This window comes from Chenopodium album, chromosome 3 (assembly GCF_948465745.1).
Source record: "Chenopodium album chromosome 3, dcCheAlbu1.1, whole genome shotgun sequence".
NCBI lineage: Eukaryota > Viridiplantae > Streptophyta > Magnoliopsida > Caryophyllales > Amaranthaceae > Chenopodium > Chenopodium album.
The window spans coordinates 20,650,091-20,722,179 of NC_137836.1; the positions used below are offsets into that span (position 1 = coordinate 20,650,091).

General features: G+C 36.4%; 2 protein-coding genes across 2 annotated transcripts; one reads left to right on the forward strand and one right to left on the reverse strand.

Moving 5' to 3' along the window:
• Window positions 1-9,131: 9,131 nt before the first annotated feature.
• Window positions 9,132-15,236, forward strand: LOC145623890 (plasma membrane-associated cation-binding protein 1-like). Its single transcript, XM_081676791.1, has 6 exons — window positions 9,132-9,197; window positions 9,277-9,313; window positions 11,392-11,521; window positions 14,172-14,261; window positions 14,356-14,440; window positions 14,625-15,236. Exons 3-6 carry the CDS (start codon window positions 11,411-11,413, stop codon window positions 14,954-14,956), a joined length of 618 nt encoding a protein of 205 aa, XP_081532917.1. The 5' UTR covers window positions 9,132-9,197; window positions 9,277-9,313; window positions 11,392-11,410; the 3' UTR covers window positions 14,957-15,236.
• A 1,193-nt stretch (window positions 15,237-16,429) lies between these two features.
• Window positions 16,430-34,840, reverse strand: LOC145612505 (uncharacterized). The gene is made up of 5 exons (XM_081667864.1): window positions 34,229-34,840; window positions 26,022-26,079; window positions 25,818-25,935; window positions 25,603-25,720; window positions 16,430-16,976 (listed from the first exon to the last, which is right to left on the reverse strand). Exons 1-5 carry the CDS (start codon window positions 34,760-34,762, stop codon window positions 16,935-16,937), a joined length of 870 nt encoding a protein of 289 aa, XP_081523990.1. The 5' UTR covers window positions 34,763-34,840; the 3' UTR covers window positions 16,430-16,934.
• Window positions 34,841-72,089: the final 37,249 nt, after the last annotated feature.

The following is a 72,089-nucleotide window of genomic DNA, read 5'->3' on the forward strand; positions in this document are numbered from 1 at the left end:
TGTAATTTCTTGACTTGAACCCAGAAAAAGACGTAATTCAAACAATTATTGTTGCTGTAATTTCTTGACTTAACCTATTGTTGCTGTAATTTCTTGACTGAAATTCGAACAAAAATTATTTATGACTGAAATGGGACGAATTTCTTAGGGTATATTGCGTCGCTGCCAAAAACCCTAGAAATCCCCCCACGAAATCCCCCAATCGAACTTGAAGACCGAAATTGAATTTTTTGGGGCTTTTAGGGTTCGAAATGTATGCTTTTGAGTTGATTTTTTGCTCGAAATGGGGGATTTTTGGTCGGAAACAATCAATTTTTCTGGGTTTAAGGCTTCGAATTTCTTAGGGTTTTTGGTCTAAATTTTTGCTCAAAATTGCTCGAATTTGCAGCCGATTATGGGTCTTCGACTTCACTGCGATTTCAGATGTTAAATTTGCTGGGGAAACGCAAGTTTTTGGTCGAATTTGTCGGATTTCATAGACAAATTTGTGGGTGTTTTGCTGTAGAAATTCGCTGGAATTTAAGAACTCTTGTTTTTTTTTCTTTTTGTATAGTGAATGTAGGTACCTGATGAAAAACCTAAAGCCAAAAGAGTTATTTGCGTCACTTTATTATAAAAAAGCGACGCAAATAACCTTGTTTATAATGTTGTACAATGTACATATGCGTCGCTCATTAGTAAAAGAGTGACGCAATTTACTTAATCACTTATTTGCGTCGCTTGCTAACTAATGAGTGACGCAAATAAGTTTATTAATTGCGTCGCTTTAATAAATAGGAGCGACGCAAATGATAGAAAGCTGAAATGCACTTGAGTTTTGCGTCGCTTCTTAAATAATATGCGACGCAAATAATTTAAAAGGAAGGTAAAATAAAACATTTGCTTCGCTCTTTAGAATGAGTGACGCAAATATGGCGACGCAAATGTACATTTTTCTACTAGTGTGTTATGCCATCGTCTGTCTGTGCTAAACTTAATATGGGTGATTTAAAAGTTACTAATATAACTTTGCAAATGGCAGATCGTTCTGTAAAATACCCTCTAGGTATTTTAGAGGATGTCCCTGTCAAAGTTGGTAAATTTTTTATCCCTGTTGATTTTGTAGTTTTAGACATGGCTAAGGATACACAAATTCCCATTATATTAGGTAGGCCTTTTCCATACTACAGGAGCCATTATTGATGTTAAAAATGGTAAACTAACCCTTTCTGTTGGTGTTGATAATGTTACTTTTAATTTAGGGAAAGTTTTGAAAGGACCTATGCTAGAGGAAAATTGTTGTTTTATTGATGTTATTGATATAATGGATGATATTTGTGATGATAGCTTGCCACAGGTTCTTGTAAGGGATCCCCTGGAGGAAATTCTTTGTGGGAATTTATCTGCAAATAATGCAAGCGTCTGGGGTAATGAAGTACATGATATTGAAAGAGCTCTTTCCCTAAAAGAGTTAGACCCCAAGGAGACAATGAAGGTAGTAAATTTAGTTTAGGAATCAAAACCTGCGGAGGTCAAGAAACCTGAACTAAAACCTCTCCCTTCTTACTTAAAATATATTTTTCTAGATGAGCAGGAACTATACCCCGTGGTCATCAGTACTGCACTTGATGACCTACAAACTTCCCAACTTCTAGAGGTTCTTCAAACCCATAAGAGAGCAATTGGGTACAGTATTGATGATCTCAAGGGTATTAGCCCTGATGTTTGTATGCACAGGATACATCTAGAGGATAACTATAAGCCCTGCATTCAGCCCCAGAGAAGGATGAATCCTAATATGCAAGAAGTAGTCAAGAAAGAGGTTATGAAATTACTCGATGCAGGTATTATCTATCCTATTTCTGACTCCAAGTGGGTAAGTCCTGTGCAGGTAGTGCCTAAAAAAGGTGGGATGACTATGATTACTAATGAGAAAAATGAATTAATCCCCACTAGAACTGTTACAGGGTGGCGTATGTGCATTGATTATCGTAGATTAAATATCGCCACTAAAAAGGACCACTTCCCCTTCCTCTTTATAGATTAAATGCTTGAGAGGTTAGCTAACCATAAGTTCTTTTGCTATTTGGATGGGTATTCGGGATTTTTCCAAATTCCAATTCACCCTGAAGATCAGGAAAAGACTACCTTTACATGCCCTTATGGTACTTTTGCATATCGTAGGATGCCCTTTGGTTTATGTAATGCCCCCGCTACCTTTCAACGTTGCATGATGAGCATTTTTTCTGACTTCATAGAGTCTATTATGGAAGTCTTTATGGATGATTTTAGCGTGCATGGTTCTTCATTTGATGCATGCTTAATAAATCTCGCTAAAATTTTGAAAAGATGTGAAGAATGCAATTTGGTACTAAACTGGGAGAAATGTCACTTTATGGTGACAGAGGGAGTAGTTCTAGGTCACATTGTATCTGATAAGGGCATACAAGTAGATAAAGCTAAGATTTCAGTGATTAAGCAATTACCTCCCCCAGTTAATGTTAAGGGAGTCAGAAGTTTCTTAGGTCATGCGGGGTTTTATCGTCGCTTTATCAAAGACTTTTCTAAAATTGCTAAAGCACTGACTCAGCTTTTACTCAAGGATGCCCCTTTTATTTTTACTGACGAGTGTCTTAAGGCTTTCAACAGGATTAAGCAGGCTTTGATATCGGCACCCATAATATGTGCTCCCGATTGGAATCTACCTTTCGAGATTATGTGTGATGCAAGTGACTTTGCACTAGGAGTCGTGCTCGGACAGAGAAAGAACAAAGTTTTGCATGTTATTTATTATGCAAGAAAAACTTTGGATGAAGCCCAAGTCAACTATGCCACTACGGAGAAGGAGTTTCTTGCTGTCATATATGCTTTAGAAAAATTTGGATCATATCTTGTTGGTTCTAAAGTCATTGTTTTTATTGACCATGTAGCTTTGAAGTACTTGATAGCCAAGGCGGAATCAAAGCCTAGGCTACTGCGTTGGGTTCTTTTGCTCCAAGATTTCAATATTGAGATAAAAGATAAAAAGGGAGCAGAGAACGTAGTGGCATACCACTTGTCACGTATCAGGTATGATGAGGGTAAGGATTCTCTCCCTATAGATGATTCTTTCCCTGATGACAACTTGTATGCAGTTGTAGAGAAACACCCTTGGTATGTTAACTTTGCTAATTATTTAGTGGGTGGTACTCTACCTCCTGACTTGTCCAACCAACAAAAAAAGAAATTCCTTTCTGATGTTAAACATTATTTTTGGGATGATCCTTTTTTGTTTCGTGAGTGTGCAGATGGATTATTTCGCCGGTGTGTTCCCGAATGGGAAGTCCACGGTGTGCTTACTAGTTGTCACACCTCACCATATGGAGGACATCATGGCCCCACCAAAACGGTGGCCAAGATTAATGAGTCAGGTTTCTATTGGCCTACCATGTTTAAGGATGCTAACATTTTTTTGCAGGCTTGTGACTCTTGCCAGAGGACTGGCAACATCTCGCGGCGGCATGAGATGCCCCAAATTGGAATCTTGGAAGTTGAAATTTTCGACGTTTGGGGTGTTGATTTCATGGGACAGTTCCCTTCTTCAAACGGGAACCGCTATATACTTGTCGTCGTTGATTATGTATCCAAGTGGGTTGAGGCCATTGCTACTCCTACTAATGATGCCAAGGTGGTCCACAGACTTTTCAAGAAGACTATCTTTCCAAGATTTGGAGGGCCTAGAGCTATAATCAGTGACAGAGGATCTCACTTTCATGAGCGAAAGTTAGACACCCTCCTCAAAAAGTATGGTGTCTACCGTAGGACAGGTTTAGCCTACCATCCCCAAACTAGTGGCCAAGTTGAAGTTTCCAACCATGAGATCAAGGCCATTCTACAAAAGGTGGTGGCAAAATCAAGGAAAGATTGGAGCGCTAAGTGTGATGACACCCTTTGGGCATACAGAACTGCGTTTAAGACCCCAATAGGTACTACTCCATATAGACTCGTGTACGGTAAAGCATGTCATCTTCCGGTGGAATTAGAATATAAGGCATATTGGGCTATTAAGGAGCTCAATTTGGATGCTAAATTAGCGGGAGAAAAGAGGTTACTTCAACTTAACCAACTCGATGAGTTTAGGTTGACGGCCTATGATAGTGCTCGTGTCTACAAGGAGAAGACAAAGAGATGGCACGACAAGATGATCCTTCCGAGAGAATTCAAAGAAGGTGATAAAGTGTTGTTGTTCAACTCTAGACTTAAACTTTTCCCAGGAAAGTTGAAGTCAATTAAGGTGGTCAGGTCCTTTTACTGTCAAGAGGGCTAACAAATTTGGTTCTGTGGAGGTATTCGATGAACATGGTAACGAGTTCAAGGTTAATGGCCAGAGACTCAAGCTATATCATGAGGGGGCTACTATTGGTGCGGTTGAAGTACTTCACCTAAGCGGTTCCGGTTCATTTTGAGCTTCAATGTGGTAAGAGGGTCGTGCAGGACCTAGATAAACCAGCGCTTTTCGGGAGGCAACCCGTATTTCTTGCTTTCTAGACTAGTTTTTCCTTTATTTTATTTTTATTTTTATTTTTTTTAGAGAGGTGAGGAGAGTGCAATTTTACCTTTCATAAGTGTTTTTGTACAGGTATTAGATCACAAAGTAAGGAGTTTTAAAGAGAAAAAGTTCGAAGAAAAGAACCATCCGATTTGGGTACGGGCCCAATCGGGCGAGGCTCGCCCGATCGGGCGCGCGCCTAGGGGTCAAATTTGAGCCTGTCATTTATAAAGGCTATGGAGATGTTCAGCACGGCCGTTTCCGGGGAGCAGTGATAGGTCGATACAAGATTCCAGTTACCGTGAGAAGGTAGATTAAGAGGAGAGAGAAAGGGCGTTAAGCAAACCCTAAGAGAGAGAATATTTAGTATTACTCACCTTAATTTACTTAACTAATATGTAACAATTTTTAATCAATCTATTTTCTGATTTTCTGAAATTCTATTTTCTGATTAGTCTGAATTATAGAAATTAATTTTCTAATTTTTTAAAATGATTTAAATGATTTTTGGAAAAAAAAATAAGGTGGACCCACATTTTTTAACCTGTGGCTCATATGAAGCCATGCCATATGGCTTAAGGTGATCAAAAACTATTTGATCACCTTAGAATTTTCATTGACTCGGATCCAAAACTTCCAATGCGAACCCTTTTGACCTTGAAATATGTGCCTCTACTCGAACACATACCTATACAAACCAAGAAAACCGAGAGAAATTGGGATAAAAACTAAAATAATAAAATCAAACAAAGTAGAAGTAAAACGTATAAAACAAAATAAAGGACTTAATTAAAACAAATAAGAAAATGAGAAAAACTAGGAAATTATTAAATAACAAGAACTAAAAACTTAAAACATAAACATAGAAAATAAGAGAATTTAAATAAATTACAAAAATAAGCTAAAAACTATTAACAGACTACTAATTAAGAGGTAAATAAGGAAAGAGAGAAATAAAGCCTAAAACTAGGAAAATTATTAGAAAATAAACCAAAAAATAAGCATAAAAGTACCCTTAAAGTGACATAAAAGTCACTTATCATGTAACTTTGATGTTGTCAAACATCATGCCATGAAAGGGGACAATAAAGGCAACACTCGGGTTGTGCTAAAAGTTAAGTGGGAGTTTTGGGTGCCACAAGATTGAATAGGTCCTCCTATATTAGATAGGATGGGTATCTTGGCCTTGAAGAGTAAGAATTGAAAATGCATGGTCGTGCTCAAATGGATCATAAGATGATCATTTGCTTAGCAATTCAAACTCGGATTTTAAGAAATAATTTGAAGGCTACTATGGATAACATAGAGATGTAATAATACTATCAAATTAGGCACTACGAGACTTAAGAAATTTGAATATTGCACACTTGTCTCGGACAAGTGGAGATTGAAGGAAATATGTCCTCGACTCTAGTGCAATTACTAAGTATAATTATGGATCGTATTATGGAGATAGTAATTCGTTTATTCGGATCGTCTATGCGTCTTGCTAGAGAATGTTATAGAACTTTGGATTAATGAGTAACAAACCCGAAGCCTACCTAAACGGATCCTACAGGGTTACACATCAAGTTTGGATCAGTAAAGAAACCCGAGGCCCAAAGTGGGCCTTATGGTGACCGGCAAAGAAGGGAGAAGGGGAGAGGAAACCCTAACCTAATTAATGATAATGAGATTATATTAATTAGAGGCTTAAGAAAATAAAATATACAACATTTAGTTTTCTAAAAACTACATAACTTTTTCCTCTCCGTAATTTCTCTCTAAACCAGTTCTATAACTCCAAGAAAGGTGAATGGTTTTCCAGTCCAACTAGCATTGATGGAGCATTGGTTCAAGCCGGTGGGCCGAATAGAGGAGTCGTGCTTGAGTCTTTTTATATCCCCTTGAGAAGAAGATTGCTAAGAGGATTCACGCTTCAAAAGTTAATTCTAAACTATTTCTCGTATGTGATCTTTATTTGTATATGCGTAATATCCTGTGTTAGGTGCATATAAATGATATCCATGACATTCCGCTTCGAGTAGTTAAACCCTACATCTAATATTTGAGTGTTTGGACATCCGATCCGTGAACAGGCCTACATAATTATAATATTAATCAATCTGAGACCATTTCATTTATTGGAACCTGTACATTCGCTTAGTCTGCACTAGGTAAGGATCGAGCCAGGCTCGGCAGCGATTAGACATTTTTACTCACACTTATGTTAAATTGTTGAAGTAGTAATATTTTTTTATTTTATTTATGTATACAGTAGAATAATGTCCAGATATGGACATTTATAATTTTTTTTTTTTAGGCAAATTACAGTAATGGCCCTGCTTTAGAGTATGTGATCGTCTGATTGACGTGGTTGGCGTGGAAATTCAAGTAATACAAATAATTGACATAGGTGATATAAGTCATGACGCATATCAGTATATCACCAAAATCTTTCAGGTTGGCACTAATCATAGAGCCAGCAGAAACTGTTAATCAATAATCTTAATTTATAGTACATTCTTCTTTTGTTAAGAAAACTGATGTCCTACTCCTACATGTATAGCACTCCTTTGATCATATGAAAAACCGAAATGCTAGCAACGAAATTATGTTGTGTACAATAATTAGGAAAAATTTACGGCAACAGCTCAATTATATGGCCGATCTTGTTTAAAAGATTTCAATTATTGATCAATTCAAGGCGATCCTAACTCCATAGAGTTCTTCTCAAAATGGTCTCGCTCTAATATATTTATAACCGATCAAATAGTGCTACGTGTTTTCTTTTTGTTAGTTGTAAAAAAAAAAGTAAAATTTGATAATTACCACTAGTAGGCAAAATTGGAATTATCACCTCAAGTTTTTTTAAAAAAATTACCACCTAGTTTTTTCCAAAACTTTTTAAACTCCCACCCGTTTGACGAATGACGTCATCATGGGGCTCAATTTCGCGTTTTCCCTCTCTCCTCCCTCGAATTCCCCTGTTTTCTTGCCTTCCTTCTCCCTTTTTCGAATTTTTCTTTGAAATTCGATTTCAATTACTCATTAGGTTTACATTTCTGCAATCTTACCTATTTCGAATTGAATTGAATAGTGTAATTAAGGTTTGGGGTAATCAATTTGGGGGTTTTGCTAAAATTGAAAAATTAGGGTTTATGAAATGAAAATTGGACAATTAAACAAGTAATTGGGATGAAAACACAATTAAATCATGTAATTTGGGCAAAGAAAACAGGGTAATTTGAGGTAGGAGAGAGGGAAAGAGAGGGAAAAAAAGAGAAACGCGAAATTGGGGTCCATGATGACATCATTCGTCAAACAGGTGGGAGTTTAAAAAGTTTTAGAAAAAACTAGGTGGTAAAAAAAATTGAGGTGGTAATTCCAATTTTGCCTACTAAAATTTTCCTTAAAAAAAAAAATAAATAAAAAAAAAAAAATCCTCATCCACCCTAAACACCAATCCCTCTCTTTGGGCCTTGTTCACTTCACGATAAAACAATAACATTCAGTAAAACGAACCACTAAGGGCCTGTTCATATTTACTGAACTGAGCTGAACTGAACTGAACTGATTGGAGCTGAACTGAACTGATTGGAGCTGAACTGAACTGAACTGTTTGGAGCTGAACTGAACTGAACTGAACTGAAAATAAGTAAATATGAACAGGCCCTAAATATTCAATATTTGGCAAATTTAACATGTTTATCTATTGATAATATATTGGGAGCTATTTTAAGAAAGACCAAAAAGTTGAATAGTTATGAGTTAATCTATACTGGGAATCTTTGAAAGTAGAATGTCCACAACTCTACAAGTAGGACTGGTACGTAGTGTCAATTTTCTTAATAATTATTGTACATCGGTTGTACATTTACCATACCTTAAATTATTAAATGTTACTACGATATAAATAAAGCTAGAGAATTCCCGAGCTATGGCTGTATTTTTAAATTAATAGAAACTTCCATTATAAAATTGAAGTGTCTAGAAAAATATGCATAACAATAAATAATAAAATAATAAAGTTCCTACACAAATTAATAAGTTTGTAAAAATCTTATAAAAAAAAAAAAAAAAAAGTAAAGTAGAGTTTGGGAGGGAAAATTTCCTCCAAAAAAAAATCTCTTCTTCAGTATAGGTATATAGATATACCTTTTTTTGATGCTCCGTTTATAAAACTCATTTCATAAAATCAAATCTAGTTGTGGAAAGGTAATCAATAATCATATGTCCTTTATAAAACTTATTTTATGACCTATTTACATTAAAATTATATGAGGTAAAAAGTTACCATGAACTAAAGTAACAGTTACTTAAATTAATTAAATTATAAGTTACCTTAATTTGTTTGATTTACACTCGGAGTACAATTTTTTTTTTTTTTTTTTGTAAGAATTAATGATAGTTATATAATATGCCATGCAATCAGTAGTGATTATTAATATCACATGTCATTTGTACAAGGTGACAAGCAAGGGCAGCCATAGACATTGACATGGCAGGCTGGCTTGTTGAGTTGGCTAACTGTCCAGTTGTCATTGATTTGATCACAGTTGTGCTATTTTCGTAATTACATTACAAAATAGGGTTATTTAAGTATTTAATTGTCTATATGTTTCTTAATATTTCTAGTGGCAGTTGGCTAATTCCTATTGCTGTCATGCATTCAAGTCTCTGATTTTGATTGGATATTCATATTCCAAAGGTAGTTTGATAAATTAAAGAGTGTTGTATTTGTGTTACATCTTGTAAGTCTCATCAAGTGTTGTGTTTGTTTTCTCTAGCTCCTTCTCTTTTTTCTCCATCCATCATTTGGTTCAGGTATAACTTTTATATTATCTTTATTTTTTACAAAGTTTTGTTCTTCATGTTTCATTTAATTATTATATGGTGTATAGAAAGCAGCGAATTAAACAAAGATGTAAGCCAAATTTAATAGTGTATTACTGTATAAAATCGGGTTTGATTCGTCATGGTAAATTTGTACTCCGTGTGTATATAAAGAGTTGTTAAACAACATGCTTTAAAGGTATATTACTTACAATTCTTCTCATGTGTGTTTTGTCCGATTGGAAATTATTTGTTCATCACGAGGGGAATTTTGTTAGCTAAAAAGGTAAAAAATTAAGGGAGTATTTCCTGCTGTTAATGGGTTCTAATAGTTTGAAAATATGTTAATTGCTGTTAGAATTTAGAAACTTGGGATTCAACTTAGCAAGTTACTCGCACATATATATACTCCTAAAAAATGACCAAATAAGATAATTGATAAGATAAGCTACTATGTTACATCATATTTTAGAAAATAAGCTACTTCATAAATCATAAGTTTTCTAACAGAAGGTTTGATTAGGAAGATAAGCTAATATGTTATATCATGCTTTAGAAAATAAGCTACATATTTCATACGTTTCGTAAGAAATTTAGGGAGGTCGACAATCACCTAACTTTATATACTGGGCACATGCTTCAGAAAATCGGTCAACGTACATATACAAGCTTTGGTTTCTTTTTAAAAATATAATAATGAAATGTTATATTCGTTCTATTTTTTTTATTTTCATTCCAATAATCATACAAGATAACTTTTATAGTATAGTTTTAATATAGGCTTTAATATATAAGTTTGAGAATCAAAGTTACATCATGTTTTTACTAAGCATTTGGTCTTGTATGGAACCCGGTGTACAATAAATTATTGTAGACCCAAAATTTGACACTTTCAAATGATATATAATCACTTTTTTAGACGATATAATTATCTTTTTGTGAGTCATATTTTGAATTATATAATCTCATATTAAGCCATTTAATGAGATTATATAATTATTTTGAATGATGTAATTTACTATTTGATACTTTTATAATGATAAATTTACTTTTTAAGTGATACATTTACATAACAGTTTCAGGATGATATAATCATTTTTGTAGTAATATAATCACATTTCGTATGATATAATCACATTCGTATGGTATACTAGAAGGTTGAGTCTACAATAAGTTAAATTATTATAGACCGGGTCTATTCTAGTTTTTTATTTTACGCAATTGTTTCATATGTTTCTTAAAATTTAAAGTTGGATCAATAAGAAGAAATAAGCTACTTTATACTATACTTTAAAGACAAGCTTTACATGTTAGTAATTTGATTTAACTACTTTGATTTTTTTTTTCAAAATATATTGATAAATATTATACGAATAACGTTTATTTTTTCATTTCAAAATTTATACAAATATAACTTTTGTCTAATACATATAGAATAATTAAGAAGATGAACTAGAAATGGAGGAAAGTTAGGCATTTACAAATGCATAATAAGGGGTATTCATGTAATTATACATATGTACAAACGAATTCATATTTTGGTATCATTGGATGATCAAATGGTACCACTGAATGTACAGTGTAACTATATATGCACATAATGGTATTATATATGCATTCAGTTGTACAAAATTTATGCAAATATGGTACCACTGAGGATTCAATGGTAACATATAAACTTTCAGTGGAACAATCAACATGTGATCCCCTATCACGTGATACAATCCGACCAAAAAAATAGGTAGGGTCCACCTACAGACCTCTCTTCCTATCTCTCTCCTCTTTTCTCTCTCTATCATGTGTTTTAATAATATTTTAATCAATGTTATGCATTTACAAATGTTTAACTTTCCTCCCTTTAAAATTCCTCTTATAAGAATTAAAATGAGAGAGAGAGAGAGAGAGAGAGAGATGGTATATTACTCTTTTGACCTGTCATGTTAGAATACGAAACTTCCGTCAAAATTACACTACCAATGGTATCATCTATCGACACTAGAAGTAACAAAGTTCACTTTGAGAATTTCATTGTTGCTTATTAATCGTAATTATGTTGATTTGACTTGTAGGTTATATTAACGGATAAACATGGGATACTGGAAAACAAAGGTTCTTCCACAGATTAAGAAGGTTTTTGGAGTAGATGTGGCCAAAAAAGCTGCTGCCGTTGAAGCATGCAAGTCCTTTGATGACTCTAAGGTACCAATTTTAATTTATGCATGCATGCCTATTTCAACAAAAGTTTAGAAAGGAAAAAAAAAATGATTATTATGAATAAAGAAATTTTAAATGGTTATCGTTAGTTATGATAATTATTTTATTCATGTCGATAAAAGCATTATCATAATATATTTTTTTTTTTTTTTTTTTTTTGAAATAAAAAAGCATTATCATAATTAACAATAGGAAAAATTGATTCTAATAATCTCACCTTTAGCCGGTTCGCTTTTAATAATCACATCTTTCGATTATTATCTAATAATCCCACCTTTGGGTGCATTCTCTTTTAATGGTCCCTAACCTGTTGGTAACCGATATAATAAGTTAACAGGCCATGTGGCACTTTGTAATTCGCCGAAATACATTTTTTTCATTTATTTTTTTTATCTTTAAATTTTTTTTCCCCCTTTCCTTCTTCCTTGTCCTTTTCCCATCCTTCATCCATTATTCACGACCCTGCAACCAGCCACCCACATCCACGACCCCGAAACACCAAATCCCAGCCATGCCCACCCTTGAAACAGCCCATCCGAGCCACTTTCACCCCCGAGACACCCTACCCCAACCTATCCCCATTCTGAAACTCTTCATTTCAGCCCTCCCATGCACACACCGAAACGCCCAATTGGGTGTTCAAATTGGAGCATCGAATGAAAATTGTAGGTGTCAAATTGCTCGACTAGAGGTTGGAATTGTGATTGTAGGTGGTCGAATTGTTGGTTGCGGGTGGTTTGGAGGTAAAATTGTTGTTGCTTAGTGGCTAATTGGAGTACTGTAGGGACTACGAGGTGGCTTGCTGCTGTGTTGTGGAGCGTGGAGATTGTTGGTTGTTGTTGCGTTGTTGAGTGACGGTGGCTGGTGAAAAAGAGGTGTCGTGACTGTTGGTGAGTGAGCAAGGAGCAACGAGGGCAAAGGTGGTCGGAATTGTATGTTGTTGTTGACTTGTTGGTGCTTGGTGGTCGGAATTGTAAGGGGGATTGTCAAACCGGTGGTTAGGGAAGGGAAGCTGCTGCCGCCAAGGAGTAAATTTTTTTTTTTAAAAAAAAAAAAAAAAAAAAAAACAACACTTTAACTTACCCAAAGAATAGGTTACCGGTCATAAAGGACCATTAGAAGAGAATGTCCATCAAAGGTGGGATTATTAGCAGTGAACCGATAAAAGGTGCGATTATTAGAATCAATTTTTCCTTAACAATAATCGTTTAGAATTTCTTAATTTAATCAAAGGAAAATTTGACGGTTACCATCAAAATTGTTGCTATTTTACAGTAGCAATTACCACCTACAGGTTTTTTTTTTATTTAATTTACCACTAACTATTTTTCAAAATATTAAAATTTCCCACCTATTTGGCTTTCAACTCAAATGTGACGTCATGTGGGGCCCACTAATTAACTTTTTCCTCCCTTTCTTTCTCACTCGATTTCTCATTCCCGTGTATTGTATTCCTCTCAAAATTGGGAAAACACTTCAATTCATCAAATAATTAACATGAATTTATTATTTAATTTGAAATTTTTCCTCGATTTTGAGAGGAATACAATATAGGGGAATGAGAAATCGAGTGAGAAAGGAAGAAAGGGAGGGGAAAAGGGTGGGAAGGTAGTTAGTCCCCACATAACATCACATTTCTGTTGAGAGCCAACTAGGTGGGAAGTTCTAAAATTTTAAAAAATAGATGGTAGTAAAATTCAAAAAAAATAAAATATAGGTGATAATTACTAAAATAGTAACAATTGTAAGTGGTAATTGTTAAAAAAATTCTTAATCATATTGTGTGTAGGAATGGCAACGGATCGGATTCGGGTCGGATGTGGCTAAATCCGAATCCGATCCGTTTAGTAAACGGACCCTGGACTTGGATCCGAATCCGAGTCCGAATCCGAAAAATCCGAGTCCGAATCCAATCCGACTCGTAATTTTCGGATCCGAATCCGGTCCGTTTATTCGGACCTCCGAAATGGTCCGAATATTTTTTTTTTTTATTTTTATTTTTTGTAATGTCATATATCTATAATTGCTTGTATTGTCATACTAATTAAAGTATAAACATAACATATTTAAATTATAAACTAAGTTACATAACAAAATTTTGCTACAAAACAAGCAAATAATTGTCCCAAGTTATAGAGCATATGCTTACACTCTCGGATTCGGACTCGGATTGGACTCCGTCGGACTTTGCGTAGGGTCCAAGTCCGATCCACCTCCTATTCGGATTCGGATCTATTTTATCGGATTTGGATTCGGACTAATTTTAAACGGATTCGAATCGGATTTTTTTCTTTCGGATCGGATCGGATTCGAATCGAACTCGGATTAAATTGCCATCCCTAATTGTGTGTATGGTTAATGTTGATCTGAAATGCCTAAAGACAATAGTGGATGCCAATTATATCAAGTGAAAATAGTTGGGACCTCACCCAATTAAGATTATTTGATTAGTTCAAGTGCTGGGCATAATAGGTGATACCTAAGACGACCCTTAAAAATAAATGTCGTTTACATCATTGTTCATCTTGCCTCTGTCAACACTTAAAAAAGTATTAACGATATGGTTAAAAGACCATGAAGTTACCGTCCGACTATCTATTGTTGGGAGATCACAAATTATTTAACTTGTTTATAGGAGGAATTATCCAAGGAATTTGAGGAGAAGAAAGCTGAGCTGCAGCCAAAAGTACTCGAGATTTATGAAGCTTCATCAGCTGAAATCAAGGTCAGTGTGTAAGGAAACAAAATTATGATCAAAAGAATTTTCAAGTGACTTAATTAGGAATTTAAAGGATACTATTTTATGAATATTTTTACAGACTTTGGTAAAAGATCCTAAAGAAGCTGGCCTTAAGAAACATTCGGCTGATGTTCAGAGCTTTCTTGACAAACTTGATAAAATTGGTAAGTCATTTCTTCACATTTTTCTTACATAGTTAATTAAATTAATACTACTAAACATTTGTTTGAAGGTCAAATCTCATTTACATTATATTCTTTTCGTGGCTCTTTTCTTCAGAAGTTGGGTTGGTTTCATTGCTTGGTTAATTGGTTGCACTATATAATAGATTGGTTATTGTATATGCAGAATTCCCAGGTTCCAAAGTAGCCCTTGAAGCATGTTCAAAGTTCGGACCAGCACTGGCTCCAGGTCCGGTTATATTCGTGTTCGAAAAGGTCTCAACATTCGTGGTCAAAGAAGAGAACCCCAGGGAGATAGAAGCCCCAGCAGCAGCAGTAACAGAAGAAGCAACCACCACGAAAGAAACAAGCGAGGTAGAGAAGGAGATAGCCACTGTCTCAGAGGAAAAGCCTAGTGAAGTTGCAGCCACAGTTGCAGCCGATGCCACTACAGCTGAGACAGCAGCCCCTCCCAAGCTGGAGCAGCCACAAGCTGAGGAACCACCTAAAAAAGCTTGAGCAACCAATTGCATGATTCATCAACATTCAACAACGTGCTATTAAGAATGAACTCTTCCTCTCCTGCTTCTTTTTGTACATTTGTGAAGAATTGTAAAAGTGTAATTTGTTATATACTCATTTTTTTTGTTAGTTTCCTGCTTCTTATAAACCTTGTGAAATTGCAAAGGTTCTTGTTATGGTTTTTATGTAACATTTGTTTAATTTTTTGAGGGGATATTATGTTATTGTAACTTCTTTTACTTTCTTATGCTGAATATCAGAATATGTAATTAATACAGTATTATATATATATATATATATATATATATATATATATATATATATATATATATATATATATATATATATATCAGTGTACATTCAGTGAATTGTGGAAAAAATGTAAACTAATCGTCACAATTTCTCAAAGTAAATACTTTGATTTAGGCCAAAATCATGGAAAATCTCAAAGTAATATCAAGTCGAACACCAAAAAAAATACCCATATCAAATGCAAACAATTAATACCCGAGTATGAGTAACACAAATAATTTTTTTTTTTTTTAGGGAACTTTGTTGAGTAACACAAATAATTAATAGAATGCTACTCCTAACTATTTCCAATTTGCAAATGCCACACAGGTTACAGAGAGACTGTTTTTTACTTTTGTCTATCAGTAATGAGTTATATTGATACTCTTAGTCAATTGTTAGAAGCAAGTGGAGGAAAATGTTAAAGAGTACTCCATGTTTTTCACGACAAAAAAAGATGTTAGCTGTTCCAAAATCTAAAGAAGAAAGGTGATATACAAATCTTTGTATGTGGCCACATGGTGCGGCAAGGGTTACTGGTTTTGTCAGGAGTTACTTGTAGGTGTTACTTGTATTCTGGGGTTACTTGTATGGGTGTTACTGGTTTTGGTCGGGGTTACTTAATTATAGGGTGTTACTGGTTTTGTCAGGGGTTACTTGTAGGTGTTACTTGTATTCTGGGGTTACTTGTATGGATGTTACTAGTTTCGGTCGGGGTTACTTGTAGGGTGTTACTGGTTCGATCTGTCATGTGTTACTTGTATTCTAGGGTTACTTGTACGACTGTTATTGGTTTTGATCAGGGGTTACTTGTAGGGTGTTACTGGTTTGGTATGGGAAGTTACTCAGAATACAAGTAACCTAATAATACAAGTAATACCCTACAAGTAACCTCATAATACAATAAACCCAATAATACAAGTAACCGTGCCGCACCATGTGGCTTGCCAGATTGAAAAACCTCTGAAGGTGATATGATATGATAAATTAGCTCAAAAGAGTTTTTTGAAAGTCTAATAACCATAATTAGCAAATTTGTCAGTATTTTATCTTAAGACTTTATATTACATGAGCTCCTTGGATTTTATTTATTTTTTTTATATTCTTTTTTCCTTTTTGGGGACAGGGAACAAAGGTAAATAAATGTATGAACATAAAAACAATAATAACAAGAGGGTATGCTGAGGAAGCAAATAAATAACACTTGCATAGTAATTGATATGGACACCACTTTTACATGGAATTACACTTTATGTATTAAAAAAAATAATAATTAAAAAAATATAAGCCTGCTCATCTACCAGCTTGAAAACTACTTCAAAGCCAAAAGAGTTCAATAAAATTACTCCGAATAGTTGATACAGAGTAACTCTTATGCCTGTTTTCCAAGAGACTATCTTATACTGTATTTATGATGACTACCCGCAAGAAGCCATTGTCCTAGAATGTTTTGTTCAACATATAAGCCCACTGTACTATAACAAAAGGCAAGAAGCGCCATAAGCTTCTTACTGATGAACTTTCGATTGGGTTGTTTCTTTTACACTTGAATCAGTACAGCAGAGTTTCTTTAATACTGTTTCAGTTCCAGGGTGGGCTGGTGGGCAACATTTTTAGTCAAGGAATGTCCCCCACAATAGCTAGGACTACAACAGGTTGGAAGAACGGCTATTTGGGAGAACGGCTATGGATTACCAGACCGATATTGCCCAATTCCTATCAGGTCCTGCAATAACATAATAAGTAAATTAGCTCTTTGGTAAGCATGTTATTAAAGCATGTTTTTAAATACAGAACCCAGAACAACAGAGCATTTCATTTATAGGGGACAAATGACCATATACAAATCTCTCATCCCATCCAACCCTACTTTTTATCTTTTCTCCAAAGAATATAGAACAATGTTATATCTACTCAATCGACAAAAATATCAACAATTAGAATTTTAGTAGTGCTTGACTGCCTGTATATTATAAGCTAAAAAACCTTTAGCATACAGTCTTTGCTGACTACTATAAGATAAACACACGTCAATAATTAAGATGGGATATCCTCCACAAGCATATGGTAATAACATATACTTCATCCATTTCATATTAGTTGACACATTTCTTTTAAACACGTTTGCTAACGCATAATTTATTTTAACATTCTTCAGTTATCAATAACAAATATAGTAAAAAATTGGTATTTTGAAAATAGTAGTCAAGACAAATCTAACAAAACCTCACTTGACTATGATATTTCTCAAATATAAATCGCAAATTGAAGTCAAAAGTAACTTTAAGTGATTAGTCCCTAAAGTCAAAACATGTCCATTAAAAAGAAACCAAAGAAGTATAGACCAAGAAAGGCAAGAATTACTTGGGCTGAAGCGTATCTAGCATTCATGGCCATTAGTCTAAATTCTACGCAGAGACAGTAATCAAAAAATATTTTTACCTTTGAGCATAGACATTTTATAAGAATGGCTCAATGTAGTTCATTCATTTAGAGCCAAATGATTTCCAAAAGCCAGCTCCAAAGCAGTAATGTGGTTCAAAGTCCCAAACAAATATCTAGCTATATGCTCCAACCCCTATCCCCTCCTATCACTAATTCAATATATACTCCTAACTAGTTTTTACCTTCTGCATTAAAAAAAAAAAACACACATATGTTAATGGATAAAATAATGTACTTTGAAAGTTATATACTACCTCCGTTACATGTTATGTGCAACGATTAGACATTTTCACTTTCTGCTTTATGTCAAATCGTTACATATAACCTGTAACGGAGGTAGTATGTCACTTTTTTATTACCAAAACTATCATTTTAGAATATGGTAAATAAATAGTTGACAAAAGTAAGCAGGATTGATTTTTTTTGCTCCAAAAACATAGTTTGAAACATCATATTTATTGTTACTACTTAAAAAGTTAACTCGCAGAGAGAACAAGATGTTGGTTATCAATAAAGAGAAAGATAATCTCATCTCATAAGACATTGATTGATTGAAGATACAGGCACTTTATCCAAACTACAGGTACCAAAGTGGAGCCCTTGGTGCTTGGATTCCACCAATGCTATTTTAAGTCTTAAACCTAAGGTCAAAATCTACAGATTCTAATTTAACTCATCACTCAAGCCGTGAAACAGAGAGGAAGCTTAGAACGGGTTTCGTAAAGCTAGTGGGTGGGGGAATTTCGACTCTTCAAGAATTCAGGGTGGGTGAAGGACTGAAGGTGTGAGACAATAGGTCGTGGTGGAGCTTATATGAGGGGAAAGGGGGAGGACACTAGTAGTGCTAGCGATGATGTTGGGGTGAAAACGAGGGCAAGTTTGGTTATAATTGTTGGCAGCCATGGCAGAAGAGAATGGATAGAATGAAGAAAGATAAAGTAAATACAGTAATTTATTGAAATGAAAAGAGGAGGCGAGGAGCAACATGGTCTATTTCCCAAGCCGAACCATGTTTATCACCTTGATAAACATTTGATGTTCAATAAAGAGGTAAGTGCATAATTTCCTGTATAAATTGAAGGACGTTTTTGTAACGAAAATTTCACCAAATGCCCCTGAGTTATTTTTTTATTCACCATATACCCATAAAAATTTTCAAATTCACCGTATACACTTGAGTTTCACAAAAATGTCACCAAATGCCCTTAATGATTAACGGCAGTTAATTCCATTAGTCATTAAGGTTAATTATGCCACATGGCAGCATTTGGTTGGTTGTTTATTTTAATAGATTAAATTACTTAATTAAGTAAAAAAACTATATAAAAAAAAAACCCACCCCAGCCCCCCCACCAAACCAACCACCTGCCAGCGTCCGCCGGCGAGGCCACCCCCCCCCCCCCCCCACCCTCGACTCAATTCCCAAACCCCACGACAACCTTTCTCTTCCCCTAAAACCACCCCCATCCACATACTTCTTCCCGAAAAACAACCCTCGTCCCCTATCCCCCACCCTAAATCGACCCCCCTCCCCTTCCCCCACCCTTAATTGGCCTACCTGCAACGCCCTTAAGCCCGGAAACACAACTCGAAAACCTAACCAACAATTTGAAACCCTAAATTTTCGATTTGGGGGTTTTTGGGTTTCTAGGTGGCCGATTAAGGGTGGGGGAAGGGGAAGGGGAGGGGGATCGATTTAGGGTGGGGGATATGGAACGAGGGTTGTTTCCGGGAAGACGTTAGCGGATAGGGCTGGTTTTAGGGGAGGAGAAAGGGTGTCGTGGGGTTAGGGAATTGAGGAGGGGGTGTCGAGGGTGGGGTTTGGCCTCGCCGGCGGATATGGACCACCGGCGCCGATTCCGGCTTGGGGTGGGGGACCACCGGTGCCGACGGCCACTATTGGTTGGTAGGGGAGGGGGTGGGTTTAATTTTTTTTTAATATTAATTAAGTAATTAATTAAATTAATTTAGTAATTGATTAAAAGATAACCAATTGCAGCATGACACATGGCACAATTAAACTTAATGACTAATGGAGTTAACCGTCGTTAGTCATTAAGGGCATTTGGTGACATTTTTGTGAAACTCAAGTGTATACGATGAATTTGAAAATTTTCATGGGTATATGGTGAACAAAAAAAATAACTCAGGGGCATTTAGTGAAATTTCCGTTTTTGTGATTCGCCTTATCACCGTCTACCATCAGCTAATGGCCATCTTCTTTATCCTTCTTTCACCCACCTTCATCTTTTTCATCTTCTTCTTCACCTTCATCTTCTTTGTCTCCTTCTTCAAGTTGCTGCAATGGAGACTTCACTAACACCAACGAATGAAAAGTTGAAAACCTTAAGAAAAAAGGAAGAATTAAAGGGTATGGCTAAGTAGCTAACCCCAATGGGTAGGTGAGCTTTCCTTCCTCCATTGTAAGAAAATCAAAGCTTCATGTGTACAAGAAGGATACCAAATGGCCCTAACTTTCTTACACGAATGTTGATTTTTACACGGTGTACAAGAGTGAGATATTTGGGTTTTATTAAAGTTGCATGGATATTAAAGCAACTTATCTACCTAATTGCCACTAGATAATGCAATAGAATATCAGAGCAATATTAATCTAGGTGATAAGCTTGTATTTTCTCCTCTTTGCTACAGTAAGCTTACCACATAAGGAAATGGCGAAATTTTGTTTATACTTTCAAAAACAAAATATGGTGAAACGATTTTAAATTAGTACCACCTCCGTTACAAATTATTTGAACGATTCGACATAAAGTAGAGAGGTAAAATGTCTAATCGTTGCAAATACTATGTAACGAAGGTAGTAATAAGAATTCACATTGTCTCCTAGTCTTTTCTTGTTGTTAATAACTTCATTGCAATAGAATTACAACTTCCTAAGTCCCGGCTATTGAACTACTATAGATAATTTGATTAAAAAAATACTTCAAAGAAGTAGCTTTACTTTAACCTATTAATATAAGTGCCCCTTATTCTAATTTTACAAGAAAAAACAAGACATCCCCCTACAAAAAATCAAAAATAAATTAATTGATTACTCCATTTGGTAGTACATGTAATAAAATAATACAACTAAGGCTCCAGTGCATAGTTTAGTATGTACTTGTATTGCAATGCAGAACATAAAAGAATCAAATAAGGTTGTATGTGTGTGATCTATTCGGTTACTAAATGCATAGCTTAAGGCCATGTTCACTTCACTGTAAAAAAAAATAATATTAAGTAAAAATAATTTCAGTGAAATTAAGTTACATTTAGTAAAAATAATTTCAGTTCGATAAAAATTATTTTAGTTCAGTAAACTCCAATAACTATAAAGAAGAACTACAATTGAAAATAAGTAAAAATAATTTCAGTTCAGCAAAATTAATTTCAGTTCAGTAAAAATGATTTCAATTCAATATAAATAATTTCAGTCAATAAAAAATAATATCAGTTGAGCAAAAATAAGGTGAAGTGAACGGGGCCTAGGTAAAATAATTTCTTTTTTTCATAAAGAATGGTAAGTGGTTATTAGTTGATTGTATACAATAAATATTTAGATATATTCAATAACATTAAAAATAATAATATTAGTTTATATATTCATCAAAATTCTACACTTAGGGCCTGTTCTATTCAGCTTAATTTCAATACAATTCAGTTGAGGTCAACTCAGTTGAGGTCAACTCAGTTTAGCTCCAATCAGTTCAATTCTGTTCAATTCCTAATTTCCTTCTCTCATAAACAATTCATTTTAGTTCTATTCAGTTCAATTCAGCTCCAATCAGTTAAGTTCAATTCAACTCCAATCAGTTCAGTTTAGGTATTTTCAGTAAATTGGAACAGGTCCTTAGTCTTTTCCTTTTGCTATAGTCATGGACGAATTGACGAGTTCAATTCAAGATGATATCCCATGGTGCATGATGTTTCTAGGCGATATTGTGTTGATTAATAAGAAAAAAAAAAAAAAAACACATGGAAAGTAAGTTGAATTGTGGAGACAGACTTTGAGGTCTTGTGACTCAGGTGAGCGAAAGTAAGAAAAAGTATTTGGAATGTAAGTTGAGCGATTTGAGAAACAGTGAGAGGGGGCTGATCACCTTGGATGGGAAGATTGTCCAAGTTTCTAAGGTCTTTCAATATCTAGTACCTATTATTCAAAAGAATGGAGAATTGGATGGAGATGTAGCTCATAGGATTAAAGTAGGTTGGTTATAGGGGAAGAGTGAGACAAGGTTTTAATATGATCCCGACGTGCCCCATAAATTAAAAAGGAAATTTTACTGAACGACAATAAGGCTTGCTTTGTTATATGGTACAGAAAGTTAAGTCGTAAAGCATTACCATGTGCATAAGTCAAATGTAGTGGAGATGCGTATGTTGCGATGGAAGTGTGGCCATACAAGAAATGGTCGGCTAAGGAATGAGATAATTAGGAAGAGAGTAGGGGTTTCATAGATTGACTACAAGATGAAGGAGAATTGCTTAAGATGGTTTGGCAATGTAAAAAAGAGACCAAACAACACTCCGTTAACGCGGCTTATAGAATCGCAAAGTTTCGCTAGAATTGCAAAGTTTCGCTAAAGGTAGGAAAAGACCTAAGAAAACTTGGATGAGTGACATGAGCGCTTTAGGGATTGAGTGACATGAGCGCTTTGGGGATTGAGTGACACGAGTGCTTTGGGGATTGAGTGACAAGAGTACTTTTATTATTTTATCCTACCATCCTACTAGTGTTTTATGGAATGTATTGATTCCTTTGCTAAAGTTTTCTCAAACCTTTATGTTTTTTATATCCCACCGCTTTAACCATTCCTTTAAAACTTTCTTGAATTTAATTCTAGGTTCTCTTTTAAAACTCCCTAATTATTTCTCTAATCTTTTTCTCACTTTACTCGTTGATTTTCAAACTCTTTCAACTGATTATCTTGTTATGTCCTTTTCTTGGCATCTTACAGTTCCTTATAACGATTCATGTTAGCCAACCCAAAATCATTTCTGGAATAAGGCTTAGTTGTTGTTGTTGTAGTATTAATTAAAATATGTAACAACTAGATTAAGTTTGTAAATAAAGCCAAAATTTTAATCAGAAGAGCTAAAAGGGATCATATTACAAGTATATCAAATTTAGTCCATTTGAGAGTAGTAAAGGCAAGAAGTTGATTTAGAATGGAGACTTAGATAAATGAACATCACTTATGGCCTAGACCCTATTAATTATCATTAGCAATGAAAAAATTACACTTTTAATATTCCAATGGTAGTATAGAAAATAATTTTTTTTTAAAAAAAAACATAAAATTAGTGTTTACTTATATATTTCATTCGTTTCATTTTTATGTTACTATATTGATTGTGCGGGTTTACCATTTGACCTATAACATCTCTCATTACATTTTAGTAACTACAATTCAAAATCTAATATTCTTAAAGCACAAGACCCCGCATTACTATTCTTTCCCTTATATCATGGGAATAATTTAGAAGAATCTCTTAGAAGGCTTATTTTGAGTAGGTATAAGATCTTAAAACTAAATTTTCATGTAATTTTTCAAACACTTACTTAAATTTTCAAAAGAAAAGTTAATATAAATTCAAGAACCCACAAAATTGATGAACAATTCTTTAGATGCTATGGTTACCTTGTGTTTATATAGGATATTTGGATACTTTTTACAAGTTACATAGGTCAAGGTGCTTTTAAGGCACGTATTCAAAGCCAAATACTAGTATGATATTTGTACCATGGAATGCTTGGAATCAAGTCTCTAATTTACTAACTTTCCAAGGAACATTTAATGTAGAGAATACGAAATCCAGAATGGAATCATGTCACTTACCCAGTTGTCTTCAAAAAAGTTTGAAGCAAGATAAAAGGCCGTTAGTAGCTTAACTATATTTGAAAAAGGTAAGGAGAAGAACTTGTTAATTTCCCTCCTCAAAAGAGAGAATTATTGATGAAAATCGATTTGTAGACTGGTAGATAAGGCCTATTGATATTGAATAGGTAAGAGTAATCTCTTGTATAGAGCAATACAAATGAGAAACCGTTTTTCTTTACCTTTAGGCAAGATGTTTTTAAAAGCAATATACAATAGAAATTTAAATCATTTCCCTAGTTCAAAAGCATTGTCAACCTAACTCATGCTCCTCCAACACAAAGAAATTTAAAAAGGTCTAAAGCAGGGATGCATTTTTAAAGAATCAATGGAATAAGTCGGCAAGTCAAGCCTCCTACCCTAGCCCTTGGAATTAACTTTATGACAAAATATCACTTTCTTTAAATTATCTTCATTAAGTATATTTAGGTTATAGGGTTCATTAGCAAGCTAGGCTGTAAAAGTAACATTTTTCTATCCCAATTTTGTCTTAATTGCCTCTCACTTGTACATCACAATCATGTGGACGTTATGTTGCAAAAGATTATAAACTTCCTCAATTTTGTTTTAGTTGATATATTTTGACTTTTGATACTGTTCACAAACTTTAATTTAATTACCTTTTGTGATTTATAGCTATGATAAAACATAATCATGTGAGATCTTATTTGAATTTTCTTAATGTATATAATGTTAATATCAACTTTTTATTATTTTAACATATTGATAATTAGAGATATTATTCGTTAAAGTTTTAGAGTTAGCAAACATGATATAAGAAACGTCTCAACGTAAAAAAATATAAAAAAATAAATAAATAAAGTAATGGAGGAAGTACTACACATGGAACCAACAGAAAAATCGTAAGTATTGAATTAGTGGAATTACTGAAATCCCTATTCCATGGCTTTAGCCAAAGAGGCTTCAAAGTGGAGCAAAACCCATCTTAGAAGTAGTATTATTGGCATGTAGGAGAAGCTTTTTCTTTGTTCTGTTTTGTAATCCTTTCGGGCCTTAATGTTTGCCTCATAGATCATTTTATTACAACGACTGGACATCCATAAAAGTACGCTACTCAGGCCCCGTTTGGTTTAATGTAAAACATTTTCAATGGAAAATTAGTTTTCATGGAAAACATATTTTCAAGGAAAAACACAATTACAAATTAGTTTTTCTTTGTTTGGTTGCATACAAGAAAAGTCCAAGAAAAATAAAAAATAAGAGTGGAAATGTAAGAATGAATGAGAGTTAAGTAAAAAAAGGAAGTAAGAAGGAGAGAGGAAAATGTGGCTTCCCTTGTTTTGGGAAGGAAAATGTTTTCCATCATTAAGGATGGAATTTTCCACCCTTGGAAAAATTGTTTTCCACCCCTTAACAAACCAAACAAAGGAGAATGGGAAAAAATGGAAAATTCATTTTCCATGAAAACCTTTTACATCAAACCAAACAGGGCCGCAATGTTAGAAGTGTTGATGTCCCTAACTGCCTGTAGCCTAACACTCAAAGCACTAAAGGTCCATATCATGCGAGGATCAACACAAGATCATTACTTAAAAAGAGGAAAACACCTTTTATAAAAATTCAACAGCCACACACACACATACTTGATGGATAAACCATAGGGGGCTCAACCACCTTAAGAAAGATGTATCCATCTATCTGTGAAGCATAAGCAGCCACAAGGGGTATGAGTGTATGACCCAGGGAAGTGGAAGTGACACTGTTGACATAAAGAAGTAAATCTATGTTGCTACACAAATCACAGGGTATGAAAGTGCTAAGAGAATACACAGTAAGCACAATGCATCCAGTGAGGCTGTCTAAAAGTCGTGAAATATGGTTAAAAAAAAAAAAAAGGCAACCATGTAATAGATCATCTACACCCCATTCAACCACCAAAGTAGGAACAAGAGGGGGAAATGAGAAAAGGAAAGGCAAATGACAATCTCTATACACAAGACTACACTATAGACAGGTCATAATTTGTTGGAATTACGAAAAGAAACAGTAAGAGAGCTGAAGGCATACCTGGCAAGCCTTATTTTTGGCTCTGGTTTCTGCAGTACTAGGTATGTCATTATTGGGTTTCATAAACTTCTTCTCCCGCCATTCACAAGAACCCCACCCATCAGAAAACCTACCTCCCCTTGTACAGATCAAAATTGGTTGTAAGATTGACTATTAATATATAAGTCAAAGAGTCACTGCAGCTCCTCAAACACATGAAATTTGAGTATACTTACTGCATATAAGCACGAACTACAAATTCAGCACGCTGAACATTACGATTCTCATCAAATTCAATGTTCTTATCTCTTATTTCGAATGAGACATTAAAGTAAAATGCTATCTTCCTCCAACCTACACACAACAGAGGTCCATACTCTCACAAACTACTCAAATGGGATTATAAAAAGGTTGTAGAAAATTATTTTTTAATCCGATACCTGACTTTTTGATAAAAGGACTTCCGGATATAATAGTATAATCTGACTTCTCAAGAACCTGGTCATTACCAAAAACAGATCAGAAGCATAAAGACCGAAAAAATATAGCATAAAACCTTCCATCTACATTGTAAGAGCACTGCCTTAATCAAAGGTTTAAGGGCAAGAGAGATAACAGTTAGAAATTAGCATGTAACATGTTCCATGCTATTCAAGGAAATTTTCGTATATTACATGACGTAAATGAATCAAAACCAATTATCAAAAGTTGAAAAGTATGACATGCTCAACTCCCTGATGCTCTTTTGTGTATGCAATATTTAGTTGGCTTTTGTAGAATTGAGGTTCGTATGAACTTGATTTCTCTAAGAAAAATAAGAGTAATAGGATAGTCAGGAGCTGCAATTAGATTCTGATAGGGGGATACAGACAGACCATAACGCACACATCAATAGAAATGATTTAATGCAACATTCACCAGTACACCCCAGTTTGGTGATATAAGAAGATACACAAAAGTTCTCTGGTCTAAACTTTTCCCATGTCTAAAATAAGTTACAACTCCATAACATGCCCTTGTCACTATGATAATCATGCTGAATTTATTAATAAACCAAAACAAAGATGTCCGTCACTCAATCAAATCAGGTATACAAAATCTATTCAAAATGATGATTCTCAAGAGCCAAATATTTCTCTAAGATTGCTCAAGGTGGCCGATTAGATCACAAAAGTATTACTTCCTCCAATTATATTTACTTGCAACACAGTCTTGTGGCATGCACTTTGGAATCAAGATGGTATAATGTAAACGGACAAATTATTCAAAAACATGTTAGACATGATACCTAACTTTTCTCTAATTTTTGTGTAAAAATTATTTTGATAAAATCGCTCGTTTACCATCAATTATCTCTTCCTAAAACTACATGCCTAAGATGTGTGTAGCAAGTGAAAAAAAAAGGAAGTTGTTGGGGATTTAGCAACAGATAAACACAATATGGGGAAGGGAAGAATAATAAAATATAGGACAACAAAAGCAACACACAAGATTTTTATGTGGAAAACCCCTCCTCAACAATATAGGGAAAAACCACAATCCTGATCTCCAGGGACCAAAACAAAATTTGTTATTTCCTCCATTTCGTAATAATTGCAACACTTTCCTATTACGTATGTTTCATAATTATTGCAACACCTCCATATTTGAAAAGGACTCACTATTATTTTATAATTTCTCTCTCCCACTAAATCCACTTTAACAAATATTTTATTAAGTCTCTCTCCTACCAACCCCACTTACACTATTTTTTTATTATTTATCTTTCCTACTAATTACACTTTATATTATAAAAAAAAAAAAATAATAAATAATCCATTTTTGGCCCTCACCCTATAACTTCCCTAAAACTTTGTGCAAACCCTAGAGTTGCGATTACTAGAAAACGGGGGAGCATCAATAATTTCGGGAGTACAGTGACCACCACCACAATTACAATATTATATTCAATGTATTTTTAGGAGTTTACACTAGTACCCTCAACTTGGTACTTGCACTAGTCCTAAAAAAACCCCTCACACTAATATTGTGTTTGCCTCTTGATCAATATTTGAAAAAGCGTCGATCGGGGGTGTGCGCTTATTTTTGTCTAGGCGGGGCGTTTTGGGTTAGGCGCACAAAAAGCGCACGAGGCGCACCTGAGACGCACCCCAAGCACACTTCAGCCAAATTTTTTTAACTGTCCATATAGTGCGCCTCACTTCAAAGAGGCGTACCTAGGCGCAGCAGAACCCCTCACGCTTCCTGTAAGCTTTTTTATACATTGCTCTTGGTCACTTCCTCCCTCACTCCTCTTTGAGGAGTTTTGCTACTAACTTCTTGCTAGTAGATTTCCTGTACTTTTTACCCTTGCATAAACTCTCTCTCTCTCTCTCTCTCTCTCTCTCTCTCTCTCTCTCTATATATATATATATATATATATATATATATATATATATTATGTGAGAATCAAGGTCTATAATAGAAACTAGGAACCAATCTTAGCCTGTGATCGCGCTCTATCTAACAGCTCATGTTCCACCTGCATTCATTAATAGCATTTTTGTAATTTCGCGGCTTTTCAAACTTTTTTCGGTTTTTTAACTTTTAAGTCAATTTCATTTATTTCATGATTGATTTCATTTACTTTTACCAACTTTCAATCTACTTTTTAGAAATGAAACTGAAAATCACTTTGTATTTATGTAATATTACGAAAATGTCATTAATGACACAGGAAACATGTGGACCATCCGACTAACATTATCTAAGGCCTAGATTAGTTTCTAGTTCTTATTTTAGCCTTGGTTCTCATTATAACTTGGCTTTATATGTGAGAACCCAAACTTATATGAGGAATGAACTATAATTTAAAACATGTGAGTAAAAATTTAGAACATGCGAGTAAAAATTTATAACATGTAACTCAAATTAAAATTTAGAACATACGAGTAAAAACTTAAAACATCTGTGTGAGTAATAATTTAGAACATCTGATTTAAGAATTAGAGAAATGAACTAAAATTAGAATATGTGAGTAAAAATTTAGAACATACAAGTAAAAATTTAGAACATCTGTGTGAGTAATAATTCAGAACATCTGATTTAAGAATTAGAACATATGAGTAAAAACTTAAAAAATATACTTTATGTATGAGTACAATATTAATTGTGTAGGCATTCTAGGCAATTTAATACCACGTAAATAGAAAGAAAAGGGGACATAGGGGTCCACAATAGTACTGTGTAGTGTGTAGGCAATTTTTTTTAAAAAAAAAGAAAGAAAAGGGGACATGGGGTCCACAATCTAAACTCATTTATTTACACGTTTCTTCATCTCCCTCCTCCATAGATAACCATTTTTTTAAAACACCATTGGCGAAACCTTTAAAGTTTTTTAAGCTTTCAATTATACCTGAAATTATAAACAAATAATAACCCAATTGTCACTCATGCTACTTAGAATCTTACTACAATCGGGTTCTCCGTCATCGACGAACCAGAACGCGAACCAGAACGCGTCAGATCCGCGTTTCGGTACGAACGTTGCAGTATGGGGAACGCTATACCGTCTCGTGTTCAGGGAAACACTGAGATTAACCCTACAAATTCTTCCCTCGAACCAAATTACCAAACACTTCTACTACATCACAAAGTCGAACCCTCTTCTCGAAATATTTCACGACCATGATTTTGTGGTCTTAAATTACTCGACCCTCCAAATAACAAATATTGTTATTGGCCTTCTTGCCTTGCAACACCAAGCAGTTGTCTCGTCGCCTCCATACACCTTACACCACCGTCCACTACCAACATACCTATGTCCGTGCTTTGTCAACTCTTCCAACGATATCACGTTGGCACGTGCACTAGATACAAACCTCACATTTGGAATGCCTGAATGGTACGACCTAACCATCATGGATCCTTAAGCGCACACTACCTAATTACCTATGCCTTCAAAATTAAGGTTATGTCCCATGTTGATGTTCCCAAACTCACCTTATTGTACGGTGTCAGGCATCGCGTTGTCTCGATATCGAAGCGGATGAATCAAGCACCCATTTGTATTGACTCACATTCTCCTTATCATTGTGAGTGAACAACAACTCCTCATAATCACCGCATAAAACATTAGAGGAACCACCTTCATTATCCACTTTCATTTTGCCCATCTTCCCAAGCAACTACCTCAAGATCTTCAAATCTTCTTTCACCTTTCGACAATTAAATTGTAGATAACCCTTCCCATGAAAATAATAGCACTTAACATTACTATAATCTCTCGGCCGACATTTCGATCCCGTTGGTCATCTCTCCTTGACTTGTTCCTCCCTCTCTCGGAACCCTCCACAATCGTCATGATTGTATAAGACACCTCCATCAATTTGTGTCATCATACGCTCATTCTCCCTCACAATAGTTATTTCTTCATTTACAGTAATCTTCTCCCTTCCCACAAGTAATGTATGCACAATCAGCCTATAGAACTTCGATAGTAAAGTCAATAATAAGAGGGCTTGCTCTTGACGAGGAATTTTCTCAACAGCAAAGTAAAATTATCAATGTAGTTTTGCAAATTTGTACCATTCTAGCGTAAATGCTCAACAACTTTTCTAACAAGACCTTCACACGTCTCAGTTAGAAAATTATACTTAATCTCTAAAACAATCGCCAACAAAATCGTACTGACCGCCTTCTTTTTCTTAGATGCCCACTAGACATCATCCAAATTTGCGGGTTTTTTAGTCTCCAAAGCTAAATCTGCATCAATATATTTTCAAAGGTGTTCTTTTACACCACAAAATTGATTTTCCCATCAAACATTGGAATTTCATATTTTTGTTGTACTTGCCGCCATCGTAACTTATCAGATTCTTCCTCTAAGTGTCTACTTCCCCCTACGACTAATCCTCTACCCTAGGCCCACCTTATCGGGTCGCACGCACATTTCACTTTGCATTAGTATGTTATTGTCTTCTTTAGGCCTAGCCCGCACGGATTTATTTTTGAGCACTTTCCCAAAAAGCCTTATATTAATTAAAGTGTGCACTCACTTATAAGGAATTACTTTCTTCCTTATTTCTTCCATGTGGGACTAAGGATAAATAAGGTGTTATTATTAGTCGGGTTAATCTCCCCAAACCCCAATTAATTATGTTGTTTTATTATTTATTATTAATACTAAATATGTTACATTAGACAATAGGCATTGACTTTGTGGTACATATAAGAGCAACTCTAATGGCAAGCTAATTGTCAAATTAGCTTGCCATGCCACCTAAGATTGCAAAGCTATTATTCCTGCTAGCTAATTCATACCACAATGGTTAGGCTAATTAATATTTAGATTTTTCAGCTTTATTTTTTAAATAATTAGTATTTTATTAGAGACAATTAATTTCTAAGCTAATTAGCTTAGCTAAGCTAATTTGCTTGGCATTAGCTTGACCAAGCTAATTATTAAATATACTCCAATGGTTGGGCTATTAGCTTGAAAATTATTAAAATTGCAAGCTAGTCCTTGAAAGCAACCATTGGAGTTGCTCTAATTATCCATATAAGTGTTAAAGCTTGTTGACAAAACTTTACATTGTTTGCATATATATATGTAACATGAGTTTATGCAAGGGTAAGAAAAAGAGGAAATTTACTAGCAAGAAGTTGGCAAGAAAACACCTCAAAGACAAGGAGAGCTAAAGTCAGAGGCAAACACAACATTAGTGTGAGGGGTATCTTTAGGATTAGTATAAGTACCATGTTGAGGGTACTAGTTTAGACTCCTCCTAAATATACATTATATGATTGTATCTAATATTTAATTACAATGGCGGTCATTGTACTCCCGAAATTATTGTTAGTAAAGTTGTTTTCGTCCTCAGAAATTGGGACCGTGGTTTTTCCCTTTATTGTAGTCCACGTAAAAATCTTGTCTATTGTTTTTGTTGTTCCGTATTTTATTATTCATCCTGATATTGTGTTTATTAATTGTTCCATCCCAAACAACTGGTATCAGATTATTTGTGTGGGACGCTCCCTCAAATGTTTGAACTCGAGATTGAAAATTTGTGGTGCCTTGTATCAAAAGTCCACTTGATATTGAGGTCAAATGGCACGTTCCATGGTGGTAACGGCAATACATGATGGCAGTTTTGTGCTAGCCATGTAGCGAAAGTCCTCCCGTGGTGATACAGGCGATGCAAGGCAAGATGGTTTAGGTGGAGGGGAGGCCGTAAGTTATGTCGTCCTTGGTGTAAGGGGAGGTTTGTTAGGGTTGTTCATCCCAAGTCCCACATTAATGAAATAAGGAAAAAAGGACTTTCTTATAGGAAAATTTAATAAAAATAATCCAACCTTTGCCTCGCTCCCCCAAAATAATCCAACCTTTCGTTTAACTCTGAATAATCCTAAGTTTACTACTTATTTTCTCCCAACAATCCTAGCAGGCTACCCAGCCCTTTACTATCAATTCCCATCCACGTAGTACTTCCTTATTGGCAATTTTTATTTTTAATTTTTAAAAAAAGTATTTTTAATTCTTAAAATTGGAAGGGGAAAAAAAAACTTTTTCTCTCCCTCCCAGCCTGCTTGTTTCTCTCTCCTCTCCCAACCACACCACTCAACACACCATCCATGACCACCACCAACACTACCACCTACAACCACCTCAACACATAAACATAACCACTCAATGCAACAACCACGACCAACCCACAACATCAATTACTTACAACCACCGACAACCCACGACAGCACGCGCCGCAAGCAAAACCAACAAAAAAATAACCCCCCGGCCCATTCCAACCCATATTGGAAGACGCATGCCCCAATTTAGCCCAAATTCAATTGAAAGAGAGAGAATAGAAGAAATAATAAGGTTTGACAGGGAAGTGTATGTAGTAAGTGGAGTTTGATAAGGGAGGGGAGGGGTGGCGGGAAGGTTTAGGGAGGTGACGTTGGGATTTATGGGGTTAGGGTTTTAGCGTATGGGTGGTATGGGTAGGGCTGGTCGTTTCAGCTTGGTGGTTTTGAGTCTGGTAGGAGTGGGAAAAAGGTTTCGCATCTGGGTTTGGGTGGGGTAAGTGGTGGCAGATGTCGTGCTCGCTGACTGTAATGGAGTTGAAGGAGGGGGAAAAATAATAATTTACCTGAAGTTCAAGTTCCCGATCATATAGGTTTGGTATAAGAAAATAAGTAGTAAACTTAGGATTATTCATGATTAATCAAAAGGTTAGATTATTTTGGGAAAATGAGACAAAGGTTGGATTATTCTTGTTAAATTTTCCTTCCTTATAAGTGAGTGCACATTCTAATTAGTATGAATCCTTTTGGAAAGGTCCCAAAAACAAATTCGTGCGAGATAGGCCCAGATAATGTCATACTAATGTGGAATGGAGTGTGTGAGCGGCCCAACAAGATGGATGCCTTGGCCATCAGAAATATATGCTATCCCATTATAGACTTCTGAAATTACAAGTCTGGCCCATTTAAAAAAATTACTGAGTGATCAAGATAGTGGAATTCAAAAAAGAACAAAATGTCCCAACTAAAACGAAAAATTTGAAAGACAATAGTAGTTGTCTGGTCACATATCCATACAAAGACAGCAAACAAGAATTTAGCAACTACTTGTATCCACATTTCTCACTCCACTCTACCCGAAATAGTGCCACCACCCAAAAATCATCCTTTTTTTGCCATAGGTTAGTAACAACAGTAACAAAGCTACTAATATCACCAATTACTGCATCTATAATCCTTCAGAATCGTTGCATTGCCTCAACATAATTTTCCTTGTACTTATAAAGAGACTTTGCAGCCCTTAACTTAATAGATTCACTTAAATTGTAGTGAAACATCAACCAAACACAACCTATAACTTTAGGTGACATCCTGACTTTCAAGTAAATTTGAAATAGGAAAACCACATGGAGAGGAAATTGCAAGGATTCACACAACTTAACTCTATTTCAAAGTATGCTTTCCGCTTCCAAACAATTTTCATACAGCCTAAAACTCTACTTGCTCGCCCAGTTGTGTTTATATCTTATATTAGCTGGATCAAACACTATTCTCTAACAGCATACTTTCTCGCCTCAGTTGTGTTTATATCATATATTAGCTGGATTAAACCACTACTCTGACAGCATACTTGCTCGCCTCAGTTGTGTTTATACTCATATCTTATATTAGCTGGATCAAACCACGATTTTCTAACAGTATAAATGATACACAAAAATAAAGTCCGTCTGCAAATATATTGAATACACCAAATTAGCTCGAGAAAAACCCGGAGTACTTTGTAATCTGTTGAAGTGTTGATACACACAACCAGTTCTAAGAAACATTGTCTGTAAGCTTACATTAAAATGACTATACTCGGACAATATGTTCATACTTTCAAGTGAAAATAAATAATCATCTTATTTTCACATAAACCATTAATTATAATGCATCAAAAACGCGCTAGAACCTTAATATGACTGAACAAATACTAGCTCATTAATTCCAGAAATTATAATTAAACATAGAACACATAAAATGGAAAATGCTCAATCACCTAATTTCATACAAATTCCAACTATGCTGAAGAAATCCAATAACTTGATCAAATCATTAGTAAAAAGCCACAACAATGGCAGCAAAAAAAAGTTTGAAATAGACTAACCGACATAGCAGCATCTTGATAATCCTTAAAGAGAGAAACAGTAGGAAAACGACCACTCAAACAATGCGAAAAATTCTCCTTATCTTCGCAAACTCTATACTCAACTTGCGGAGAAATCTGCTGCTTTGGCGAAGTAAAAAGCTGATGATTAACCGGAAAATGGTTAACAAGCATCAAATCAGGGCTACTCTCAGTAATCTCAGAAACACAAGGGGAGGAAATCCTCGACATCTTTTGCGGGCGACGAAAATGGCAATGATCATCATCGGAAGGAACCCTAATTGAGCCATTAATGGCGTAATTTGGGGGAGATTTGGAGATAGATGGAGGAGAATTAGGGTTATTGATGAATCGAGGTTTGGGTGGAGATTTGAAATTGGGAGTGTGATTTAGGGTTGATGATGGTTTACGGAAAACGGTTGGGGCGGTGGTGGTGGGAGAGGAGGAAGAGTAAGAAGCTGCGGCAGCGGAGTCGATGACTGCCCACAATGCGGCATCGTCGAGGTCTCTGTCGTCCACTGGAAGTGAGGCCATCAAACTCAAAGTTTCAAATGTGAGGGTTTGAGTATTTTAGGAGTGAAATGGTTTCAAATTTGAAAATGTTGAGGTAATTGGCGCTATTGTTGGTTTTAAGACACCAGATAAACAACCAAGAGTGAGTGAACACGGAAGAGTCGAAGAGATGGAAACGCTAATACGATATCGTGTGCCTTGGCTAACCAAAAATTCAAGTTAGGAAGTTTGATGTATCGGTTGGGATTCTCTTCCCAAAAATAACGGAATTCAGTTGCCAAAAGTAAAACTAATCTATTAACTATTATTAAAACAGAAGTTGTTGACATTATCATTGTCCACGTGTCACTTTCTTAATAAAAAATTTTCCGTTTATATGCAATGATGATGTCATCTTTTATTTATTTATTTATTATAGAGCTATTATATTTAACATTTTTTAAATTTAAATATTTGAAGCTTCCATATTACAACTAAAACATATCAATTTATCGTAGGAAATTGAAATAATTTTAAGAAAAATTTGTCAAAAATAACACCACCTTTGGGCGGTCTTCCAAGAATAGAATAATAGAACGACCTTTGGATTATTCCAAAATAACACCACCTTTGACTCATATCTTCCGTAAATAGAACGTGACCTGTTAGTAACCTGTTTAATAGGTTACCTATGACACGTGTCAAACTATCAGTGGTCAATTTGGTTTTTTTAAAAAAAACATTAAATCTTACCCAAAAAAAACCTTAAAAATAAAAATATAAAACCTTAATTTAAAAAAAAAAAAAAAAAACCCCTACCCAACCCCACTGACCCAACCACCATCCTCCTCCACTACCCAGTCTCCCTACCCCTTCCGACGTCATCTCACCCTTCCCCGCCATTGTTAGGCCTCCCCCCGACCCCTTTCTCAGCGTCCTACTAGCACCCCTTTTCGTTCCCTCAAGCTCTCTCTTTGGGCGGAGGTTAGTGTTTGATTGGGTTTCGAGGGTAGCTGGGCGCGCCATTTCACGGTGATAGGGATGAAGGGCGGTGATTTCACGGCAGATTCGAAGGTGATGGGTGTGAATTTGTTGGTTTCCGGGGAGTTCGTGGTGGATGTGGAGGTTCGTGGGGGGCTGAAATCGGGATCGAGGAAGGGAGCTTTTAGGTGGGATGGTCTGGTGAGGGGTGGTGGTTCCCGATGAAGGAGACGGCTGGCGGGGTGGCGACGAAATAGGATATGGGTTTGGTTGGGCGACTGCTGGTACGGTGGGGAGATGTGGTTTTTCGAGGGGGGGGGGGGTTTAGGGTGGGGGAAGGTGGTTGAGGGGAGGGGCTGGTTAGGATAGGGTACCGCCGGCGTCGGGTAAGTGACTCTGGCCGCCGGCGGTCGTGGTGGGGTTGCTTTCGGTGAGGGTGGTTTTTTTTTTATTTCAGTTAGTTTATTTTAGTTTTAATTTTTTTAAGAAAAAAAAATTAAGTTTTGTTTTTTAAAATCATTATTGTTAAAAATATGTTAAAATAAAATACTTTTTCTAACCAATCACACATGGACACATGTCAAATATAACCTGTGAAACAGGTTACAGGTTTTTTGTTCTATTTTTGGCGGATGTGCATCAAAGGTGGTGTTATTTTGAAATAATCCAAAGGTCGTTCTATTCTTGGAAGACCGCCCAAAGGTGGTGTTATTTTTGACAAATTTTCCTAATTTTAAATAGTTACTAAATGACCTTCTACATTGAATTATGAATCAGACAATGTTGAACAAATAATACATCATAATTTTGATGAAAATAAAAAAAAAATTAAATTAAAAAATATACATAATTCTTATTTATATTCATGTATAGCGATTTATTTTTAATATGTTCAAATTTAAAATAGGTTTTATATAAACCGTGCATCGCACGGGTTCTAACCTAGTGTTGACTAAACAAAAAGCCTACAATTACACAAATCCCTCAACAAAAGCCGCCATTAACATCTAAAAATTTACAGATCAAACTTACACAAATTCTAATACTTTCTTCCAGATCAAAAAATAATTTTTTTTCTTCCAGATCTTTAAACTTGAAGCTTCAATGGCTGAAGGATCAGAAATTTTTCCACCTGAAAAATCTGAAAATTTTCAACCTATATTAGAAGTTTTTCCAGATTCTATGGAGATCAAAGAAATAAGTGATTCATTAATGAATCTGGATATAGATAACAAAAACAACAATGAATTACCAGGTAACAATCATCTGTTTTTATAAGTAATCGTCTATTGAATACAAGTGATACCCATACAAGTAACCGCCACTTTGTAAATAAAATAGCCCCCATTAAGTAACCATTGTTATATATAAAAGTAACCCCTTTTTTCCTTAAAATTAACCACTGATAACACGTACTATACTATGCAAGTAACCCCAATAGAAATCAAGTAATACAGGTAACACCTACTATACTATGCAAGTAACCCCAGTTGAAACAAGTAACCTCTAGTATACTATTCAAGTAACCTCTATTACACAATACATGTAATCCTCTTACATATAAAAGTAACCCCTATAAAAAGTACCCCCCCTATTGTAGTATCCAAGTAACCCCTATAGTGAAAACAAGTAATACAGGTAACACATACTATACTATGCTAGTAACCCTAGTTATACAGGTAACACCTACTATACTATGCAAGTAACCCCAATAGAAACCAAGTAACACCCAGTAATTGCAGGGAATATTTCAAGCACCCTATACTTGAGCCCCACTGTGTTCATGCATTTAAGCATGGTGGCGTCCAAAGGGAAGGAAGCTAGAGTAAAAGAGTCGCCAACAAGTTTTAGGAACTTGTAAACCATTCACAATCACAGAGATCTCTAACTCCACAGTGATCCAGAACCATGACTGGATATTCGGGGATGAAGGTACAAATTCAACCTAAAAGAGATTGAACCTGCCCTAAATAGGCCTCTACTTTGTTCTTCTCATACTCATGTGCGCTTTCCAATTAACATACAATCAATATATAAACCCTAAATCTGTTTAATCTATGTTGGTTGAATATTAATGCACAAACAAATCCATTATTGGCGATCACTTGAATTAAAATCATATTAGCCTAAATAAAATTATTAATTATCTTATTAAGCGTAATTTCAAAATTTCCTTTAATTCTGCAAAAGAGGGCGTGATCAAGCAACAATAATAATATCAAGCAACATAATAATATTGATACAACAATCATCATCATGTGATCAAGAAACAACAATAATATTAAACAACATAATAATATTGATACAACAATCATCATCATAACGATAATCTCATCAAAGCATAATAATATTAGCAAGATCTCAGGCATGATACTAACAAAATTAATAACAAATCATAACATGTCACTAAACAATAAAGATCAAAGCTTTAGCCCAAACATGATACTATCATGATATAATAAATAAGAAGCAACCTAATCATGATACTAGATTGCAATAAATAAATCCTAACATGATAATATGAATTAAAATAATCTAAGCATGCCTTCTATAGAAATAGAGCAATTGAATTACTCACTTTGTTGCCTTGTATCTCTTTCTATCAAAACAATACACATGTTAGTAACTTCAAGGAAAATATTAAATCAAACAATTAATTTAAATAAATGAAATAAGGATTTGGGATCAAACCCTCGGAAATTATCAACCTTTCACGTCGAGGTCTAAGGAAACTTCGAGCTTAGCTAGGTGTATTCAAATCTTGTGAATGAGGAATGTGTTGGGGTTTGGTGAGTCCGACTCACCGCGAAAACAAACCCAAAACAAGACCGCACTCGCAACAAATAAAACCATAAACATAATTAAATTAATCACAAGATTAAGATAAAACAATTACCTTTGGAGTGTGCTTCGCCCGACCGCTTGGGCTCTTACTTGAAAGCTAGCTTCGAAATTACGAAGCCTCCGACGATGATCCACCCGCAACAATGATCACCGACAAGGTCCAATGTCTTGGGGTTAGCAAGACCCGACTGATAAACCCGAGTAATTGAGTTCAAAGACTTTCATTAAATGTGATACATTTTCCAGCTCTTGAGTTAAAGGGTTTTCACTTACTTGTGATCCCCTTTCCAACTCTTACTCAAGCATCATTTCTAATGCCCTTACTTGGGTATTTATAGGAAATTATGAGAGTATGATTGTCTCTCCCACCAAAGTGGGATAGTGAGATTTTCACATTTTATTTTAAAGGTAAAATAAAATTATTTAAGCAAGCTAGTAATAAATCAACAAGTGTCAACTATACATGAGAGAGCAAGTATAGACCACTTGGAGAGGAAGGGGGACCAAACTTGCTCCCCACTCTCTCCCTCTCCATGCGCCACATGTCCTCCCATTTGGGCATCAAGGCTTTCCCATTTATTCCTCCCTTTGGACTCGGCCCAGCCACCCGCACAATGGAGTTGCGGGCTGTTGCTGCTTGCGACCAGCAAGCCTCGCACTCCAAGTGCGGGCTGCTGCTGCTTGAGGCCAGCATGCCGAGGCTTGCCTTGGCTGCTAACAATGGTGCGCTAGCACGCACCAGCCAGCCAAGGCTTGGCTTGGTGTGCATGCTAGCCACCATGTTACGCATTATGCCCCTAACACTCGGATTGCTCGGGGCACTCCGATGCTAGGGGTATTTTGTGAAATATGTTGATTTATTACTATTTGCACGTCTCGTCTTTTATTATTTTCGACTCGACTTCCGACGCTCGGTTTCGACGCTCTAAGCTCGAATTTCCGACATCTAAATAAATATTACTCGGTCGAATCATTAATTCCTTCCGAATTAGTTCGTCGCTTCGGCTCGTTTATTGCTTGGGTGTGACCGGAAGGGTTCAGTCAAGATTAAGCTTTAATATTAATTATGCATTAATATTACTGATCGGAAGCGACCTCCACCCAGGCATTCCGATCACTTGACCTTACTGAATATATTAGCTTTATAATAATTCTGAACCCACTATCAGAATAATACACTTGTTCGAAGGACACTATTCCTTTCAGAATGGTGATCAAATCAAGAAAAATCAAAGGGGTGTGTTTAATGTGTTTAGACTAGGCATAGAAAATTAAAAGAGAGAAAGAAAGAATAAGCTTTAGCTTAGAGAGGGAGAAGAGATGATGATTGTGGGTGATAAAGCTTGTTGATGATTGTTGAAAGGGGTGATATGACCTCTATTTATAGGGGGGAAAAGGGTCGAAGGAATAGAAAAGAATCTGAATTAGAATCGGGATAAAACTCTTTCGATTGACAACATTTTTTGCTATTTTTGTTTTTATCATATCTTTTGATCCAGAAATCGGAATAAGACAAATAATATGTCGTTGGAAAGCTCTTGAAGTCTAAATTCTAACCCAATTAGAATCAGATTAAAATATTTTTTTAGTATCAAATATATGTCTGAAATAGTGGAAGGGTGTCAGTTTTGGATATAGTTTTATATTTCTTTTATATCTTTTTCGTTATAACTCGGAATTAATATTATAATATATCATTGGAAAGATAATTTCAAGGGATATCCAAACATAAAATATTTGGATAAAATTATGAGGCACAAAAATAATATATGTCTGTCTTTGAACGTCATTCAATTCGAATAGAATTAGGACTTAAAAAAAAAGAGAAGTTTCATTCAATTTCAAATTATTTAATCTTATCTTTTCAAAAAGGATAATTAAGATATGGCAAATTTTATATGCAGCCCTCATTAATTAGATATAGGATTCCCTTATATTTCCAATAAATACAGTTCTCAATTAACTCATTTTATGATTCTAAGTAAAATATTTAACCACATTAAGTTTTGGCTAAAAAGGAGGAAAATTTGGCGCCATAATTTATTAAAATTTTGCATCCCTTCAATTTCCATTATAGGGTCTCGTCAAAAATAAAATTCCATTAATGGATATCAATCAACATTCCATCAAACTTTCTTCTGACAAATAAATCCTATCAAAAGTTACTGTTTTCGTAGTTTTGGTTAAGTTTTATAGGGAATTGCACTTTTGAAGCATTTTCCCGGGATTTTATGGAGCGACTACGAGCATTGAAGGAGCACGACCATCTTTCATAGCCCAAGGTCGGTTAGAGTCATCGAACCGGTGATTAAGGGCTCAACATATGTGATATCGGGGCGTTTGGACCAAGTATTCAAGACCCGAAGAGGAAATCTTGATTGGGTCGAAGGATCGGAGCCCAATCAAGAGTCTAAGATAGCCCATGAGCTTCGCCTGGCCAAATATGGCTATGCCCGAAGGCGCGCTGGGCCGGGCGGGGCGAAAGAAGAATAAAGCAGCCCTTCGCCTGATCTCGCGCTCGGCTGGGCGCGAGAGATGCACCTGATGGAAAAAAGGCGAGCCCGATCGGGCGCGTGTTTTAGAGATCTTGTTTCCGGCGATTTACTTAGTTTGGATTAGGATTATTTAAGAGTTTGGTATAAATACATTTTAGAGTTATTAGTTTAGTACCTCTTCTCTTATACTTTCTCTCTCTACTTAGTATTATTTTCTCTCTCTACAACTATATACTTTATTCTTGATTCAACTCTTCATTTACGTTAATTTCGGTAACGATTTCTTCTTTATTAATTTCAGTAATTCCATTTCTTTTATTCATCATGTCTTCCTTAATTGATTTGTTTAGTTTAGTTTTAATTATGCGTGAGTAGTTTTCTTTCTTGGGTTTATGGGGATCCATAATTAATATGAAGGGGTAATTTATTGTTGTTGATTATCAATGCTTGATTAATTTCCTATTGATTAATTTAATGCTATGCAACTAGATTTGCGCAGATCTTTTATGTATGAGTTTAGCAATATTAATTCGAGATTCGAGAGATGAGAATTGATATTTAAGCTTAGTTTCAATAGGCAGGTTAATTTATAAATGGTTAAGTCGAGATTCGAGAGATGAGATTTAATACTGGTAGAATAATTCTGTGATTGTAATACGTAGCAAAAGCCCTTTATGATCTGGTTCATTGATGCATTGATGATTGATTTTCATGTTTTACCCTGGAGTATTATTTATTGGTGAACCTATGCCCTAGGTCCTTTATTCATTGACTTCTCTTTACCTTTAATCTTCGTAGTTTAGTTTCCCTTTCATAATATTAATTTGTTACTTAATAATTTAGATTACTTTAATTAATTAGGAATAGAAAGACCAGTTTCCCTGTGGATTCGACCCTACTTCCCTATCTACATTAGTTAGAGGATTTAGGAATTACTTTTGATTGGGTGATACAACTTTAGCCTGTCAACGCATCGCGTTGGAAAGCAAACTCGATGAAGTAGAATGGACTAGAGCAAGAAATGAAGAGCTAATTCTACTTGACGAAAAACGACTACATGCTCTACATCATACTCAATTCTATCAAACTCGTATGGCTAGACACTTCAACAAGAAAGTCAAGACAAGAAACATCAAAGTAGGAGACTTGGTATTAAAGGCATTAAGGAAAAATGTTTTGGATCCAAGAGGCATGTTTAGGCCTAACTAGTCTGGACCATATATTGTCAAAACTATCCTATTAGGAGGTGCTGCAAAACTAACTGATATGGATGGCAATGAGTTCTCAAACATGAGAAATCTTGACCAACTTAAGAAGTACTACCCATAATTACTTGAGTAGGATACTCAAGAGAGCTACGTTTAGCCTGATTACTTAGGAAAGGATACGTAGGCAACCCTTATAGGGTGCGACCACTTTAATTTTTACAAATCTCGCATTCCAGCATCGACAAGTTAACTTGGAACGATCAGCGCGCCGAATTCAAAACCAATGCATCCCAGAAAAGTCGTCACCTGACGACAGACATCAGTGTCGACCGACAGCCGCAGCGTCTAGCGACAAGGTGTAGCGCTAGGCGACAGTCAACGGCGTCTGGCGATGTGGTGCCAATTTTTCTGCGATAAATTGGGCAAATTTCGGTGTATTTCGGAAATTTTCGACTTCCGTACTCGAATACTTTTCAGAGAAATAATTAAAGTGTTTTCATTGCTTTGATGGAAATTAAATGTAAATGTTGATTTAATTTTAAAAGTTAAAAATTGCATTAATAAAAATAAAGTAAAAATTACATTATTGATGGAATTTAAATAAAGCTTAAAATAAATTAACTTAAAAATTAAAATTGTCTAATTAATTGAAAGTAAAGCAATGCTCTAATCTTTCTTCTCTTTCTTTGACCTCTTCCAATTCTTGTCAGCTTCTTCTTCTTCATCCATCACTTTTGCTAGCAAGCATCCTTTAGAAGATTTACATTCAATCTTGGTGTTGACAGTTTCCCCTTTAGCCATCACACCATGTTTCTTCATTACCCACACTTTCTTTTCTGTAGAGTCAGCTTTTCTTTTCTCTTTGCCTTTAGTAGTGTTTTTCTCCTTAGGCATAACATGAGTTTTAAATTCAACCTTTTCACCTAGGCGCTTCTTAACAGGATCTTTCTTGTCTCCTAGACGATTCTTCACATTGGTTTTATTTTGAACTCTGTTCTTGTCCTTTTTAGGTCAATCAAGTAGTCAACCCATCACATCTTTAGACAAAGAATGAGGAACCTTTTGAATAACAACTTCCCATAAAGGCCTAGAACTCCAGTAATTATCAAACCTCTCCATATCTTGTGAAATAGGGAATTCATAAGGGCGACAAAGATCACCAGAAGGAATGGTTTGAGCAAGGACATACTGTCTTTTTACTCTACAAGGGTAATAAAAGGTCAACTTTGATAAGCTAGGAAGGTGGCAAAAGGGTTGTTTGTTGACACCAACCATCTTCTCAATTTTCCACCAAGGAATGACCCACTTAATGGTAAAATAACAAGAAGCAAATATTTTGCTCCACTCCCAGCAGCCCATCATTATGAAAAGCGTTTCTTTCGCCTTAAAAAAGCAATTTGGTGTATATTTGTCAATATTGTCAAGAGGACTAAACAATTCTAGCCTTTCCATTAGCCACATCTACAAAAATTCAATGCAAATAATTAGAGTTACTATACAAAAATATATATTTTTTGATTTATGTAATTAAGAATATTATTTTTCTACCTGTAATAAAATTGGAGAGTCTCAAAGAGGGGCTTTTGGATTTTTCTTTAATTCATCCAAACTAAGCATAGTTTCTCCAACAATTAATGGCATTGGATTCCTCCCTGATTCAATTTGTTCTATGACAAATACTAAAATTGCTTGACCCTCACGATTATCACCACTAGTGAGAAGATATTGGCTAAACATGCAAAAGAGGATAGCTCTCCTCCTATAAACATGAAAAGATTTGGAATGTGGTCTATCAAAATAATGGCGTGCAAATTCTTTCAAATTAACTACATTCCCATCTACAATATTTGTTAGACCCCTGTCTTTAAGATTAAAGAAACGCTCAAAATCTTTATAATAATATTCGCTCACATTAGGATTGTTGGAGGTTTGGTGAGTCCGACTCACCGCGGAAACAAACCCAAAACAAGACCGCACTCGCAATAAATAAAATCATAAAGCATAATTAACTTAATGACAAGATTAGGATAGTAATTATACTTTGACGCGTGCTTCACCCGACCTCAAGGGGCTCTTATTTCGAAAGCAAGTCTCGAAAGTACGACGACCTCCAACAGAAGTCCACCCACAACTCGACCACCGACAAGGGTCCAATGCCTTGGAGTTAGCAAGGCCCGACCTAAACCTGAGTAATTAATGAGTTCAAAGGTTTTCACAATGGTGATGCCTTTTTCAACTCTTACTCAAGTGCTCTTCCCAATACCCCAAGTTGGGTATTTATAGTGAAATGCAAGAGTGTGAAAAGCTATCCCATTAACGTGTGAGAATTTGATTTTTCCCATTTTATTTTAAAGCTAAAATAAAATTAATAATCAAACAAGCTAAGTAATAAATCAACAAGGGACAAGCTCATAAGAAGGAGTAGGTGAGGACCATTTGGAGGAGGGGGACCAAACTTGCTCCCCACTCCTTCTCCCATAACCAGCCACCTCAAACCCAAAAGCCCCAATTAATTCGCGCCACGTGGAAGCTCACTTGGGCACCAAGGCACCCTTGTGGGCTGCCACGGTGCTGCTGAGGAGGGTTGGAACTAGGTCGTTGAAACTAATCCTCCCTCGATCAAACTAAATTTATAAACACTTAAAAAACCTATATACAAGAATGGAGGCAAGTCAAGGGTCAAACCCAAAGGAACGGTAATGTTCAAGCACTCTTAATTATGCGCCTAAGCTAGGTCGAAGTCTAAGGATAAAAGGTAAACACTATAACCAACTAACAAAATGAAGAACCAAACAAATAAACACTAGGAACAAGGATCAACAAGTAATCATGAAAATTGTAGCAACTCGGGAACAATATGCAAATCAATGGTTGTGAAGACTAATGGCAAGCTTAATCAAAATAGTCAACAAGCTATTTCCTAGAGGTCAAACTAGCGCCAACTACGAGAGACTCTAACTAGGAGCATCACTAATCAAGATCAATCAACAATTGCAATTCCTAAATCAATGGTCCGTATCACTACAATGCAATCTAGCATAATTTTCAAGGCCTAATCGAATTACACACATGTAAACTTCCATTAATCACTTTAATCTCAACAATTAATCAATAAAATCCCCAAAGTAAGCACAATCAATCAATCATACAAGTTTTACCCTATCCCTAGCCAAACAACTACTCTAACATCATCATCTAATCAACTAACAACTAAAGAAATCAAGAATCAACAATATATGAAGAACAACTACACTAATCAACAATCAAACAAACAAATATGAAATCAAACAAAACAATAAAATGAGATAGAGTTAAGAATGCTCATTTATAATAGAGAAGATCTTCAACACAATTGTCACCATTGAATCTTCAATCTCTCAATCACCATTGAAATTCCACACACACTCTCTCTAAAATCTACTCCTAAAACTAACCCTAAACCTAGAGAGTGAAGCTCTCAACTAAGCTAATATTATGATCTAAATCTAAAATGAAACTTTCTCTCCAACTTACCCTAAAATTCGGGTTACAATGATATTTATAGAGGGCGCGAAAACAAAAACTGAGCAAGCAAATACCCAGGAAGGCGCGCCCGCGCTACAGGGGTGGCGCGCCTGCGCCCTTGCTTTGCGCGCCCACGTCTTTATGGGTTTCTTCGATCTTTTTGCGGTTTCGTGCGTTCGCTAAGGTCGCACGATTATGATGATGATGAACACTAAGAGAGGCAGTCCCAAAAGCACTTGATTGTGGGTTCAACACCCCATCTTCATGAGAGCACGGCTTGAGAGCGCAAGAGCTAGAACTAGGAGAATCCACTTCCTTGCATCTTGAGTTTTTCTATTGCCATGAGCTTGCTCCACCTTAGTAAATCATCAATATCAAGACCCGAACCTTGTACAATACCTACAACCACGAAAATAGAGCAAATAAAGGAGAAAAGACTAGAAAAAACCATAGAAATGCACAAAAGCTACAAAATAAGAGAGGAAAGGTAAAACTAAGACCAAAAACATAAAACTAAGCATTTATTAAGCATGAAAGCCATAAAAGAAGGTGAAAACAACATAAATTCTCATCAAATGGGTGCCATTTATGACACGCATCAAATACCCCCAAGCTTACCTTTTGCTCGTCCTCGAGCAAAACAAAACCAAGGGAGAAATGATGAGCTTATTCAAACAAAAAAAAGAAGAGAAGAGACAAGAATATACACTAACTCACTTTCATAGGAATCACGGTCAATTTTAGCAATTAAAGACAAGCCATTTAAACCCCTAGATCGCCCTAGAGGACGAGTGATGCTCTCATAAAGGTTTCCTAAGAGATTAACCTATAACTCTTGATGTAATAATACAAACAAGGCAAAGCATGAAAAAGAAACCAAAATACAAGAAAAGCAAACAAATGTTCATGAAAGGACTTTTCCAAATGTACAAGCATAAATGAATGCAAATCTTTATAAACAAGTAAGGGAGTGCACGTTTCAAGATACCCGAGGTTGATTGAAACATAAATATGCTAAGCATACGAACTAGAGAAACGCAATCCACTTTCATCCCAAACGGTCTTACCGCGTTCTCCCTACTAGTCTCATATCTTCCCCTAGTGAGCATCTCAAAAGTTCCACGAAGGAACTGAAAAAAGAGATAATTTTGGGCTACTCGACGTCTTGACAATGCATCCCCTCTCCTTAGGCTTTAACTCTTAATGCCCTCCCTCGGTATGTGACTCAACCTCTAGGTTAAAAGGACTTTCCCAAAGGTTGTAATGCAAGGATAAAAGGTTGAGGGTAGGCTTAAAATTTAGAATTTGGCGGTATTCCTAATTAGTGAAGCAAAGGGTGATCAAACCTTCTCCTTATAACCAAGCAATCGCCAAACAAAAACAAACTAACTCCCCCAAGCTTATTCAAAGCTATAACCACAATCATATATAAAAAAAGCGTAAACGCTTCTCCCCAAGCTTAAAGGAAGCATTTTCCTCAATGCTTGAAAAGGGGAAAATAATCACATCAAAATATTTTTGATTTTTCTTATTTTCACTTTTTTTGTATTTTCATTTCTTTCAAAGCAATTGTCCATGCCTCTTTAACTTAGGACGACTTTTACAATGTTTGAATTTGCATTGTCCTTGCCTTTTTTACTTTGGACGGCTTTTTTCATTCATTCATTCATTTTCCATTATTCACACAAATATCACAACATAAAATTGCTTTCAAGAGAACCAAATATCCAAACTCCTCCACCACAAACTCCAACAATAATGATCAATTGCTTCACAAAAACCAAGAATGGAAACGAAAATGAAACAAAAGGCTCAAGATCTAAGGATGTGGCTTGAAAAGAAGGGAAAAGGCTCAAATGGTTAGCAAGAAGGCAAATGTAAACCCAATGAACTAAAAAGAAAGAAAATTAACGTAGAAAAGAAAAATTACCACCCCAAAAAGATGCCTTTGTCCTCCCTAGATGGCTCGGTCTCGAGTTTGGGAATTATGAGTTAAGATTCTAGATTAGGTCCGCAATAGTCAAGGATCCATGTCGGTCATGCAAATATATGTTGAAGGCTTGAAAAATAATGAACCTCACATGGTTGTAGCAAAAACTCACTATTGGTGTCAATTCGACTATAGGAAGCAACTACCAACATGCCACAAACAAGTAGAATCCGGTTTCATGGTCCCACTAGTTCTAACCAACTACCTTAGCATGCTTTATCCTAGAATCAACCAAGCGTACTCTCAAACCGTGCACACCGTTACCACTTAGGAAGAAAAACATTCAACTATACAAGTCCAAAAGTATTATGTCCAAAGCAAGAACAAAACAAAGATACATTGCAAGATTGCCTTGATAGAAACAAAAATCTTTTTGGGATTTTTCAAAATAAAGAACATGGAAATGCATATACAAATGTGCATAGCATATATGAATCAACATTCCACCAAACATGATAGAATACCCTCCCCCAAGCTTGAATGAGACATCATGCTCAAACGTAAATCAAATATTCCACTAGAGGGGAAAACAAAGAGATTAATCCAATAATACCAACACATGTCCAACAAGGCATCAACCATTTGAGAGAGAGCAAGGAAAGATATCACCGGATTTAGGTGGGTGTAAATACCTGCAAATGACCCAATTCAACCTTTCAAAGCCAATTTCTTCAAGAATTGAAACTTGCTTTCTATATGCTAGCAAAATAGGAGTCAATCTTCCTTGATTCTTGATTCAAGGCAATGCACCAAAGTATATCAAGTCATGTACCAAGAAAAAGGCACATAAACATTTCCATGAGAGAAAATCTATTCTAAAAAGAAAAGAAAATGAAAGCAATAAATCACGGATTACTTCCCGAGAAAGGCTTGCTTAAGGTCCAAGCTTGACCGCTCTAGAAAATAATAATTCAACGCATGCAAGAGCTTGTCAAATGCACTACTACACATTTCATATGAAAGCAAGTATGCACATGACAAAAATAACGCATGCAACAAGCTTAGTGCACACCTATGAGGAGAAAGATGCCAAGAAAAGGAAGAAGAAGAATCAGAAGAAAATTCAACAAAATATGAAGAAAAAGAAAAAGAAGAAGAAGAAGAAAAAGAAGGCAAACTCTCCTCAAAATATTTTTGGGTGGCAACATCACCCTTTTCCTCAATTGGGGACAAATGAGCCTCATACAAATCATCATAGACAAGGGGTCCCCAATAGGCTTATGGACAAAAGAAGGGAGGGAAATAGGAATGTAAGTGTAGACACCCATTTGTGTCTCCCCAAAACCAAATCCAGTGATGAGTATCTTTCACGTCGAATCATAATCGAATGAAGTGAAAGTGTGGAAAGTCTAGTGTTGCGGATAATTTTAATTTCTTTTCTCTTCTCTCTGTTTTTGAAAACTTATTTTAAGAAAACAGCCAATCCAGTTTGGTTGGTCCATGATATGGGTCCAATAGTAGTGTAGTTGGATGGGGCTTGACAAGAGCTTTCTAACGATATATTATAAGCCCAATTCCGATGAATATTGAGGAAGTTATGGCCAATTTACCAAACTAGGCCGGTTTGAGCCTTATGTGCGGCCCAATGATCTAGGGGAGGGCCTAATATGATTTATCATCCCTAATGCAATTAGGAATGGTTTTAGTCTTCTAGATTCTTCTAGAAGGTTCTTTTCATTCCTAATTCAATTAGCATTGATAAATTGACTTTTGACTTTTCAGAGTTTTAATTAAAATCAAATAGCATTTTCGAGGAAATTATATGATTTTATCCTCCAGTACGGCAAATTTATCTAATTTTCGAAAACGCGTTAAAACCAGGCTTGGCGCCTGACCCCAAGCTTTGGCGCCTGGAACCAGGCTTGGCGCCTGGCGCTAGTGTTGGTGCCTAGCGCCAATTAGCCAGGGTTTGCGCCAGCTCTGTTTTTTCGTGCGTCAGACTTTGTTTTGTTTATTTTATCTCTTTGGCTGATTTTCTCTATAAATAACGTATTAAAAACTCCGTTTTCATTCACCAATTCTCATCAATAACCAGCTTTTCAACCAATTCTCATCAATAACCAGCTTTTCAACCAATTCTCACGAATTATCATCAACAATCAGTTTTCATTCAATCAATTCTCTCATTCATTCATTCATCTTTCTTTCTTTCTTTCTCTAAACTTGCTTTTGCATACAGAATTCCGCATTCGCAAGATCTAGAAACACCTAGCCATATTCGAAGTTTCCTTCGCTCTAGACGTGAAAGGTTTAATTTATGAGGGTTTGGTCCCAAATCTCTATTTCAATTATTTAATTTAATTGTTTGTTTATTGTTTTCCTTGAAGTTACTAACGTGTGTATTTTGTTATTAGAAAGAGGTACGAAGCATCAAAGTAAGTGCTTTAATGGTTTGAATTGATGTTATGATGTAGACATCATGTTTACATTGTTATTATGATATTCCTAGTATCATGTCTAGGGTAATTTTAATATTAAATATGATTGTTATGATGCTTCCTATGTTCTTCCTATTATTTATTCATGTTAGTATCATGTTAGGGCTAAAGATTTAATTTTTATTGCTTAGTGACATGCTAGAGTTTGTTATTAATCTTGTTAGTATCATGCCTAGGATCTTGCTATTTTTATTATGCTTTAATATTAACATGAACATGATTATGATTATAGTTGTTGTAATTTATGATGATTATGATTATGAATATTATTATTATTATTATTTTGATGATGATTATTTTATTTATGATGATATTGTTATTATGATTATAATTATTATTCATGATATTGATTATTTATTATTATCATGTTGCTTGATACTTATTGACATTGCTTGATCACGCCTTTTATGCATGTTTAAAGGGAGTTGGTACTTGTAATCATGCTTAATAAGATATTAATAATCTTGTTTAGGGTTAATTGTGATTATAATTTCAAGTGATCGCCTGTAATAGTTTTATTTGTGCATTAATATTCAACCAACATAGATTAAACAGGTTTAGGGTTAATCTATTGATTGCATGTTAATCAGAAAGCGCACATGAATACGATCAGAATAAAGTAGAGGCCTATTATTAGGGCATATTCAATCTCTTTTAGGTTGGATTTGTACCTTCATCCCCGAACCCTTATTTGGTTCTAGACCTTATGGAGTTGACGATATCTTGGATCGTTAAGGGGTGTAACCTTCACCTCGTGAACGGTTTACAAGTTCCTAAAAAACTTGTTGGCGACTCTTTTGCTCTATCTTCTTTCCCTCTGGACGCCACCGTACTTTAGTGTATGATCACAGTGGGGTTCAAGCTAGGGGTTAACGCTTGAAATTATTCCCTACAGTTTTTGGCGACTCCACTGGGGAGGATTTCTATTTTAATTCCTGAATTTGTTTCGGCAATGATTTAGAATGAGTGGATGAGACTCGAAAAGTTCTAAGTATTTCATGTGCGTAATTTTGGTTAACATTATTGTCATATGCATAAAAATGATCTCATTGGAAAGACTATCCATAATGAGTTAAAAACATAGGATTTTACACGTAGGAAATTTGAGAAATATCTTTCACAACTAGGACCGAAATAACACCGCGCGAAACTGGAAAATTTTATCGAGCACAGAAAGCTGCTGAGGCATGTGGGAAGTAGCGCCAGGGGCCAGAGCTTGGCGCCAGACTTTTAGCCGTAGCGCTAGACGCCAGTATTGGCGCCAGGCGCTACAGTTAAAAAGCTGGCGCCAGTCTCTGTTTGCTGGCGCCAATTTCCCCCAATACCGAGCCAGAAATATGCGTTCTAATTTCGACCGGTTTTTCGTATTGTTTGCTCGATCCTACTTCCTGATTGAATTTTTTCTCACTTTTCTGAAACCCATATGTGTTCTACATATGGACATAACCCTATGGGAATTCATGCTCCATCTACCTGATTGAACGCTCCGTGCAACAAAGAGTACATCCGAGAATGTTGAATTCACCAAACCATGGAAGCGAGTTTTTTCTAAAACTCGCGGTGTCCCATCCACTCGCGCCAACCCTTCACGGTTAGGCTTCCGCGCGGTGCATCCGGAAAATTAACCATGGACCCTCTATTGACTAAACCATATCCCAAACTTTGGAGAACTAGAGTCATGGTTAGGTTGCAAACTCATTGCATCATATTGTGCCTGCTTGACTAATTGTGCATTATTTGTTGTGCATACTCTATGTGATTTTTCCTAACCGTTTGTTTGACTTGTGTTAAGCCTAAATAAACTAATTAATGACTAAAGGACTTTATTTTATTAATTAATTAATTAATTAGAGCTAATAAATATACCTAAAATCGAGTCATAGTTCCTTTAAGTCAACCCAGATTTTTATTCCCGTATACTGCACAAACGTCAACTTGTTTTGGTCATAGACGGAGTTATAAGAAGAACTACGAGTCTTACAACCTATGGATCTGTAGCCCCGAGTTTTATCTTTAATTTGGCGTTGGTTTCATCCAAATCAGAGTCACAGATAAAAAGTTATGACTAAAATACCACAGTCTGTCCAGTTTAATGCATATACGTGAAGTCTTAACTTAGTCTTTGCTTGAGTCTAGTCACGTAGTCTAGCCACATGGTCATGACACAAGTATTAACATGTCACATACACTCACTAGTCATAGCACACACTTTTTATATGTCACCATGACCACGTCCTAGGTTCATGCATGAGTCGGTCTTTTCCGTCATTTGAGTTGGGGGGTACATTCTATTCCTAATTCTTCATATCCCTCCATCTAAATCTTCTTTCACATTCTATTCCAATCTTTCTTCACTTCCTCCATCCATTGCATGTTGAATAAAGTTTGAGCCAAATAATTAACAATAAATATCCCCAAATTCCTTTTCCACAGTACTTGGTCGAGGAAAGAAGGGCGATTAATCAAGGACAACCTCTTTATTCAAGTCTCACTTTTTGATAAACCAATTCGTCAAAAGAGGAAGGCTAAAAAGATAATGGAAAGTCAAGAAGAAGTCAATGAGCTTAGGAACCAATTGGTTACCATGACTGAGACACTAAAGCTACTCACACTCAAGATCAATGATCCCGTGAAGCAACAACAGATGGATCTCATGCAAGAGAGTCTAAGCAAGCTATCTAGTGACTATAAATTTCAGGGCATGAGTTCACAAGGGGTCTCGCTGGACAAGGAACTTCTTCCGCATAAGTTTGACGCCACTGACATCCCTAAATTCAAGGCAATAGATAACCCTTACTTCCATCTAAGAGCTTTTGAAACTATAATGAGCATTAAGGGTATCGATAAGAAGGTTTTCCCCTCTTTGTTCCCACTATCTCTCGAAACCATTTGTCAACAATGGTTCTTTTCTCTCGAGAAAGAAAAAACCTCTTCTTGGGAGTCGATAACAAACGCTTTCATAGATAGATATAAGTGCAACATCCAAGACGAAACAGACCACAGACAACTTGAGATATTAAAACAAAAGGAAAACGAAGGGTTCACTTCTTTCTTCAATAAATGGAGGGAAACTTCCGCTAATATGGTCAAGGCTCCTACCGAAAAAGAATCTGTGAGGATGTTTATCAAGAATCTCCAAGGGAAGTATTCAAAGCACTTAAAGTACCAACACAATTTAGATACTTTCAAAGCTGTCTATAATATAGGCATTGACATTGAAGATGACCTTCTAAAAGATAATGGTGCGAGAGGAAAGAAGAACGACCATCCTTGTTCTTCCTCTCCCATTAATGAAGTACATGCCACGAACGACTCTAAACCACGAATCCAAAGATAAAAAAAGAATGTTCACTCCACTTGGTATGAGTTATGAAACGACTTTCGAGAAGCTACATCACAAAGGACTAGTCATGCCTATAGGGCCCATCAAAGATCCAGTTCCAGAAGCCAGGCCACCTAAGTAGGACCCTAATAAGCACTGCAAATATCATCAAGGAAAGGGTCACGACACTGAAGAGTGTTGGAAACTCAAAGAAGCTATTCAAGATCTGATCGATAACAATGTAACTTCCGAGATTCTAGCCATCGAAGATGACCAATCATCCTTTGATCCATCACTTCTTATCACACCTGTAGGAGAGCCCATGATCGAGACAGCTTATATGACCTCTCTTGATGAAGTGGCCATAATTGAGGAGGATGAAAGTCTTTTCTTAGATAATACCAAGGAAGACTCGTCAAGTCTAAAAGAGGACATTCGAAAACTGCAAGATGTTATTGCCATGCTCTTGAATGTGGTAGAAGGATTAGCAAATCGGGTGATGGCCATTAAACAAAATTCTCGCCAAGGGTTTAATGAAGAACTCAATGCTCCTAAGCCACAGGCAAAACGAACCATTGAAGAATACACACCAATAGGAACAACTTACAATGAAGCTTTTGACTGTCTACATGATCAAGGTCATATTCACTCCATTGGTCCCAGTCAAGACCCTCCATCTGAAAAACGTTTTCCCAATTGGGATCCAAATTCCTATTGTCGATACCATAAAGGTCGCGGTCACACTACTGAAAAGTGTCTCGCCCTCAAGGATCGTGTTCAAGACTTCATTGATTCAAATCTCCTTCATGTTCCTCCGCGCGACGAGAAGGCTAAGATTAGTAACAATGGTAACAGTGGCTGTAAAGGGAAGAAGAACGACTATCCTTCTTATTTCGAAAACACCTACTCTAGTAATAGTGTTGGTACTTTCGACCTTAGTGAGATCCTAGCCATGGGTAATCGAAAGCAGTCGAAAAGGGAATTTACCCCTATTGGAATTAGCTACGATGATGCTTTCGATCGACTCCATGCCAAGGGAATCATTACTCCCATTGGACCTATTCAAGATCCCCCACTTAAGAAAAGATTGCCTAGTTGGAATCCAAACGAACACTGCAAGTACCACCAAGGTAGGGGTCATGCTACTGAGGGCTGTTGGAAGCTAAAGGAGGATATCCAACATTTGATTGATAATAACAAGCTTCCCATACCTCCAGTTTACAAGAAGAGCAAGTAGTGATAAAGGAAACAACACAAGACAAGAGGCGAGCTTCAACGACAAGATTTCGTGACCTCTTTTTTTCTATTTCTTTTTTTTATTTACCCCTTCCCCAATAAGTCTAGCATAGGCACCTTTTTTATTCTCTTTAGATTTATTTTATAGGATCATTATATATTTTCTTTTAATAAAAATGAGCATTTATTTCCTTGCATATGATCATTTCATTATATTGCATTAAAAAAAAAAAAAAACCATGTCGAATTGAGCACAAGGTATACCAATGATTTGAGGCACCCCTTGTAGCCACATCATATCTCCTTTCACTTTTCAAATTTACAATCCTTTCTTCTAAACCACTTTGAGCCTCGTTTAACGATAGACCTTTCTTTTTTCAACCTACATCTACCTAACCTTGGGATGGGATGGTGTGCAACTTATGCAATTCTAAAAAAGCTTGAGTGATTTCAAAAGATAAAAATAAAAATAAATAGCAAAAAAATAAATAAAAGTGTACAAAAGGGCAAGTGTTCCAATGTCTTTGATATGAAAATGTCTTCGATATGAACACGTCTCAGATTCCGTCTCTTATCGAGTGCTCGGTACCGTGCCTGAGAAACATGAATTCCAAGTGAGTGATAGACCGCATGATCGGGATTGCCCACACTCATAAAAATAAAATAAATGCTAAAGCAAAAAAGAGCTAAAAAAGAGTAGAAACTCAAGCATAAAAAAAATATACAAATATTCAAAAGCAAGGTTGCACACCTTGGGGGCTTATCTAGGGTCTTGAGCCTTTATCCCTTTTTTCTATAACCTTTAGCCTAACCACGTTACAACCCTTAAAAGACCTTTTTGAGGTATACACACACTTGTGCGAGGTTTGGCTAGAGCTACGTTCGGCCTGATTCCTAACGGATACGTAGGCAACCTCACATCGAGGTGCGGCCGTAATAAACATGCATTCATATTCACATTCACACACTTGCACCATGATCATATTAAGGGATCTCCAATGCTCATCCCTATTCAATTAGAGCTAGATTTGGGGGCTTGATCCCTACATCATTAGCTTACCTAGCCTAAGAGTCACCCCCATTTGACTCTTTTAACAAATAATATCTTTCCACACACTTAGCCCTTGCGTCCTAACTTTAGTGTCACTATCACACACATCACAGATACATGAACAAATATACTTTCCCCTTAGGAACCCTTTGTCATGGAATCTTAACATAAATCATGCCTTGTCACATCGCTCATCACTTATCAATCATCGTTGCATCACGAAGTATGAAGTACTTAGCCTCCGTGCCTAAGTTACCCAAATACTTTCATCATGGAGTCAACAGTGGAGATAGCCTAGGATGGATTAATCCTTGCACCTCGAGAGATAGTATCAAACAACATTCAACATGCACCTTTGATTCTTTTTCGCGTCTTTCTTTTTCGGGAGAAAGTCGGTACCCTCCACAAAAATGACGGAAAATTTTTGCTTCTTTGCATTTTCGAGTCGCACGATCACATTACGATGCACACACGAGTCATGTACACATTGAGTCATGTCGTGTCATATCACTTTGATTTGAGTCTAACACATGTGTCATTTCGTTTCGAGTCGAGTCAACCTCGAGTCAATCATATCGAGTCAAGTTTATACCTTGAGTCGTGTCATCACAATGAGTCAAGCAATGCTAAACCTTAGGTCAACCCTAAGACAATTGAAGAAATTGGCAAAGTTCTATAGTCAAAAATAAATACAAGTGCAGCAGAATGGGGAAGACCCTATCACAACGTTTGGCGACAGAGTCAATTCTTGGCGCCAGAGATATTTCAGCAGCGACAGAGCTCGAAGCCTCTCATAAAGGTGATTTCGACCTCATACAGCAATTTCGGGTTCCTTGGTGCGCCAGTTAGCCCCTATAAGCAATTTGACATGATTAAGTAGTCAGTTTGATTACAATCACAATAAGTGGTCGACCTGATGAAAGATCGTCTCACTTAGCTTGAAGCGCCTAAGAATTGGCTTATCACGGAAACACCGACATACTGGTTTTAGCGAAAGCAAAGTTCTGGCGAGCTTTAGAGATCGACAAACGTTGGTCTTCGGAAATTTTTCTTCAGAACATTATCGCAACAAACATTCAAGTACCGAAGCTCTATTGTTCAGAGACGCGTGAACATTTCCACCAAAGCTCTTTGCTCCAGAGACGTGTGGGCATATTATTCAAGATCTTTTGTTCAGAGACGCGTGAACATTTTCATTCAAGCTCTATTGTCCAGAGACGCGTGGGCATATCAATCAAGCTCTTTTGTTCAGAGACGCGTGAACATTTCCATCAAGCTCTTTTGCTCCAGAGACGCGTGGACATATCATTTCAAAAGCTATTTTGTTCAGAGACGCGTGGACATATCATCAAAGATCTCCTATTTTCAAGCTCTTTTGCTCAGAGACGCGTGGGCATCCTATTATTAAACTCTTCGTTCAGAGACGCGTGGACACATCATTCAGAAGATCATATCAAAAAGAAGCTCTTTGTTCAGAGGCGCATGAACATATCAAAAGGAAGCTCTTGGTTCAGAGATGAGTGAACATCGAAACAGCAAGGTGGCGTTCCCTGGATTATGGAGAGTTGTCACAAACAACTGAGGATTGTTTCAAGAGAAATAATCTTCGATAGTATTCCCTTGGATGTGAAATATTATCAAAGCGGAGGAGGATAGTTTCAGGTGAAGCAATCTTCTAATTTGGAAGCAGTTATAGGCGTAGCAGTTTTCAAGCGGGATGGCATTCTCTAGCTTGCAGGAGGTCATCAAAACAAGGATACAGCAGCAATTGGTTACTTTCAGAGACGTGTGCTCGACGGTGCAAGATACGCGTTTATTAACTCTTTTATCTGTTTAACTAACGTTAGTTTGCAGGTATCGGCGTTACAAGATTGGTTTAGGATCGCAGAACGTTCTGAATCATTCTCCGTCCCTATCGATACTTTGACTTTCGTTTTCAAAACTTGCGTTTCTCCAAACTCAGTAAAAGTGGGGGCTTCTGTAGACACCCATTTGTGTCTCCCCAAAACCAAACCCAGTGATGAGTATCTTTCACGTCGAATCATAATCGAATGAAGTGAAAGTGTGGAAAGTCTAGTGTTGCGGATAGTTTTAATTTCTTTTCTCCTCTCTCTGTTTTTGAAAACTTATTTTAAGAAAACAGCCAATCCAGTTTGGTTGGTCCATGATATGGGTCCAATAGTAGTGTAGTTGGATGAAAATAGCTTTCGAACGATATATTATAAGCCCAATTCCGATGAATATTGAGGAAGTTATGGCCAATTTACCAAACTAGGCCGGTTTGAACCTTATGTGCGGCCCAATGATCTAGGGGAGGGCCTAATATGATTTATCATTCCTAATGCAATTAGGAATGGTTTTAGTCTTCTAGATTCTTCTAGAAGGTTCTTTTCATTCCTAATTCAATTAGCATTGATAAATTGACTTTTGACTTTTCATAGTTTTAATTAAAATCAAATAGCATTTTCGAGGAAATTATATGATTTTATCCTCCAGTACGGCAAATTTATCTGATTTTCGAAAACGCATTAAAACCAGGCTTGGCGCCTGACCCCAGGCTTTGGCGCCTGGAACCAGGCTTGGCGCCTGGCGCTAGTGTTGGTGCCTGGCGCCAATTAGCCAGGGTTTGCGCCAGCTCTGTTTTTTTGTGCGTCAGACTCTGTTTTGTTTATTTTATCTTTTTGGCTGATTTTCTCTATAAATAACGTATTAAAAACTCCGTTTTCATTCACCAATTCTCATCAATAACCAGCTTTTCAACCAATTCTCATCAATAACCAGCTTTTCAACCAATTCTCACGAATTATCATCAACAATCAGTTTTCATTCGATCAATTCTCTCATTCATTCATATTTCTTTCTTTCTCTAAACTTGCTTTTGCATACAAAATTCCGCATTCGCAAGATCTAGAAACACCTAGCCATATTCGAAGTTTCCTTCGCTCTAGACGTGAAAGGTTTAATTTCTGAGGGTTTGGTCCCAAATCTCTATTTCAATTATTTAATTCAATTGTTTGTTTATTGTTTTCCTTGAAGTTACTAACGTGTGTATTTTGTTATTAGAAAGAGGTACGAAGCATCAAAGTAAGTGCTTTAATGGTTTGAATTGATGTTATGATGTAGACATCATGTTTACATTGTTATTATGATATTCCTAGTATCATGTCTAGGGTAATTTTAATATTAAATATGATTGTTACGATGCTTCCTATGTTCTTCCTAATATTTATTCATGTTAGTATCATGTTAGGGCTAAAGATTTAATTTTTATTGCTTAGTGACATGCTAGGGTTTGTTATTAATCTTGTTAGTATCATGCTTAGGATCTTGCTATTTTTATTATGCTTTAATATTAACATGAACATGATTATGATTATAATTGTTGTAATTTATGATGATTATGATTATGAATATTATTATTATTATTATTTTGATGATGATTATTTTATTTATGATGATATTGTTATTATGATTATAATTATTATTCATGATATTGATTATTTATTATTATCATGTTGCTTGATACTTATTGACATTGCTTGATCACGCCTTTTATGCATGTTTAAAGGGAATTGGTACTTGTAATCATGCTTAATAAGATATTAATAATCTTGTTTAGGGTTAATTGTGATTATAATTTCAAGTGATCGCCAATAATAGTTTTATTTGTGCATTAATATTCAACCAAGATAGATTAAACAGGTTTAGGGTTAATCTATTGATTGCATGTTAATCAGAAAGCGCACATGAATACGATCAGAATAAAGTAGAGGCCTATTATTAGGGCAGATTCAATCTCTTTTAGGTTGGATTTGTACCTTCATTCCCGAACCCTTATTTGGTTCTAGACCTTATGGAGTTGACGATCTCTTGGATCGTTAAGGGGTGTAACCTTCACCTCGTGAACGGTTTACAAGTTCCTAAAAAACTTGTTGGCGACTCTTTTGCTCTATCTTCTTTCCCTCTGGACGCCACAGTACTTTAGTGTATGATCACAGTGGGGTTCAAGCTAGGGGTTAACGCTTGAAATTATTCCCTACAGTAAGGGATATGGTTGAACCTCCTTGAAAAAGGGACATGAGAAGAATGAATGGGGGCTATGGTCTCACAAATGAACTCTTTATCACCACCATGCCTCAAATCACCAATAAGAGCATGGAAATCAATCATAGAGTCCTCAAAATAAGAACACTCATGATCACCATCTCCCTCAAACATCCAACTCCCAAGAGAAACCACATAATCTCCTCCACTACATTCATGAACAAAAACTCCCTCAACTTCCTTAAAGCCTAAAGTCTCGAAACCATGCATGAATGGATGCAAATTCATTTAAAAATCATCTCTCTCCCATGAAGCATTCTTAATGAACTCATTTAAAAGGATATGGGTTTTCTTTTGACTCTCAAAAAACGCATTGGACATAACCTCAAATGAGTCTAGATACTCATGGATAGAAGAATCACAATCATGGACAAGAGACTCATCAAGACGGGAAGGAGGGTTGGGATAATCTAGTTCAACTCTCTCTTGGTTTTCAACTCCTTCACCATCACTAAAATGCTCACCAAAGGGATCCTCACCCTCTCTTAGTTGCTCAAAATCATCATCATTATCCTCAACATACACATTGGATGGGGATTTTTCACATACAAGCATCAAGGATGACAATTCATTTTCCAACTCTCCTTTTCTTTTCAATTCTTCATTAAAAAGATCCTCACCCTCTCTAATCATCTCCAATTGGATCCTTAAAGTTTCCATCATTTGTCTCTCTAAGGGCCTAAGATTAGGATTCATCTCTAACTCCCTCAAAGATTCATCAATTTGGCTATAGGGGACTAGAGACTCATCACAAGAGTTTGGAGAATGAAAAGGCAAAGAGGGTTGACCAATAGTAAAAGAAGAGTCACAACTAAGGGTAGGACCATGCACATTAAAATCATGAGCATTTTCATTAAATAGGGGAGAGGGGGCACAATTAAGCATATGAGATTCGTTATTAAGGGAATGAACTACATCACAAGAAGACATGACAAATAATGAAGAAAATTGAAACACACCATTAGCATCCATTTGAGCATGTACTTCATCATCATGAACAAAAGAGGAAATAGAATCGAAAACACTTGTTCTAGGTTCACTCATGGGATCATTTGACAATTCATGGGAATTCATGCTAATATAAGAAGAATCAAGACATTGCACATCAATATTAGGATCATGAATACCCCTATTATAAACATCCCTAGCAAACCCAACATAAAAATCCCAAGCATCATCAATTGACAATGCTCTAAATCTACCATTATGCATGCATTCAATTTTATTTCTAGTTTGTTCATTTAAACCAAAATAACAAATCTCACAAGCCTCTCAAAGACTACAACAATGATAGTCAAGAAATCCCACTAGTCTATATAAATATTCACAAAAGGCTCATTGTTATATTGATTAAAAGATAGACATGCCATTTTTTTTTTCACAAAACAAACAAAAATAAAATAAAAGAAAAGTATATAAAAAGACCTAGACTCAAGCAATAAAAAACACTCAAAACATAGACACCGTTCCCCGACAACGGCGCCATTTTGATGTGGGGAGGAACTAGGTAGTTGAAACTAATCCTCCCTCGATCAAACTAAATTTATAAACACTTAACAAACCTATATACAAGTATAGAGGCAAGTCAAGGGTCGAACCCAAAGGAACGCTAATGTTCAAGCACTCTTAATTATGCGCCTAAGCTAGGTCGAAGTCTAAGGATAAAAGGTAAACACTATAACCAACTAACAAAATGAAGAACCAAACAAATAAACACTAGGAACGAGAATCAACAAGTAATCATGACAATTGTAGCAACTCGGGAACAATATGCAAATCAATGGTTGTGAAGACTAATGGCAAGCTCAATCAAAAGAGTCAACAAGCTATCTCCTAGAGGTCAAACTAGCGCCAACTACGAGAGACTCTAACTAGGAGCATCACTAATCAAGCTCAATCGACAATTGCAATTCCTAAATCAATGGTCCGTATCACTACAATGCAATCTAGCATAATTCTCAAGGCCTAATCGAATTACACACATGCAAACTTCCATTAATCACTTTAATCTCCATAATTAATCAGCACAATCCCCAAATTAAGCACAATCAATCAATCATACAAGTTTTACCCTATCCCTAGCCAAATAACTACTCTAACATCATCATCTAATCAACTAACAACTAAAGAAATCAAGAATCAACAATATATGAAGAACAAATACACTAATCAACAATCAAACATCAAAATCAAACCAACAAATATGAAATCAAACAAAGCAATAAAATGAGATAGAATTAAGAATGCTCATTGATAATAGAGAAGATCTTCAACACAATTGTCACCATTGAATCTTCAATCTCTCAATCACCATTGAAATTCCACACACACTCTCTCTAAAATCTACTCCTAAAACTAACCCTAAACCTAGAGAGTGAAGCTCTCAACTAAGCTAAGATTATGATCTAAATCTAAAATGAAACTTTCTCTCCAACTTACCCTAAAAATCGGGTTACAATGATATTTATAGAGGGCGCGAAAACAAAAACCGAGCAAGCAAATACCCAGGAAGGTGCGCCCGCGTTGCAGGGGCGGCACGCCCGCGCTGCGGGGATGGCGCGCCCGCGCTGCAGGGGTGGCACGCCCGCGCCTGCAGGTTGCGCGCCCGCATCTTTCTGGGTTTCTTCGATCTTTTTGCGGCTTCATGCATTCGCTAGGGTCGCACGATTATGATGATGATGAACACTAAGAGAGGCAGTCCCAAAAGCACTTGATTGTTGGTTCAACAACCCATCTTCATGAGAGCACGACTTAAGAGCGCAAGAGCTAGAAATTGGAGAATCCACTTCCTTGCATCTTGAGCTTTCCTATTGCCATGAGCTTGCTCCAAAGGCTTCCTCCACCTTAGTAAATCATCAATATCAAGACCCGATCCTCGTACAATACCTACAACCACGAAAATAGAGCAAATAAAGGAGAAAAGACTAGAAAAAACCATAGAAATGCACAAAAGCTACAAAATAAGAGAGGAAAGGTAAAACTAAGACCAAAAACATAAAACTAAGCATTTATTAAGCATGAAAGCCATGAAAAGAAGGTGAAAAAAACCTAAATGCTCATCAAATGGGTGTCATTTATGACACCCATTAGCTGCTTGTGCGTGCCTCGGCCCAGCACGCCACACACCAAATGGCGCGGGCTGCTAGTGCCTCGGCCCAGCACGCCACACACCAAATGGTGCGGGCTGCTAGCTGTCGTATGCTAGCATGCCACACACATTAGTGCGGGCTGCTAGTTGTGGTATGCTAGCCAAGCCTCGCACTTGGTGCGGGCTGCTAGCATGGCTGCGCCCCTAGCACTCGGTATTCTGGTGCTAGGGGTATTATAGTCATTGTTGATTTATTATTATTTTCACGTCTTGTCTTTTACTATTTCCGACTCGACTTTCGACGCTCGGTTTCAACACTCCAAGCTCGAATTTCTGACGTTTAAATATTAATTTCTCGGTCGACTCATTCATTAATTCCTAATTAATTTGTCGCTTTGGCTCGTTAGTTGCTTGGGTGTGACCCGAAGGGTTAAGTCAAGATTAAAATATAATATTAATTATATATTAATATTACTGATCAGAAGCGGCCACCGCCCAGGCATTCAGATCACTTGACCTCACTGAATAATTAGCTTTCAAATAATTCTGAACCCTCTATCGGAATAATACACTTGTTCGAAGGACACCATTCCTTTTAATCTCTAACTTGTCCTTCTGGAAAATGAGATTTTAGTGTATAGCCCTTTTCCTATGTCTCTTAATAATGCCTCTTCATGAACTATAAGGTGAGATTTATTTGTCATCCTTAATACGTCCAGAAGTGTTTCTCGATTCCGAGTTCCACTGTCAATAAACAGATGATTTCTAAAATCCATCCGAGTACAGCCATGCATTTTACAGTCTCGCTCTTCGAGAGGCCTTGTAAACAACAAAGACATCTTCCCTATTTAAATAGGGAGGCATTTCCAGTCTTGTAATGTAGAATCTCTTACTGAGAAGACCTAGCCGCCCAAGTATTGCTGTCATAATCCCCTATTACGGCAGACGTTTGACAATCATCAAAGCGAACTAGTACTCAAACAAGAAAGCTCACAATTATCATGGTTGAGGAAAAAGGTTCCGATAGCAATAATGAGAAGTATACTTATGACTATTTTTAATCTCTTAAAGTATTCTCATAGGACAATCAAGTACGGTTCTAAACCAATACCTATGTAAATGATTTATGACGATCATGTCCTTGTAGCACAAGAAACGGTGCTATAAATCAAACTACACACTAATCTCAAATGGCCATTGTAGACACCCATTTGTGTCTCCCCAAAACCAAACCCAGTGATGAGTACCTTTCACGTCGAATCATAATCGAATGAAACTAAAGTGTGGAAAGGTCTAGTGTTGCGGAAAGTTTTTATTTCTTTTCTCTTCTTTCTGTTTTTGAAAACTTTATTTTAAGAAAACAGCCAATCCAGTTTGGTTGGTCCACGATATGGGTCCAATAATGGTGTAGTTGGATGGGGCTTGCAAAGACCTTCCAACGATATATTATAAGCCCAATTCCGATGAATATTGAGGAAATTATGGCCAAATTACCAAACTGGGCCCGGTTTGAGCTTTACGTACGGCCCAATGATCTTGGGGAGGGCCTAATATGATTTATCATTCCTAATTCAATTAGGAATGGTTTTAGTTGTCTAGAATCTTCTAGAAGGTTCTTTTCATTCCTAATTCAATTAGCATTGATAAGTTGACTTTGTTGACTTTTCAGAGTTTAGATTAAAATCAAATAGCATTTTCGAAGAAATTATATTATTTTATCCTCCAGTACGGTAAACTTATCGGATTTTCAAAAACGCGTTAAAATCAAGCTTGGCGTCCAACCCCAGGCCTTGGCGCCTGGAACCAGGCCTGGCGCTAGCCATTGGCGCCTGACGCTAAGGTTGGTGCCTGGCGCCAGCTAGCCAGGGTTGGCGCCAGCTCTGTTTCCTGAGCGTCAGACTCTGTTTTTTTAATTTATCTTTTTTGGCTGATTTTCTCTATAAATATCGTATTAAAAACTCCGTTTTCAGGTATCAATTATCATCATTCACCATTCATTCACCAATTCTCCTTATTCACATGTTTTCCTCAACAATTAGTTTTAATTAGCATTCTTTCATTCATCTCCCTCATTCATCTTTCCTCTAAACTTTGGTTTTCTTATACAAAATTCCGCATTCACAAGATCTAGAAACACCTAGCCATATTCGAAGTTGCCTTCCCCCTAGACGTGAAAGGTTTTAATTTCTGAGGGTTTGGTCCCAAATCTCTCTTTCAATTATTTAATTTAATTGTTTGTTTATTATTTTCCTTGAAGTTACTAACGTGTGTATTTTGTTATTAGAAAGAGGTACGAAGCATCAAAGTAAGTACTTTAATGGTTTTATTGATATTATGATGTAGAAATCATGTTTACATTGTTATTATGATATTCCTAGTATCATGTCTAGGGTATCTTTAATATTAAATATGATTGTTATGATGCTTTCTATTCTCTTCCTAATGATTGTTAGTATCATGTTAGGGTTAAAGATTTGATTTTTATTGCTTAGTGACATGCTAGGGTTTGTTATTAATCTTGTTAGTATCATACCTAGGATCTTGCTATTTTTATTATGCTTTAACATGATTATGACTATGACTATAATTGTTATAATTATTATTATTATTATTATTTTGATGATGATTATTTTATTTAAGATGATTATTATTATGATATTGATTATTTACTATGTTGCTTGATGCTTATTTATTGTTATTGCTTGATCACCTTTTATGCATGTTAAAGGGAATTAGTACTTGTAATCACGCTTAATAAGATAATTAATAATCTTGTTTAGGGTTAATGAGATTATAATTCAAGTGATCGCCAATAATAGATTTATTTGTGCAATAGTATCCAACCAACATAGATTAAACAGGTTTAGGCTTAATCATATTGATTGCATGTTAATCAGAAAGCGCACATGAATACGATCTGAATAAAGTAGAGGCCTATTATTAGGGCAGGTTCAATCTCTTTTAGGTTGGATTTGTACCTTCATCCCCGAACCCTTATTTGGTTCATGACCTTATGGAGTTGACGATCTCTTGGATCGTTAAGGGGTGTAACCTTCACCTCGTGAACGGTTTACAAGTTCCTAAAAAAACTTGTTGGCGACTCTTTTGCTCTATCTTCTTCCCTTTTGGACACCACCGTACTTTAGTGTATGATCACAGTGGGGTTCAAGCTAGTGGGATTTAAAGGCTTGAAATTATTCCCTACAGTTTTTGGTGACTCCACTGGGGAGGATTTCTATTTTAATTCCTCAATTTGTTTCGGCAATGATTTAGAATGAGTGGATGAGACTCGAAAAGTTCTAAGTATTTCATGTGCGTAATTTTGGTTAACATTATTGTCATATGCATAAAAATGATCTCATTGGAAAGACCATCCGTAATGAGTTAAAAACATAGGATTTTACACGTAGGAAATTTGAGAAATATCTTTCACAACTAGGACCGAAATAACACCGCGCGAAACTGGAAAATTTTATCGAGCACAGAAAGCTGCTGAGGCATGTGGGAAGTAGCGCCAGGGGCCAGAGCTTGGCGCCAGAATTTTAGCCATAGCGCCAGACGCCAGTATTGGCGCCAGGCGCTACAGTTAAAAAGCTGGCGCCAGTCTCTGTTTGCTGGCGCCAATTTCCCCCAATACCGAGCCAGAAATATGCGTTCTAATTTCGACCGGTTTTTCGTATTGTTTGCTCGATCCTACTTCCTGATTGAATTTTTTCTCACTTTTCTGAAACCCATATGTGTTCTACATATAGACATAACCCTCTGGGAATTCATGCTCCATCTACCCGATTGAACGCTCCGTGCAACAAAGGGTACATCCGAGATGTTGAATTCACCAAACCATGGAAGCGAGTTTTTTTCTAAAGCTCGCGGTATCCCATCCACTCGCGCCAACCCTTCACGGTTAGGCTTCCACGCGGTGCATCAGGACAATTAACCATGGACCCTCTTTGACTAAACCATATCCCGAACTTTAGAGAACTAGAGCCATGGTTAGGTTGCGAATGCATTGCATCATATTGTGCCTACTTGACTAATTGTGCATTATTTGCTGTGCATATATATTCTATGTTTCTCTTAACCGTTTGTTGACTTGTGTTGAGATTAATAAATTAATGACTTAAAGAACTTTGCCTAATTAATTAATTAATTATTTAATTTGAGTCAATAAAGTCTAATTTTTCTTTAATCGGAATTGACCTAGTACGACTTTAGGCATACCCCAGTTGACTAATAACACCGAAAACAGTCCCAGACCGAAGCTCCATTATTGGCGCCAAGGTCTGAGCTATAGCGCCACACTATGAAGTGTAGCGCTTGACGACAACTCTGTTGTCTGGCGCCAAGCTCCATGTTGTGACGCCAGTCCTGTCGCTTGGCCGATAGTTCGGATTATTGGTCGAGTCATCACCTAGGGTCTAATTAACCAGTTTGCTGATTAATTCGGTTAATTTTCGCTGTCAATAACACCTTGTCAAGTCATTAATCGAGTCTTGGTCACATAGTCTAGCCACATGGTCATGACACGAGTCTCAACATGTCACATTCACTCACTAGTCTTAGCACACACTTTGAGTATATGTCACCATGACCATGTCTTAGGTCCATGCATGAGTCGGTCTTTCCGTCATTTGAGTTGGGGGGTACATTCTATTCCTAATTCTTCATATCCCTCCATCTAAATCTTCTTCACATTCTATTCCAATCTTTCTTCACTTCCTCCATCCATTGCATGTTGAATAAAGTTTGAGTCAAATAATTAACAATAAGTATCCTCAAATTCCCTTTCCACAGTACTTGGTCGAGGAGAGAAGGGCGATAATCAAGGACAACCTCTTTATTCAAGCCTCGCTTTTTGATAAACCGATTCGTCAAAAGAGGAAGGCTAAGAAGAAAATGGCAACTCAAGAAGAAGTCAAAGATCTTAAGAACCAACTGGATACTGTGACTGAGACACTGAAGCTTCTCGCACTTAGGATCGATGATCCCGTAAAGCAACAACAAATGGACCTCATGCAAGAGAGTTTAAGCAAGTTGTCTAGCGACTAAAAATTTCAAGAGCTTACATCACAAGGGGTCTCGGTGGACAAGGATCTTCTTCCGCGGAAGTTCAACGCCAACGACATCCCAAAATTCAGAGCAATTGACAACCCATACTTTCATTTAAGAGCATTTGAAACAATAATGAGTATCAAGAGTATCGATAAAAAGGTTTTCCCTTCTCTGTTCTCACTATCTCTCGAAACCGTTTGCCAACAATGGTACTTCTCCTTTGACAAGGAGAAAACCTCTACCTGGGAATCTATAGTAAACGCTTTCGTTGATAGGTACAAGTGCAATATCCAAGTTGAAACCGACCATAGACAACTTGAGATGCTAAGACAAAAAGAGAATGAAGGCTTTACTTCTTTCTTTAATAAATGGAGGGAAACTTCCGCTAAGATGATCGAGGTCCCCACCGAAAAGGAGTCTGTGAGGATGTTTGTCAAGAATCTCCAAGAAAAGTATTCAAAGCACTTAAAATATCAACAAAACTTGAATACTTTCAAGGCCGTTTATGACATCGGAATTGAAATCGAAGATGACCTCGCAAAGCAAAAAGCTACTAACAATAGTAACCACGGTGGCTGGAAAGGAAAGAAGAGCGACAATCCTTCTTCTTCCGAAAACGCCCACTCTAGTAATAATGTTAGCACCTTTGACCATAATGATGTCTTAGCCATGGACAATCAAGGATCTAAAAGGAAACCTAGGCGAGAGTTCACACCCATTGGAATGACCTACGATGCTGCTTTCGATCGTCTCTACGATCGAGGATTAATCAAACCTATTGGCCCTACCGAGGATCCAACACCAGAAAATCGATCTTCGAGATGGAATCCAAACTCCTATTGCAAGTACCATCGAGGAAACGGTCATACCACTGATGAATGCTACAGGTTTCAAAATCTCATTCAAGATCTCATAGAAGCAAACAAGGTCCCATTGCCTCTAGTTAGCGAGAAGACTGGGTGATGATGAAGCAAATGACACCAGACAAGAGGCGAGCTTCAACGACGAGATTTCGTGACCTCTTTTTTCTGTTTCCTTTTTTATTTACTCTTTCCCCAATAAGTCTAGCATAGGCACCTTTTCTTTTCTTTTAGATTAATTTTGTAGATTTTTCCTTTTTCCCTTTTTAATAAAATGAGCATTTATTTCCTCATATATGATCATTTCATTTTATTGCATCGTAAAAAAAAAAATAAAAAAAAAGAAAAAAAATCCATGTCGAATTAAGCACAAGGTATACCAATGATTTGAGGCACCCCTTGTAGCCACATCATATCTCCTTTCACCCCTCAATTATACATCCTTTCTTCATAAACCACTTTGAGCCTCGTCTAATGATAGACCTTTCATTTTTCAACCCATATCTATCTAACCTTGGGATGGGATGGTGTGCAACTTATGCAATTTTCAAAGAACAAAGCTTGAGTGATTTCAGAAATTCAAAAAATACTAAAAATAAGCAAAAGCAAAAAAATAAATAAAAGTGTACAAAAGGGCAAGTGTTCCAATGTCTTTGATATGAAAATATCTTCGATATGAACACGTCTCAGATTGCGTCTCTTATCGAGTGCTCGAGAAACATGAATGCCAAGTGAGTGATAGACCGCATGATCGAGATTGCCCACACTTATAAAAATGAAATAAATGCTAAAACAAAAGAAAGAGCTAAAAAAAGAGTAGAAAACCTCAAGCATAAAAATACAAATATTCAAAAGCAAGGTTGCACACCTTGGGGGCTTATCTAGGGTCTTGAGCCTTTATCCCCTTCTTCTTCAAACCTTTAGCCTAACCACGTTACAACCCTTAAAAAGACCTTTTTTGAGGTATACACACTTGTGCGAGGTTCGGCTAGAGCTACGTTCGGCCTGATTCCTAACGGATACGTAGGCAACCTCACATCGAGGTGCGGCCGTAATAAACATGCATTCATATTCACATTCACACACTTACACCATGATCATATCAAGGGATATCCAATGCTCATCCCTATTCACTTAGAGCTAGACTTGGGGGCTTGATCCCTACATCATTAGTTTACCTAGCCTAAGAGTCACTACCATTTGACTCTTTTCAATAATATATTTTTCCACACACTTAGCTCTTGCGGCCTAACTTTAGTGTCACTATCACACACATCACGCATACATGACCAAATATATTTCCCTTAGGAACCCTTTGTCATGAAATCTTAACATAATGATGAAGCATGCCTTGTTACATCACTCATCACTCATAATTGTCATTACATAGAAGTATGAAGTGCTTAGCCTCTGTGCCTAAGTTACCCAAATACTTTCAACATGCATCTTCAAACTTTTGATTTTCTTTTTCACGTCTTTCTTTTTCGGGAGAAAGTCGGTACCCTCCACAAAATTGACGGAAAATTTTTGCTTTTTTGCATTTTTTGAGTCGCACGATCACATTACAATGCACACACGAGTCATGTACACATTGAGTCATGTCGTGCCATATCACTTTGATTTGAGTCTAACACATGTGTCATTACACTTCGAGTCGAGTCAACCTCGAGTCAGTCAAACATATCGAGTCAAGTTTATACCTTGAGTCGTGTCAAGTCGATGAGTCAAGAAACATTAAGCCTTAGGTCAACCCTAAGATAATTAAAGAAATTGGAAAAGTTCTATAGTAAAAAATAAATACAGGTGCAGCAGAATAGGGAAGGCCCTACTCCAATTCTTGGCGCAAGAAATATCTTAGCAACGACAGAGCTCGAAGCCTCTCAGAAAGGTGATTTCGACCTCATGCAGCAATTTTGGGTTCCTTGGTACGCCAGTTAGCCCTTATAAGCAATTTGACATGATTAGTAGTCGGCTTGATTACAATTGTAGTAAGTGGTTGACCTGACAAAAAAATCGTCTCACTTAGCTTAAGCACCTAAAACACTGGCTCATTACAATCGGTTCAAAAGCAAGCACTTAAACGACAATATTTCCAAATATGGATTGTCGCGCATTCTTATTAAACGACAAAGTTTTCCAAAAATTGGATTGTCATCCCCAACTGACAATATTTCCAAAAATGGATTGTCGTGCATCTTCTTCAACGACAATTTTTCCAAGATTGGATTGTCATCTCTGGCAAAGTTTCCAAGCGTGGATTGTCGTGCTCCTTCTTTGTTTGGCATGTTTTTCCAAGTTCGGATTGTCATACATTCATCGACTCATTGGCAAGTTTTCCGAGATTGGATTGTCATACACCCTTTTCCCTATGGCAAAATTTCCCAAAGGATTGTTGTAGGACTCTATTCATCATAAATACCGGCAAAGGTTCCTCAACGTGGATTGTCATTCATTTCAGCAAGTGGCAAATTTTCCCGAAGTGGATTGTCGGTCGACTCTTTTTTGCAAATGTTCCAAGACGCGGATTGTCAATTGTGGCAATATTTTCCTAAAAGGATTGTCTCATAGCGTTGGCAAATTTCCTAGGTGGATTGCTTTCAAGAGTTATATTCCAAGATGTGGATTGTCGATCGTAGCAAAGTTCTTACGAAAGATTGTTACGAAGCATTGGCAACTTTTCCAAAGATTGGATTTTGGCAAATTTTCCGAGGTACGGATTGTCGCTTCATCGTGGCAACATTTCCAAGGATGGATTGTTACGTGGCATTGACAACTTTCCCTAAATCGGATTGTCATACATCATACAAGAGTTGTGTTGGCAACTATTCCCAAATAAAAGAGGATTGTCGACAAGCAGCAAAACACCGACGTACTGGCATAACAACACTAAGGATTAAAAAGCAGTGATCTTTTCGAAGACTATCACAGCGGAAATTGAACATATAAAAAAGAAGCTCTTTGTTCAGAGACGAGTGAACATCGAAACAGCAAGGTGGCGTTCCCTAGATTATGGAGAGTTGTCACAAACAACTGAGGATTGTTTCAAGAGAAGCAATCTTCGATAGTATTCCCTTGGACGTGGAATATTATCAATGCAGATGAGGATTGTTTCAAGAGAAGCAATCTTCGATATTATTCCCTTGGACGTGGAATATTATCAATGCAGATGAGGATTGTTTCAAGAGAAGCAATCTTC

Bases quoted from the DNA above. Each gene is read 5' to 3' on its own strand.
- LOC145623890 (XM_081676791.1), top strand. From the start codon at position 11,411: ATGGGATACTGGAAAACAAAGGTTCTTCCACAGATTAAGAAGGTTTTT. The intron at 11,522-14,171 runs GTACCAATTTTA...ACTTGTTTATAG, and splicing joins AGTCCTTTGATGACTCTAAG to GAGGAATTATCCAAGGAATT. The intron at 14,441-14,624 runs GTAAGTCATTTC...TTGTATATGCAG, and splicing joins TGACAAACTTGATAAAATTG to AATTCCCAGGTTCCAAAGTA.
- LOC145612505 (XM_081667864.1), bottom strand. From the start codon at position 34,762: ATGGCCTCACTTCCAGTGGACGACAGAGACCTCGACGATGCCGCATTG. The intron at 26,080-34,228 runs GTTAGTCTATTT...GGTAATGACCAG, and splicing joins ATCAAGATGCTGCTATGTCG to GTTCTTGAGAAGTCAGATTA. The intron at 25,721-25,817 runs GTAAGTATACTC...GATCTGTACAAG, and splicing joins GTAGTTCGTGCTTATATGCA to GGGAGGTAGGTTTTCTGATG.